A 71,224-nucleotide genomic window follows, 5' to 3' on the forward strand; every position below is an offset into this window, starting at 1 on the left:
GAGACCTTGCTTCAAAATAAAAATAAAATAGGGCTGGGGGTGTAGCTCAGAAGTAGAATGCCCCTGAGTTCAATCCCCAGTACCACAGAGAGAGAGAGAGAGAGAGAGAGACAGACAGACAGACAGACAGACAGACTGACTGGGAGAGGTGGGGAATTCGAGTGAGGAGAAGAAAAGGGGTGAGAGAAGAAGTAAAAACAAGAGAAAAGAAAAGCGAGTGGCAGGGAAAAAGAAGGCTAGCTTACAGAAGAGAGAGGAGGAACATAGAGGGGACGGGAGGAAGGAAGGAGAGAAAGCAAGGTGGACACGTGTGCTCTTGGGACTGGGAATGCAAGCCAACCCTGCATTGGAAGCATGGAGCCTATCTGAAAAGATAACGTGGCCTCAAACATTGCCTGGGCGTCACCTGGGGCAGCTGCATGACCTCGAAGGTACTTGCTCCATGCCCTGCCGCCCCGGTGCCCCTCGCGGGCTCCCCTTGGCAGCTGGCTCTGAGGAGCTAGCCCTGGGTGCCATCCGGGGGGGTGGGGGCTGTGCAGGAGCCCCGCCAAGCGGGGGAGCGTGGCCAGGAAGGAGTCGGCCAAGCAGATGCCGTCCCTCTCCTGCTGCCTTGATTAGAGAAATTGAGATGTTAATAATATTCCGAGATGCAAGGTGCTAATTAAAGTTAATTACTGTTTCCTTGTGAAGTAACCTCTCCTCGTGTTTACCAGGAACAAGGCTGCCAGCCGCTCCCCTGGCTGCTGCCAATCACAATGCCTGATGCTCAGAGCCCCACACCCTCGCAGGTGCCCTTGGCTGCCCCTGCCCAGCCCAGGCAGGATCTGAGATTCCCAGGCTCTGCCCATTGGCACAGTACCAGACCAGCCTTGCCAAGGCGCACGGGGGCACTTGAGCATGAGTGAACCCCAGGGCCTGGGGACAGCTCTAATGGCCTCAGAGCTGCCATCTCCTCCTCCCTTCCTGCACAGTTTTTCCCAGTCTCTTTCCAGCTTCTTGACCTGGAACAAATCATTTAACTTCTCAGAATCTCAGTTTTCTCATCTCTAAATGGGGCTCATAATTCCTCCCTTGTACCGATGTTGGGAGCGTCAAATGGGACACGGCCTGTAAAATGCGAGCCATACAACCACAGCACAAGATTTAATAAACCCTCAATTAAGGTTAACTGTGGTGATTGTTGCGTTTGTTAATAACTGTCTCCCTTTTGAATCCCTCTCCTGTGTGGTCTGGCTGCAGGACTGGGTGGGTTCGCGTATAACTGTCCTCCAGGCACATAGGACACTGCCTCAGGGACAACGCATGTGTAACCCCACCCCACCTTCCACGGAGGGCCTCCCAGTCCCTGGCATCCTGCCACTCCCTCCCCATGGCCCCCACACTGGTCTTGGCCTCATCCAGAGAAGCAGAGAAAAAGGACAGACAGAGGGCAACACTCCTGGGACTAGAGTTCTGCGGAGCTCAGTGTGTGTGTGTGTGTGTGTGTGTGTGTGTGTGTGTGTGTGTGTTCTGCGTGTCTCCACTCAACTGGTTCAGGCTTCACAAGGCTTTGGGGGAGAGGCCACCCCCTTGGGATGTAAGTTGGTTGCCAAGACAACACTTCAGGTGCATGGTAGCGCGTTATCTCCTCTGCTCCCCCCAACCCTGCACACAGCCACTGGCCAATTCTGGGGGAGATATCACCTCTTCAATGGGAACCCCCCAACACACACACACACACACACACACACACACACACACACACACACTCTGGGATACCTTCCTGTTCCTTGCATGTTTTCTCAGGAAGCCCCTGGGCTGGGAAGAGGCCAAGGGACCTGGCTGAGCCCTTTGAGCAATTATTCTCTCCAACCCAGTTTGCTCTGGGGGCTTGGTGCTAATGAGTTCATATTGCCACCATCACCTCTGATTCGATTTGGGAAGCTTCCGGAGGGGCCTCTGAGTCTAGCATGGGTGTCAAAGGGCTAGCCCCCACCGCCTCTGCTGGCTGCCTGCGCCTTCCCCAGCTACAGGAGGTTCCCCAGCTTTTTCTCTAAAGGCAGCAATGGCCAGCCCAGCCTGGAGCATTTCCTCTTTCTGGGCTTAGAAGGGCAAGAGAAGGGTACTTGGGCTGGGCATTCAGCCCAGATTTGGGGGTGAGGATGATTTGGACGGATATGGATGGAACCAGCAGGCTCTGGGAAACCCCTCCAGTTAGGGTTGCTTGCTCCTGGTGGGTCCCTGCTCTCCACCTACCCTGGTCCCAGACCCCAATTTCAGGCTTAGCCTTGCTGAGGGAAGATCCTGTCCTTGGCTCCCTGTTCCAAGTCTGGCCTCCTCCTCCCTAAAGGGCTTGCTTCTAGCCCTTCTGGGATTCTAGCCCTTCTGGGGACCTGGATCCCTCCCCCTGAAAGCCATGCCTCCTGATTCTAGCTCCAGCTCCTCCCATCCCAGGTCTTCCTCATCCCATCTGTCCCTAGATTCCCTCCCACCCACTCTCCCCTCCTTCCAAATTCACTTCTTCCTCCCCATTGTAGACTTCTCACCTCCCCACTCACTTGGGGCCTGCCACCTTTTTCTTGTTCTGGCGACATAATCCCCAAGCATATATTCATTCATTCATTCATTCATTCATTCAGCAAACACTTTGGTGGTGGTGAATAAGTTAAGCAAAGTTCTGTCTCCTGCAAGCTTTTTATTCTAGTGTGAAGGAATAGAAACTGAATAAATAAAATAATGATAAACTGGGATAAAGTCAAGGAAAGGACAAAGAAAGGGAAGCCTGTGACAGATATTAAAAGGGAACCTTCTACTTCTCTACTTAGGTATGGAGTTAGGGAAGGGCCATAGAGTAGCACCTGGGGACCACCTGGAGGGAGGCACAGATTTGACACAGGCAGTCCCAGCTCATCTTAAGCATGGGCGCGGAAGTCACGAGACTCTGTTACTATCCCAGGCTAAGACAAGACACCTTACTCCTCAGCAGCCAGGACACAGACAGAGGTATTTGATCTCTTCCCCACCAGCCCACAAGCTTTCCCAATACTGGGTTCTCCTGATAATGCTGAGGAGACACAGAGTAAGGGCACCAGTCCTTGGGGAACCTCAAGGGAGAAACCTGGGCGGGGGATGTGGCTCATTGGTATAGCACTTGCCTAGCCTGCCTAAGGACCTGGCTTCCCTCTCCAGCATTGTTTAAAAAAAAAATGGCGGGGGACTGAGTACAAGGGCAAGAAAAAAATGTGACCAGGTAAAAATGCAGTCTAAAAGCTTCACTGATGCCTACAGCTGTAAGAAATAAAATATGCATGTGTTAGGAGGTTTTTGGGGGGTGCTGTCCAGGAAAGGGTTCAAGGGGCAGCTTTCTGTGGGTGCAGAGCTTTGAGGGTGCAGAGGGCACTGGGCAGGTGGCATAGCTCCAAGTCACGTGGAGAAGTCATGCGCACATTCACAAACACAGCTCAGGGACTTTGCCCTTCCCAGAGCTGCAGCTCTATGAAATATTTAGGTTTCTGGACGCTGCTCATCCCTTATTGTCCCCCTCAGCAAGTATACTTCCCCTGCATCATTTATGGCTGTCCCCTTTCCTCCCCTGTGTGGCTTGCTGAGAAGAGAAAAACAGACCGGAGGCTGGAGAGGTTTTCCAAATCCTGTGGGTAGGGGTAGGTTCCAAGTCGCACCTGGCAGGCAGCTCCCCCCCTTCTCACCACCACCCCCACTTGCTGTAGGAAGGAGTCAGGGTGGATCTTGGAAGAGGTCATCTGGGTGCCTAAGAACTGAGAGGCAAGCTAGCCGTGGCGGCTCACACCTGTAATACTAGTGCTTGGAAGGCTGAGACAGGAGGATTGCAGGTTTGAGCACAGCCTCAGCAATGTACTGAGACTCTGAGCAACCTATTTCAAAACAAAAAGTAAAAGGGTCTGGGGGTATAGCGTGGAAGTAGAATGCCCCAGGGTTTAGTAACTTGTCCAAAGTCATCAGACAGTGCAGCTCCCGTGTGTTTGCCCTCCGCAACAGCCTTCTGAGAAGGGAAAAGCTTAGTTAGGGTGCAGTGTGTGCTGTGCACATGCATGGGTGCCTGTGTGCTACTTGGGGGAGTCCTGCCCGGCTAGTGTCTGCCCCTTTCCTTCTCCCTCCCCAGAGACCAGGCTCCTCCTTCACTTCGTACCAGCAGATCAGGTACTAAATTCTGTCCAGTGCAGGCTCTGGATCGGCAGTCAGGATTCCCAAAGGCTTTATCTGTTCATTAAGCCAACCATGCAGATGGCCAGAGGTTAGGAGACCCTGAGGAAGGGGGAGGAATGTGAGGTGCTCAAAAGGGAAAGCAGGAAAGAGCCAGAGAGGATTCTAGAGCTAGAGAAACACTCAGAGCCTGAGATGGGGTGGGGGGGGTTAGGGCAGGGCAGAAAGGAAAACAGGTGAGAGAGAGGGTGGAGACAGTGGAAGGGTCGCTGTTAGAGTAACCCCAGCCTGGACAGTGACAGCACACCCCGCCCATGGCGGTGAAAGGATGGGTGGGAGGTGGAGAGAGAACTCCCACCCCATCCCACCCAGTTCTGTCTCCACTCACCCTTCCCCCCTCACACCCCTGCATCTCCTTCCCCTCCCCCATCCTCTTCTCCGGAACAATTCTAATTAGACTAAGTGACTAAGAGGTGGTTTCAGCCTGAACAGCCAATTAGGCCTGGAAGAAGGGAAAGGAGCTCCCCAAGTCCCCCCAGCCCCCAGAGCTAGTATTCTCATCTCAAGACTCTCAGTGTTCCTCCAGTTCCCCTGCCCCTGCCCCTCACACTGCCCCCTCACACCCGACTCCACTTCCAAACAGCCCAGCCCACTCCTAGTCCCCAGCAGGAGCTCCTCCATCCTGGGGGCCAGTCCACTCACAGCTTCCTGGCAGGGGTACGAGGAAAGGGTGGGGCCTCCTCAAGGAGGCTAGCTTTCTAAGTCGCCTTATTTCTGATGTTTCTCTCCCCATTTTCTTCCTGCCTTCCTTTTCCTCTGGCACTTATTTCTAACATCCATGGACCAGGCCTCCCGGTTGCCATGGAGACGCAGCGTGCAGCTGGATGGTGAGTGTGTGAGGAGCTGTGTGCGCTCTGTAGCAGGGGCGGGTTGCTCTGTGGGAGACGCATCCATGTGTAGGAAGCATTCTTCAAGGGGGCATTGGACAGGGATACACGTCCCCTCCCCGCAGTGAGATCAAGCCAAGGGAGAAACTCCAGGGCTTAAACCTGAAACACACTGGCTATCTTCCTCCGGGTACACCCTCCCCTCCGCCTCCGCAAGTCAGGTACTATATTCTGTCCCGTCCAGGCTATGGATGGGCAGATTCTAGAGGGGCCCAACCAGCCCCTCCTGCCTAAAAAGAGGACTGGGAACTGCACAAAAAGAACAGGAGTGGGACAGACCAGTGAGTCCTGGGGCTGGGGGGAGGTGGCTACAGAACAGCTGGAATGAAGATTAAGCTGGGCAGATGGGCTGCCTGATAAGAGGCCAGCAACCCGAGATACTGTCCCAGGGGGTTGAAGTGGAGGGGTGTCGGCAAACCAGAAGCTATGTTTACTTTGCCAAAAAGTACCCAGGTTAGGAGAAGTGAAAGGCTAACAGAGACGTTCTGCCCTCAGAAAGCATGGCATCTTACTGGACTCAGGCCAGGTTCTTTGGCACCCATTTCAGGGACTTTGTGCTATGATTTCTAGTATCTGGAATGGTCTGAGCGCCACAGCTTCCGGTTTCCTCAGAGAAGCTTTCCCAGCTAGGCAGAGCAGTGCAGCCCCTTCCCCTGCCCCACCTCCAGTTATCTTCCTTTGGGTCCCACTGTTTGTTTCCTTCACAGCACTTTAACACAATCTATAATTATCTCATTTGTTTGTTTGTTTATTGTCTGTCTTCTCCATTGGAATGTAAGTTCCAGGAGAGAGAGTAGGGACCCTGCCTGTCTTATTCAGTGCCTGAACTCTGGCACCTGGCCCAGTGCCTGCCACATGGTAGGTATTAAATATGTGTTAAATAAGAGTGGACAAATGATCTCATTGAAGCCTCACAATAATCCTCATTATTATCCCCATTTTACAGATGAAGAAACAGGTGCGGCCACATTCCCAAGGTCATGCCACTAGGAACAGGGACAGGTTTCTAATGCAGGTCTCTCTGACTCCAGGTGTGATGGAAGGAGGTGGGGACCTTCTTAACCAGCCTGAGGTACCTGGTTCCTCTTCTTGTCTGTCAGCCTCTGTCTCCACTCCCAAACCAGGCATCCCCAGAGAAACCTGGGGTAGGGAAGGGAGGCAGACAGAATCTATAAAGAATGTAAATTTGACCTTTTCTTTCAGAGGCTTGGTATGCTTCAATGGCCCTCCCCTTCTTCTAATCCTTCAATTGACCAGAAGGTCTGGCTAGTTTTGGCCTCTGGGTTCTTCTCCAACTTTTTTGGCCTGGCACCCCGGGCGCTTGCACACACCACTCCTTTCACCTCTGATGCTAACTCCTCCCATAGTGCGCTTTTCCTCCCTGTGCCCTTCAAAACGCAACTCTGTGCCACCCCTTCCAGGAAGCCTCCTGGGTGGCTCCTCAGCTGGAATTTCCGGCACAAGGCAGGGTTGAACACATGATGTGGTCATTGTTTACCTGTCTCCCTTTCCCATAGGGATCATGTGTCATTCTTGAGGAGTCCCAGTTACCCTGTGCTGGCTTGGCATGAAGGAGGGGCTCAGGAGAAGTTTGTAGAATGAATAAATGAACCAGGGTCAGGATTCTTGTACCCAGCCAGTCACCCTCATCTCCACCAACTACAGACTCCTGATCGTTTCCTGGGCTCAGCTTTCCAAAATTAGGGGGGCTCCTCATCCTCCACGGTCTGGTCAAATCAGGGCTAGGGTGGCATGGACCCACCCATCCGATTCACCACCTCACAGATTAAGGAGGTGAGTCTCAAGGTTGGGAGCCGGTCACCCTGGCCACTGGTAAAGGGAAGGTTTGTGATTCTGTAGCTGGGAGGTTGGTGCGGGGCCGTGGGTTTGCAGACTGAGACAAAGAGCTGACCTAACCCTGGGGGATTCGGAGGGTACCAGGGGGCCCTTGCCTTTCCTTCCAGCCTGCCTCCCATCTCCCAACGCCTGATCCCACGGTGTCTTCCTCGCGACCCCACCCCAGCCTGCCCACTTCCGCTGCACACTCAGCCAACCACGTGGGGACCTGGTGTCTGATGCCTGGAAGGGGCGCCAGCGACCCCCGCCGTCCCTGCAGTCGATCCGGGTTTACAAGGAGGCTCATCCGGGATTAGTCCCTGCGCTCGGCTAATCCCAGAAGCTGGCCGGACCCTGGGGTCCGCAGCGAGGCCCAGGCCGGCCAGGGGGCGGAGGCGCTCCGGGAAGGCGGGGCCGGGAACCGGCTGATCCGGTCTCGGTTCCCCGGCTCTCCCGAGCGGTGTTTACCGCAGAGCCGGACCGAGGACGCCTGGGCCGCCCGAGCCCGGAGAGGGGGAGGGGACGGCGGCCGGAGACCCTGCCAACCCTCGCTCCTGGGTGTGTGTGGACGCGACAGAGGGGTGGATGGCTGCCGTCCTTCTCCATCTAGTTCACACTCGTTGCCAAAAAACCGGGGAGTGGTACGCGGGGAACGAGGGGAGACCCCTGGCCGCCCTGGCCGCGCCCGAGCCGGGGGCGGGGGCGGGGGGGGCACTCGGCGCCCAGGGGTGCGGACCCGGCGTCCGCCTTCAGCTGCGCCCCCCACCACCCCGCGTGGGTCTGTCCCGCCTCTCCCTCACCCCGCCCTCGGCCCTCTCCGAGGCCTCCACCCCTGACTTAGCTCCAGTGTCCCCGGGACGCAGACCCGAGAGTCTGGAAGAAGCGGAGCGGGGTCCGGTTTTCACACTTTTATTGTAAAGCTCGGGAATAATTACACGGGTCTTTCATTGACAGCTCAGCAAACAAACCGGAAACGAACCGAACCGGAGGGGTAGGGCGGTGCCTGCGCATGCTCGCGGCGAGGGGGAGGTCAGAGAAAGAGAAAGACAGAAAGAGACAGAAATCATTACAAATCAACGGGATTGTGCTCGCAGCGCCAGGGAAAGGGATGGAGTGGGGGCGGGGCGGGGCCCTTCCCGGGAGGAGCGAGGCGGCGGGAAGTGGCAAGGACCAAGAGAAACACGACCCCAAAGCGGGCGGCGAGGCGCCCAGACCCCCCTCCCCACCCCACCCCCCCGACACGAGAGAGACACGGCCCCCCTCCCCGCTCAGGTAACCCGGGGAGACACAGTCTCCCCTCCCCATGGGCAGACACACCCACCCAGAGCCCCAGGGGTGAGACACAGTCCCCCCTCCCAGAGAAGTCCCGCATGGAGACGCCCCCTAAGAGACTTTCTCAGCCAACACAAGCCCTCCCGACACCGGAGACAGGCCCCACCCAGGGAAGAAATGGCTCCAGAGGCCCCGCCCTCAGGAGAGAGGGGTATCCCAGAGACCCTGGGAGAAAAGACAACTCAGGGATGCCCAGCCTCGCCCCAAGTGCTGCGGGCAGAGGCACCCCCATCTGGGGGATGGCCAGAAACATCCCTTCCCAGACACTCCAGAGGTAGCCCCCTTCCCTGGGAAGAGAGATGCCCCAAGACTGACTTGTCTTAAGTGCCCCCAGGAACCCTGGGAGAAAACAGGCTCCCCAGAGAGCCTGGGTAGGGAAGGAAGCATGCTCCATGGCCCCAATGGGAGTACATGTCTCCCAGAGACCCCAAGGGGAAACAGAGGGGCTGGGAAGCCTCCCCCTGGAGGTCAGGAGTGCCCAAGACACTCCCTCCCCTTGTGAGAGATGCTTCAGGGACTCTAGGAGAGAAACTTGTCCCTGTGTACTCCCTCTACCAAGAGACATGCTCTGAAGGAGGGGGATGGGGGCCAACTAGGTCCCCTCTAGGAAGACACTGACTGGGTCAGGCTGGGTGTGAGGGGGATCTCCTCTGGCCAAATGCCGCCTATTCGTACATAAAACTGTACGCGACATTAGGCATTGGGGAGGGGCTTCACAGACCTGGGACCAACAGGGCTAGTCCCCAGTGCTGTTACCCATCCCCTGCCAACCTTTGGTTTCACCTCTCGAGTGCCCAGGTGGTGACAGATTCAGAGCCTGACCCCAACCAGGGGGCCAGAGGCTCTGCCTGCATCTGTGGGAAGGACTTCGGCTCTGTGCTTTTCAGCCTTCCCAGCCACCTGGACTACCCCCTTCCTCTGGCTTCTCCATTGTGCAAAATGCTCCTCTGCCCTTGCACTCAGTGCTCAGGAGCCCCAGGGCCAGGGCAAGGTACCCATGCCACAGGGGCTTCTGACAGGAGTCCACTGACCCCAGGAATGCCTCTTGTCTGGAAACCCCCCTCCACCAAGCAAACGGGCCTCATACAATCATTTTGCCAGAATCCTGACCTCCAGGACCCAGGACAGCCTTGAGGCCTGGGCCTCACCAGCTGGGCACCTCATGCTACCGACTCTACCACTATTGCACCTGCCCCGTTTGTGCAGGGGAAAGGGGCTGTCTCTTTAAGAAGCCCCCGGCCCATTTCCTGGGCCTCCCCCAGGGAAAGGAGCCTTTGGCCACCCCTAGACCTGGCTGCCGCCACCCCAGCCCACTTTACCCAGTGCCCTCCATAGAAGGGCTGTGTGGATGCTGGGGCCACCAGTGTGACAATGCTCTCCTTCCCAGCACCGTTACCCCACACCAAGTTAGGGGTAAGGGGCAGAGAACAGGGTGGTTCTATGGCCCCCTGGCTTTTCTTGGGTGGGGTGGGGTCTCTGGGGTTCTAGGAGTCAAGACCCCAGCAGCACAGCTAGCTCCCAAAGGCACCAGACGGCCCAGCAGCCTGTACCCACCCCTCCCGTACTTGGGCCACCCCCGCCCCAAGCTTAGACTCTGTCAAGCGAGGGCCATACCCTGAGTCTCCAGCCTCCCAGCCTGGGCCCCTGGGAAGCTGGAGAGGTATGGGCCAAGGCAGTGGGGGTTTCTGGAAGGAAGAGGGGCTGAGGCTTTGAGATGGCCACAGTGGGAGATGGGGGCTCTGCAGGTTGCCCCTCACACCCTGGCCCCCTGAGGTGAAGAAAAGAACCCCACCTCATCATGGCTGACTGGGCTTCTCTGCCCCCCAATCTCCCCACCCCCTTCCCCATGGGACCCCTGACCTTGGCTAAGGGAAGCCCAACTGGAAGAAGGGGGCCTGGAGCCCAGGGTGCCCTGAGGCAGCCCTTCCCACCCCCTGAGATCAAGGCAATGGTGGTTTTACAGGCTGAAGGGTCAGTCATGGCAGGGGCTGGGGGTTGGGGGCAGGGAGGGGCAGGGTACAGGCCCCCACATCGGAGGCAGCAACCAGCCACCCCATGAGCAAACCTTCCTGCTCCCAAGTCGCCCAACCAGGCCAGAGGCACAGTCATCCCACCCCTGTCCAGCTGCCCCCCACAGCCTCAGGGCCCCCCTGTGATGCTCATCTGGATGTGGGAGGCCAGCCTGAGCGGGGATCCCCCCCCAGGGCACAGCGCAACAGTTCCAAAAAAATAGAGATTTGTATTTAAAAAAAAATTAAATAAAAGCCCAGCTCTGCTGATAGGCGAATGTTACCCCTGTCCCCACCCCCACCCACCTGTTGTTTCCCTGGCCTGCGCCCCTATCCCACCACGGCCCCAGGGGTATTTACAACATGGAACAATAGAGGCCTGGGGTGGGGGGCACTGCGGGCAGGGAGGAGGGGCACAGGGCAGGTCCCCCCCAAAGGGGTCCCCCAAGACAACACAACATCAACGAGAAAAGTTGCAAATCAGGCAGAAATGGGGACGTCATTCCAAGGTCCTTATATACAGACACTGCATGACCAGCAGGGAAGGGGGGGTCCAGATGGGACCAGGCTTGGGTAAGTGGCAGGCAGGTGGGCCAGCCCAGGAGCAGTACTGGAAGACAAGGCCTCCACCCCACTCCCACCCCCATCCCCACCCCACCTTTGGTAACAAAAGCCCTTCAGGGAGCCCCAGTGGTCAAGAGTTTCCTCTGGGAATTCCCAGGGAGAGGGGCTCCCCAGTCCAGCCCTGCTTCAGGGATGAAATGGGGCATGCTATCCCTGCCCTGGTTGGCCATGCAGGAAACAATGAGTTAAAAGTGGTGCTGCACACCCTTGACTCCACCATCTGCCCCAGCGAGGGGTTCTCCCTGGAAGTCGAGAAAAGGGAGCCCTGTCGTTGCAGAAGAGCCCTCTTGGGCGTCAGCTGGGAGGAGCCCCATAAAGGGGAAGAAGGGGCTCCTGGGAGCTGGGGATGGAAATGAGGGGAGAGGACTTGGACCCTGCCTGGGAAAGGGCCAGCGTGGTCAGGAGGCCAGTACTCTCCCCACCTGGGGCCCTGGCCACCGAGCCCACGCTGGAGGGGTGGAGCGTGGGGGCCCTGGAATGGGCCCATCAGGGAGCTGGCCGGCGGCTGGGGAAGGGGTGGCCGGCGGTCAGAGGGGGCTCACAGGTAGATCTCGCGCTTGGCCGTCTGGGCGGATGCCGGTGTGGCTGCGGGTGGAAAGTCCGAGGTCTGGGTCAGGGGGATTTCCTCCAAGGTGGCCGAGTCCTTGCAGGAGTCATGGCTACTGTGGGAGAAGGCACTGTAGGAGGGCAGGAGGCGCACGGGGGCCGTTTTGGTGTTCCGGTCTTCCGGGGGGCTGGGGCTGCCGGCGCCCGCAGGCTCCTGCCCTCCTCGGTCCTGGTAAGGCACGAAGGTGGAGAGTTTGAGGGCGCTGCTCTTGGTCCGGCGGCTGGGAGATGACTGGCCAGGCATCCAGCACGTGTCGGAGTGGCCAAACTCGCTGCACTCCCGCGTACATGTGCCCGTCATGGCAACATCAGGCAAAGGGCGGAGGTCTGAAGGAGAGAGCAGAGAGGAGAGTCAGCCCGGCAGCCTCGAAAAGCTCTGCACCATGGTCTCCTCCTGGCTTCTACACCCTCCTGACAGGGTGCAGCTCCTCCTGCCCACTGAGCTCAAATAGGCACGCCCTCCTCCGGTCCCCCCAAGCCCACTGGGCGCCAAGCCTCTCTCTACCTCCTGAAACAGAAGTGTTCCTTCCAGCCCTCTCCTCACACGCCACCAAATCTGCCCTCAGACAAGTGCACAAACACAAATCATCTACACACTCCGTCATCCCTCTCCAGACAGGTGTTTTTTTTTTTTTTTGTATTGTATTGGAGACTGGACATAGGACATTCTACCTCTGAGTTATACCTTCAGCCCTATCTTATTTATTTTATTTTATTTTACATTTATTTATTTATTTATTTATTCATTCATTTATTTAATTTGTGGTACTGGGGACTGAAATCAGTTCACAGGGTGGATTCTATGGCCCCAGGCTTTAGGTAACATTTGCCTATCAGCAAAGCTGGGGATTCTACCTCTGAGCTACACCCCCAGCCCTATTTTTACATTTTGTTTTGAAACAGGATCTCACCACATTGTGGAGAGCCTCACCAGGTTGCCAAGGCAGGTCACAAACCTGTGATCCTCTTGTCTCCGCCTCCTAAGTACTGGGATTACAACAAGCGTCACCACGCCCGACTTTACTTTTTTTTTTTTTTTTATTTCTTTTCTTTTTGCAGTACTGGGGATGGAACCCAGAGACATTCTACCTCCGAGTGACATCCCCAGCCATGTATATATATATATTCTTTATTTTGAAACAGGGTCTCACTGAGTTGCAAAGAGGCTGTCCGAAAACCCGGATCCTCCTGTCTCAGCCTCCCAAATGCTGGGATTACAAGCGTGCGCCACCATGCCCAGCATTTACTTTTCATTTTACAGCAGGGTCTTGCCAAGTTGCTGGGGGTCTTGCTCTATTGCTAAGGCTGGTCTCAAACCTGCCATTCTCCTGTCTCAGCTTCTCAAGGCCTTCCAGACAGGTTTAAGCATGCAATTCTACCCTCAGATAAGGTTGAAGAAACCACACCCTCATCCTCATTTCAAGACACTACTGATTCACACACGCACACATATGTGTGCACAGATAGGCATGGACACACAAAGCAACTGCTAGGCCACTGCATCCTTAGACAAAGATGGGCACATCCCTTCTTTCCAAACCTCCTCATGCCTGACAAGCTTCCAGTTGTCCTGGAACCCCACCCCACTGCAGCACAGCCAGGCCTTGCTTTACAGCCAGGGGAAGGGGATGAGCTTCTCTGCAGGATGTTCACGCAAGCACACACAGTCACACACGCACCAGAACACTCATGCGGCCCCTGCCCACCTCGCTCCAGTCCCCTCACCAGCCACCACCCCTGGCCTTGCCCCGGCTCCCTGCCCAGAACACCCACGGGAACAGGAGTTGGCCGCCTGACATCAACAGTAGCCAGTGTGGTTGCTGGGCAGCGAGGATCTCCATGGAAATGGCTGGCCCATGAGCACTTCCTGTTATAGCTGCCCCTGTCCCGCCCTCACTCAGGGACAGCACCGGCAGTGACCCCCCTCTGGGACAACACTGAGCAGCACTGCTTGGGGCAGGGGCTCCCCTGACACCACCCACCCTGGCTTGGCCTCCTGCCAGTGCAAGGTGAAAGGGGACAGCTCTGTTGTTAACTCTCAAAGTGCCGAGGCTCTGCAGCTCAGGGCAGAGTTGGAGGACCCAGTGTGACATGCAGCACTGGGTGCACGGGGCTGGGTGCTGGGCCGAGTCCCACAGACCCCAGACCCCAGAGCAGTTCCCACATACCTGGCACTCCGCCTCAGGGCCTGCTCCGGCCAGCCGGCTCTGCGCGGGCACAAAAAGGACGAGATGGGCATGAGATCACACATGGAGGGGCAGGGGTGGGCAGAGGGCACTCTGAGACCTAGGGCCTGGGAGGTTAGACAGGGCCCTGGGACCAATGGGTCGGGGAGTGGGATTTTTCATCTTTTGGGGGAGACTTTGGGTCGAGGGAGGGAGTGAGACCCAAGGACAGCTCCAGGTTAGCGAGTCTTACCATCCCCTGGGCTAACTTATCCAGGTTCCCTCTCTGCACAGGCTGCTGTGGACGCCATCACACACACACATACCCACACACAGCTCTCACACACCCTGACAGCGCACCTCACCATCTATTCCCACGCTCACCTCCACACCAGCCAGATCTCCCTCCTTCCATCACCACCAACCACCCAGACGGGCCTTCCCTCCCAGGCCGCAACCAGACTTGCCCACTCATCTGCCCAGGGGGCCACCACAACAGCCTCATAGCACAGGGTCGGCTCTCTGGTCTTGGCCCTCCCACTCATCAGGGGGCCACCACCTGCCTTCCAAGGCTTCCTTGCCATTACCTGAGCCTCTGGCCACCCATTTCAGGCTCCCTTCCTGTTCCCATCTGCTCCCCAGGGCGGCAGTGTAAGGTAGTGTTGAATGCAAGGGCTCTCAACTCAGAGAAAGCCAGGTTCAAATCCCTCCTAGGTCTGTTGCTTCCTAGATACGTTTATTTGGGCAAGTGACGTATCCCCTTGGAGCCTCAGGTTCTTCCACCAAATAGTGGGCAAACTGAGTCCTCAGATGGGAGAGTGGTGGTGAGGAGGAAGAGAATATAAACCTGGAAGCACTCAGCTCCATGATTACCACTGAACGCACAATAACTCAATAAATGGAGGATATTTGTAAGGCCTTGTCAGCATCCTCAGGTGCCTGGGCCACGCCGACGCTCCTCACCATTCTCAGGGTGCTCCATCTCCCCTATGCTGCCGTCAGGGGTGGTGCGTTCATAGTGATCCTCAGGCAGGGCCAGGGGACCAAGTCGGGGCCCCGAGGATGACTTGCTGGATGGTGTCTCTGACTCCTCCAGGCCACTGTCGTAGTAACTGTGCTGGGATGGGTCCTGCAGCTCCTGGGCCTGGCTGGTGGCCGAGAAGGTAACACGGCGGTGAGGTAACTGCAGGGAGAGAGAGTGTCACTGATGGCTGGCCAGCCTGCTCCACGGAGCCCCAGCCCCAGCAAGCCCCACACTCAGGCCTCAGCAGCAACCAGGAAGAGACCCAGACCCTTAGCACAGTATAGACCCCAGAAAGCACAGGCTCCAGGAGAGGACTGCCCCTTAATTCTAGGACAGCTCCTAGTACAGCCAGGTTCACACAGTGTAAGTCCCAACACAGCACAGGCCCCAGTGTTATTCAGCCCCAGGCCACCACAGTAACCCTATCTTGCACAGACCACTTGTTATAGCAGCCTTTTAGTTCTAGCACAGCTTCCTAACAGGGGCACAGACTTCCCTTAGTCTCAGAACAGCCTCTGATAGAGTAGAGCCCAACACCAGAATAGCACATTACCAGCCAACTCTCCAAACACCAGCAGCACTGGCCTCCAACACCAGCATGACCTCCAACTTCTAGAACAGCTTCCTAAAAGTGGTAGGTTCCTAACTCCCCAAACAGCTTTCCAATACCAGAACAGTCCACTACTTTCCCAGCAGCAGCCTCCAGCCTCCAGCTCCTCACCTGGCTCACAGCTCTGAAACTTGCCCTTGCCTCCTTCTGAGTGGGATGCCAACCTCTTTGACCTGCTCCTCATCCCAGGTTTGAAGTGCCGAGACTCGGGCTCCCTGCTGAGTCCCCTCCCACCCAGCTCCACGTCACTCCAGAGAAGCCTGGGAGTGAAAGGGTAGGAGGGAAGGACAAGGGGGCACCTGATAACAAGCCAGGGCCCCTGGCTGGGGGAGCTGAACAATGGAAACTCCCTAGCCCTCCAGACAGAAACAGAATATGCCTGGAGAGGGCAGAGCCTGGCTGAGAATAGGAAAGCCGACTCCAATGGAGACTCCTTCTAGGAGGGCCCACAGCTTGGTGGAGCAGGACTGGTTGCTTAGACTGGGTACTGGGGTTGGAGGAGTGGAATAGAGACAGGCTGCTTCAGCCAGCAACCCCGTCTGCCTGCCATGGGTTAATGATCAGCCCAGGAACCTGGCAACCTTAGTCTGGCACTTGGCACAATCAGCCAGCCACCCAAACACCCACCTGGGACTGCCACTGGTTTTCCTGCCAGCCAGAAATTAGGAGTAGTGGAGGGCACAGACCCGGGGTCCCTGGAGGCCAGAAGTGGAAGCAACAAATCTCGGGCTCTGCTGATGAGTCTCTGGGCTCCTCCACCCCTCAAGCCTTTGGCAGTGCTTTGTCTGTACTCACTAGCCTTCAACAGGGTGAGGATGGCCAGGGGAGGTGCTCCCAGGTTTGCAGACCTACTCTCCTGGTCCTCCTGCCCCCAAGGTCCATTTTACTGTAGGCAGCTGGGGTGGGGAAGCTGCCAGGATAAGGAGATTCTCAGTGCTAATGGGGGGATGACATGGGAACTGCCTTCCTGCATCTTCATGAACCCATACTGTGATCCCAAACACTGACAAGTCTGGGTGATGAGAGATGAGTCCTCCCTGCACGTTTGGGGCTAGAAGGTGATAAGAGCACATTCCACTTGATTCCTAAGAGGGTTCTGGAAGTCACAGGGAAGTGTGGTTATTGGTGCTTCTCTTTTCAGTTCTCTTTCAAGACTTTGGTAAGAGCCGGACATGGTGGCGCACGCTTGTAATCCCAGCACTTGGGAGGCTGAGACAGGAGGATCGCACAGGTTCAAAGCTAGCCTTGGCTACTTAGTGAGGCTCTCAGCAACCTAGTGAGATATTTTATTGTTTCCAAATAAAATATAAAATAGATCTGGGAGTATAGCCTAGCCTGGAGATAGAAAAGCCCCTGGGTTCTATCCCCAGCACCACAAAAAAAAAAAAAAAAAAAAAAAAAAAGACTTTGGTGAGCAATACTTTCTCTCTGCAGAATCCATATGTGGTAAACAAGGGCTTCAGTCTTGCTTACCAGGCAAGTTATTTGGGCTTGCTTGCCTTTTTTCCCCCCCTTCCTTCGTCCTTTTCTTATTTGGTACTGAGGATTGAACCCAGGGGCACCCTATGTCCAAGTTACACCCTTAGCCCACCCCACCTTTTAAATTCTGAAACAGGGTTTTACTAAGTTGCTGAGGTTAACCTCGACCCTGGGATTCTCCTACCTCAGCCTCTCAAGTATTGGGTTTACAGGCATGTGCTGGCTTCCTTTCTAGTTTTTTTTCTTTCTTATTTTTTTTTTCCAGTACTGGAGATGGAACCCAGGGCATTCTACCTCCAAGCCACACCCCCTGTCATATATATATATATATATATATATATATATATATATACACACACACACACACACACATATATATATTTCTATATTTCTTTATTTTGAAATAGAGTTTCACTAAGTTGCCAAGACCCTCACTAAGTAGCTGAGGCTGGCTGTGGACCATGATCCTCCTGTCTCAGCCTCCCAAATGCTAGGATTACAAGCGTGCCCACGCCCAGCTCTAGTTTTTATTTTGAAACAGACCCTTGCTAAATTGCTAAGGCCAGCCTCAAATCTGTGATCCTCCTGTTTCAGCCTCCCAAGTACTAGGATTATATGCGTGTGCCACCACACATGGCTTCCTATGATTCTTTACTGTAAAATGGAGGGTTGGGTAATACTCAACACAATGTTCCTTGTAATTCTATGACTATCAAATCTTAAAAGCCTGGATGCAAAGTCTCTCTCAAACTCTAGTCCTTTTGTTTTAGGCACTTGCTGAAAAAAAAATTTTTTTTAACACTGGGGATTAAACCCAGGGGCATTCATTCTACCTCTGAGCTACACCCCAGCTCTATTTGTTTTTATTTTGAAACAGGGTCTCACTAAGTTGCGGAGTACCTCACTAAGTAGCTGAGGTTGGCCACAAACCTGAGATCCTCCTGTCTCAGCCTCCCAAGTACTGGAATTACAAGTGTACATTACCATGCCCGGTTTACTTGCTGAGTATTCTATCTGACCTCTCATATTCAATATGTTTAAAATAAGTTCTTTTTTTCAGTCAGCTTCCTCATGGGCACCATTATCCCCTCACCAATACTCAGAAGGCAGACATCTATGTGAGGATCCTGGGAGTTCTTCATTCAGTCCCCATCCCCACTCTATATCCAATTAGCCCTTGAATTCTGTGGGTTCTTCCTCCCTAAATTCAGCCAAATTGCCACCCTCTTAGTACAAGCCTTAAAGGCTTAATCTTGTATAGTTACCTCTCTCCCTTTTTAAGTAAACTATACATTCCAGTGAACTTTTTTTTCTGTGTTACAGGGTATTGAGCCCAGGGGCATTCTTCCTCTCAGCTACACCCTCAGCCCTTTTTAAAATTATTTCTTTTTGTGGTACTGGAGATGGAACCCAGGGGCATTCTACTCTGAGCTATACTCCCAGCCCTATTTTTTATTCTTTATTTTGAAACAAGGTTTCATTGAGTTGCAAAGGGCCTAAGTAGCTGAGGCTGTTCTAGAACTGTGATCCTCCTGTCTCAGCCTCCCAAATGCTGGGATTGAATCCAGGGGCATTCTACCTCAGAGCCATATCCCCTGCCTTATTTTTTATTCTTTATTTTGAAACAGGGTCTCACTAAGTTGCTGAGAGCCTAAGTAGCTGAGGCTGGCTGTGCACCTGTGATCCTCCTTTCTCAGCCCCCGCCCCCAAAGTACTGGGATTACAAAAGTGTGCCACTATACCCAACACCAATGAACTTTCTCAACTCAGTTCATCTGAAAAACTCCTGAGCTTTCAGGGAACTTTGGGCAAGACTATGTCCTCCACAACCTACAGTTCTTCCAATCTCAGCTCTCCCTGTACCTCCCACTCCAGCCAGGATACTCCCTGTTCTACCTTTTCCCTGCCTCCAGTATGGCCAAGCTCACTCCTGCTTCAGGAGTCTGCTCACACTCACGGGACCCTCCTGCCCAAATCCTGCTCATCACTGACAAGCTGGCTCAAGGTTCACATTCTCCTCCCAGAAGCTCCTCAAAGAAAGGGAGGGGACTATGGTCAAATAAATGTGGAAAACTAAAAAAGTTGTACAGGTTAGACAGGACCCCCTTTTGTGCAGCTTTGCAGAACTTTTTTTTTTTTTTTTTTTTTTTTAAGTACTGGGGATGGAACCCAGGGACATTCTACCTCCAAGTGACACCCCAGCCTTATTTCTTTTATTTCTTTATTTTGAAACAGGGTCTCACTGAGTTGCAAAGGGTCTCACTAAGTAGCTGAGGCTGGCTTTGAGCCTCCTGTCTCAGCCTCCCAAATGCTGGGATTATAAGCATGTGCCACCACACCTGGCTCATTTTGCAAAACTTTTAATGGGTTAATGTGATAGTGAACTTCTATCAAAACTAACTCAATCACAGAACCTCCTTTTTAAATAGCAGAATGGATAATGTCTGACTCTGGAAAATAGATTTCTCCATGATCTGTGTCTGAATTCCAACTCCAATACTAAGTAGTTTTCACTTTTGTAAAATGAGTAGTAAAATAACCTATATCACAAAGTATTTTAAGTACCCAATGAACTAGTTCACATAAAGTACCTACCATGGTGCCTTGCACCTAGTGAGGCCTCAAACAAGGAAGTGAGTACCAACAATAGAAGTAGTTTCATGGAGCAAGATGGGAAAAGGCCGTATGCCTTTCACTCATGCAAAACTCGTTTTGGTTATGGCTTGGGCAACTACGACCATTTTCAGCAGGGTCTCGTATCATACCAAGCACACAGTAGGAACTTTGCCTATGTGGGCTTTTGTTGTTGTTGATGGTGGTTGTTTTTTTTATTTTTGTGGTGCTGAGGACTAAACCCAGGGCGTTGCACATGCTAGACAAATGCTCTACCACAGTGAACCACATTCCCAGCCCGACTTCTGTGTTTTGATGATGACACAGGTGGTGTGGTTTGGCTGTCTTGGAACACTGGACAAACATATTTAGTGTGGTTCCAGGGATGGGTTGGATCAGAGCTGGAATAAAGAACAATCCCTTAGAACCTGGAAAGAAAAATAGGACGAAGGGGCTGAAGGAACAGGAGAAAGATGCAGAAGCTGCCAGGATAGAAACAGAAGAGAAATGAGGGGCCAGGAGTTGCTATGGGTCATCCTACAGATACTTAATTTGTCCAGAACTCGACCTCACTTCCCCATTTCTCCAGAAGTTTTACTGTGGGGGTACCTCCGGGCACTGGGGAGTCTGTGGATGGAATCAAGCAAGAAGGGAAAGAGCTGGCGCCTTGGACCTCCTGGGAGTGTCTCAAGCCTCTTCAGTCACTATGGAGATGGGCTGCCTCTGGCCTCAGAGACTCCCCCAGGACCTGAGGCCCCTCACCCACACTTTAGCCTCCTTTAGGCAGACCCAGGAGAGCAAGAAGTGAGAGATGGAGAGAGAGAGAGAGAGCCAGCAGCCCAGGCTGGCCAGGGCAAGGAGCTGAAAGAAGGGGAGGGAGGTGGCCTCAGGCAGGAGGCAGAGCAGGGATGCCTTAGCCTGTGAGCAGGGAGCCCTCAGAAGTGGAGGTGCAGAGCAGGTGGCAGCAAAGAGCTTGAGGAGTTCCTCGCCTCTCCCTGGGCCTTCCCTAGCTGCAGCCCAGGCCCTGATCATGACGTGGAGACACAGGGCAGGCCAGCTAATTGCCGGCTGTGGGGTGGTGTTGTGATGAAGAGGCTGGGAAAGGGACTGGAGGGAAGACTTGGCCCTGAGGGAGTGTGGCTGGCGTAATCAAGAGGTTCTCTGGCTTCACCTGGGGAGGCTGCACACCAGGCCACACAGGTGCTCTGGGCTCAGGTGTGTCAGGGGCTACTCAATTTGGGCACCCTGGAAACATTAAGTCTTGGACTATGGAGGCAGGGCAGGCCTTGAGTGCATCTCTACCTATTCTCACTCGGGGAAGGGTCACTCCTAGGGAGAAGGCCTCACGAGTATGGGGTGAGGCAATGGCTACCAGACAACTCTACTGGAAGGATGGTCAGGAAGGAGCTTTCCCTAAACATGGGTGTGGGGTGGGCAGGGAGATGGTGTGCTAAGGTAGGGTTGGAGCAGAGTAGGCAGGTCGATGATGTGGGAAGGGGTCAAGAGTAGGGATGGGGAAATTGAAGCAGGACCTGAGGACAAAGGACTGCTTCCAGTCTCTCTCACTTCTTCTCTCAGTTCCAGGAAAACAAGAAACCAAAACTCAAAAAATAGAGAACTTTATTGTCAGGGAAAAGTGTATGAGGGCTGGGGTAGGGGACGTGGGGCCCAGCCCCGGGAGCCTGGGTTTGAGGAAGAGGTTAATACACAGTATACATAGAAGGCACAAGTAGGGAGGTCCCCTCCCCGGCAGATTCCCCAGTGGGATGGCTCCTCACCAGGATCCCAGGTCTCCCTGTTCCCCCTGCAGAGAAGCACCTATGGATGTTCTCAGATAGAGACAAGGCTCACAATAGACTCCTGTCCATCCCCAGATCCCCCTCTGTCTTCAGACCCTTCTGATCACCTGCCCATCAGCCCCTCTCCACAAGACCCCAGCGGCTGGCCCATCATGCAGGGATCTGCCAAGTCCCAAGCCTCTCCCCAGTGGAAAGGGGCAGGCAAGACTGCAGAACACACCCTCCCTCAGCTTCCGTTCAGTCTAACCCCCATGTCTGGGTGAGGCGGAAGGGTCAGTACTAAAGCCTCAGGGTCCCACCTCCCACTATTGGCTCGGGCTGGCCCCCACACGGGCTAGAGAGTGTGGCAGGCACCACACACCTGCCGTCACTCCCACACCTCGGTCCAGATGGCCCCGTGGTAGGGGTGGGGTGGGGGCCGGGGTGTGCTGAGCCGAAAGGGCTGGCCTACCTGCTTGCTGGGGTATTTGGGGGGGTTGGTGCGGTAGCTGTAGTCGGAGTACTGCTCGGAGCCCGTGGACGTGGTGTCCCCGGTGCCCACAAATGTGTTTGCAGGCGGCAGGTCCTGCACCACCTGGTGCTTCTTGGAGGCCGAGGGTGACTGGGGCTGCAGCTGGATGGAAGGCAGTGGGGAGTTAGAGCGGTAGTGGCGGCCCAGGTCGGGGCTGCCTGGTGGGTAGTTGAGGGGCAGGTGGATGCGGGGACTGTCCCCAGGGGCATCGCTCATTAGGTTGAACTTGAGGGACTTCTGCAGCCCGGCCTCGTCTTCGTCCTCCACTGGCTTCACGGGCTTCGGGGACTTGCTCTTCTTGCCCTTGCTTTTGTTTCCCTTGGCAGCTTTGCCACTGGGCTTGGGGGCATACAGGTCCTTGGTCTCTTTCTTGCCAGCCTGGTAGCCACTCTTGGCCTCCCGCTGCCGGCAGTAGCGCACGAGCACTGCCAGCGCGATGAGCAAGGCCACGGCCACCACGCCGGCCACCACACCAAAGAGGATGTTGCCACGCTGCTTGGAGCGCTCGTATTCTGGATCCCCGGCAATGTCAATGTCCAGTGGTGTGTCCAGGCTGTGGCCCAGCAGGGTCTCCAGTTGTGTGCGGTTGGTTAGGGTCTCATTGACATAAAGGTGGACCAAGGCTGTGCCATAGCGTGGGGGCTTGCCGCGGTCGCTGACCTTCACCACCAGGCGGTGGAGCCCGTGGTGGCGCCGCTCAATCTCCTTCTCCAGGGTGATGGCACCCGAATGTGGCCCAATCTGGAAGAGTCCATAAGGGTTGCCACCAGCGATGCTGTAGATCAGCTCAGCATTGACACCAGAGTCAATGTCCTCGGCTGTCACCTGGCTGACGGTCTCCCCAAGACGTGTCTGGGGGGTCAGCAGGCGGTGGGAAGTGTTGGAGGGGGCAGTGATAAAGGGCGCGTTGTCATTCTCATCCAGCACGTTGATGGTGACGCCAACGTAGGCGGAGCGAGGTGGGACACCGCCATCCACCGCCTTCAGCTGGAAGGTGTAGGTACTCTGCTGCTCTCGATCGAAGCTCAGGCTCGACAGGATGGTGCCTGTGCCATTCTGGATAACAAAGTCACCATTGTCCTGCTCCACCGAGAGCTGCACCCGGGCATTCTCCCCCTTGTCCCCATCGATGACAGTCACCATGCCCACTGGACTCAGAGCCGGCATGTTCTCCATCACCGAGAAGTTGTAGCCACTCAGCATAAACTTGGGGTCATTGTCATTGCAGTCCAGCACGTTGACAAGGACGGTGGCTGTGCCCTGGAGGCTGGGGCTGCCCCGGTCAGCCGCCACCACCTTCAACTCATAGCTGTCTCTCTGTTCCCGGTCCAGGGATGTCTTCACCCGGATCTCTCCATTCTCAGGTGAGATGGTAAAGAGGCCCTGGGCAGCTGGCTCGGGCTCCAGGGAGTAAACCAGCTCCGCGTTAGAGCCGGAGTCTGCGTCACTGGCGGTGACCTCGGCCACCACCTCGCCAGGTTTGTTGTTTTCTGGGAAGGCGACCTCGGTGACGCTCTGGGTGAAGACAGGAGCATTGTCGTTGATGTCCACCACCTGCACCTTGAGCGAGTTGGTGCTAGAGAGTGGGGGGTTGCCTGAGTCCACAGCCACGATCTCGATGGTGTAGTCTTTGACCTTCTCGTAGTCGAGTGGGGTGGTGGTCTGCAGGAAGTATTTCTTCTTGCTGTCGCTGCCTGTCTCACTGGCTTGGCGGAGCTGGAAGGGGACATCCCCTGCCACCACACATGTGACGGCCGCGTTCTCTCCCTCGTCTCGGTCGGACACCTGCACCAGAGCCACAGCTGTCTCCTCTGCCACGTCCTCTGAGATGTTGGCCATCCCATCTTGGTGGGTCACCAGCCCTATGCCTCGGATCTCAATGGTGGGGGCATTGTCGTTCATATCCTTCACAGTCACGACCACCTGGGCACGGGCACTCTTGGGGTTGGCGCCTCGGTCCTTGGCAAGCACAGAGAAGCGCAAGGTGCTTAGGTCCTCACGGTCCACGGGGCCCTGAACCGTGATAAGTCCAGTGTTTCTGTCCAGTCGCAGAAGACGCCTCACGACTTCCGGCGCTTGGTGGAACGTATAGTCGATCTCTGCGTTGGCACCTTGATCTGAGTCATTGGCCTTGACCTACAGGGCAGGATGGAAAACCAGGGGAAACGAGGATGAGTTAGACCAGGGAAAGGAAGGTATGGGGTGCACGTGCTGCTAATGTCCACTCCAATGAGCATGGCAGACGCATAAATCCAACTTAGTGCCCTTTCCAGAAGCAGCACAGGTACAGCCTTTCCCCAATCCTGACTCCGACACACCTTACCAGCCTATGTTCCTTAAGTGCCCAGGTGCAGCCTGCAGATTCTCAACAGTGATGCAGGTCACCACTAGAGTCAAGACATAGCAAAATTAAACCCTGCCTCTCTTTCCTGTACTGGTCCCCCAAACGTGGGGATGAGGATCCAACTAGCAAACGGGCAAACCATTGTGGTCCAATTAAACTGGCCCGACCATCTGAAGGGGTGGGAAAGTGTGTGAGCAGTGGAGATGGTGCGTATACATCACATAGTGTTCAGCAGTATGCAGGCACACACGTGCATACATACAAGCGTGACTGTGAGATCTGTGTGTGATTTTGTGTGACTGTGAGAAGACGTGCTTGCACGTGTAGGCTGCACACATGAGTGGAGAACCACACGTCCACCTGGGGGCCGCAGGTGAGGGAATTTCTTCTGAAAGCAGCCAGGTAGGGATGTGGGTCAGAGGGAGCTCGCCAGGCTGGGCCCAGCCACTGTTCCGTCAAACTGGGGAAACCTGTTTCAGCAGTTCCTTCGACTGCTGGCTGGCACTGGCAAGGCACCAATGTGAGGAATCCGGCCTGAGCCTGCAGCCAGGAGGGAGGGGCTGGTGCAGGCCACAGAGCCTGCTGGTAGCGGGCTGGGCTCCCAGCATCAAACAATGAACCGTCTGTCCCTTGCAGTGGGCACACCCTCCCACGCCAACGCCGACGCGCACTGTGTCCAAGTCTACACAAACATGGGTGGTAATAGGGCAACAGGAACCAGGTGGGAATGGCCATGAGGTGCCAGTCATCAGGGTGAACCGTGAGGGCTGAAGTGAGGTCACAGGCAGATAGAGCGTGATGGTGGAGTGGGGTGGGGGATGGGTGTAACCTGCCAGTCTCTGGGGAACCAAACAGAAGTGTTGGGTTCAAGCCCCAGCTCTACCACTTCCCAAATCACTATGTGGCTTTGGGCCAATTATTTAACCTCCCCAAGCCTCAGTCTACAAATGTGTAAAATGGGGACCAATAACAGAATTTCTTTCACAGGACTGTGGTGGGGACTAGAGGCGATACTATGTGTAAAAATGCCAGCACTGTCTGGCATGTAGAAAGTGCTCCCTAAATGGCCTTCTCTCTTTTTGTCCATCTGTCCAGTCACCTTCCTGTCCGTCACCGAAATATCAACGCTAACTGCCGGGCAATGTGGCTAGTGGGTTCTCAAAACTCTATCCTCTCTCCTTCCCCTTGGGAAGAGAACTCCAATTACACCTGCCAGGGCTTTTTATTTTTATTATTTATTTATTATTATTATTATTATTTTTATTTTTGGTGGTACTGGGGTTCCTGGAAGCCCTTCTAGCTCCGGGCTGCACTCCCAGACCTATTCTTACATTTTTTTAAATTTGGAAACAGGGTCTCCTAAGCCAGCACGGGTGGCTGGCTTCGAACCTGCGCGATCCTCCTGTCTCCGCCTCCCAAGCGCTGGGATCACAAGCCTGCGCCACCACGCCCGGCTCCAGGGCTTTTTATACAGAGGAGACTTCTGGGCAGGGGTTCCCAGCTTCCCTGGTGTCTACTCACATCTGTGAGGGCCGAACCCTAACAATTTCTCCTGCCCTCATCCCATCCTGTCACTAACTGTATGGTTATGCGCCCCACTGTCTCCCTGTCTCCAGACTCGGCCTCTTATCTGCCTCTTGCCGTCTGTGTGTGACTAGGACGCCTGGCTTCTGTCTGTCTGCCTCTCCTTCCCCTTGCCTGTCCTCTCCCATCCTCTCTTCTGCTCTGTCGACCTCCCTGCCCCTTCTCCTTCTGTATCTCACCAGGAGGAGGTAAAGCTGCTACACACATAGGCTCTGAAGCCAGACTGTGGGATGTGGGCCACGGTGGGCTCTGAACCTATCAGCTGAGACATCAAGCAAGTTTCTTAATCTCTCTGGGCTCAGATTCCCATCTGGAAAATGGGGATAATGCTTACTTACCGTGTACTGTAAGAATTAAATGGTATCATACACATAGTACATTTAGAACAGTGCCTGGCACCTAGGCTATTATTATTCATCATCCTGACTGTCTCCCTTTTCTTTCTCAGTCTCTTGTCCAGATTCCAGTCCACCAGCCTCTAAAATAGATGGAAACTCCCTCCTACCCACTTTAGCCCCAGAACCTAGAATGAAGGTTTCCTAGGCTGGGTAATGGTGTCCAGCGCCCACCCCCCATCTCCCTCAGATCAAAGACAGAGGTATCTTCAGACCATGGGTAAGGAGAAAGGAGCTGGGCTGGCAGGAGGCCAGGGCCTAGATGACAGCGGGAGATACACCCACCTGTCTGTGAGGACGCTGTCTCTGCTGCCTCCCAGGCCCTGGCCCCACCAAGCTGCCCAGCCCCTGGGGCAGTTCCCATGGGTACTAAGAACTTACACAGAGCCAACCGATCCCCTCCACGGTGCCAAGCACCCCACACCCATCGGCACCCTGTGCCTAGGGGAAGCAGCAGGTGTGCAAACATCTCAGTGTGGCTTTTCAGAACTTGGAGAACCCACCTGGCTAAAATGACCTCATTTGATTTTGTCAGGAGCGGCGTGGTGAGGCTATGTCCCCAAGCTTCAGAAAAATCTCCTCTGACTAGAGGAGACCTGGCACTGTTTGGAAGATACATCTCATCTCTGCCGTAAAAAAAAGGGGACCCCCTTGTTCCACCTGAGCCCCCTGGCCAGGGAGAAGGTGCTCCTGAGACTTAAGAGGGACTTTTCACTCACAGAGGTCCTAACACGCATCTGCCTTGAGTGTGGGGCTCTGCTCAGTGCCATGTCACTGTCACCTTAGTAGCTTGATAGAGGAAAAGAATATCACCTGTTGGGGAGGTGCACGGGTGGGGAGGTCGCTGGCTAAGGCAGGAGACGGGGTCTCCACATAGCATTCTGGCATTTTCTCCTCTAAGGGAAAGAAACTCTCACCCAGTTGGGGTGGGCTCCCATTTGTAAAGGTGGGTCACCCTGACAGGGGGATGGAGGGGCTGCTCACCTGGATGACCGAATGGCCTATGGGACTATTCTCAGACAGCTCAGCCTCATAGGTGGGCTGCTCAAACTTGGGAGCGTTGTCATTGGTGTCGAGCACAGTGACGCGCAGCAGGGCGCTGCTGGCCCGCGGTGGGCTGCCGCCATCCTGAACCTTGATGGTGAGGTCGTAGGAGTCCCAGCGTTCGCGGTCCAGGTTGCCCATCACAATGAGCTGTGGCTGCTTCTCCTCCTGGTCCTCAGCCACCTGCAGCCCAAATAGCTCCTGAGCTTCAGGCCCGGCCTGGAGCTCATAGGATGCCACGCCATTGGGGCCAGCATCACGGTCTGAAGCCAACGGGATGGGGAAGAGCGAGCCGATGTTCGTGTTCTCGGGGATGGCCAGGGTGATGACCGGCGAGGCGAAGTTGGGCGTGTTGTCATTGATGTCCTGGACCTCGATCTGGCCCTCCAGCAGCCGGGGGCTGCCATTCTGCACAAGGTCTGTGATCGACACCTCAAACTCCAGGATGCAGGCATCACCGGGGAGCTGGTTCTGGCATTCACGGAGCCCCTCGCGGTCAATGGAGGTCTCGGTGGTGAAAATGTCACCCGTCTTGCCATCCACTCGGAGGTACGGGGCACCTACCTCTAGTTTGTACAGGTGGCCCACATCGGGAAAACCATAGTCGGCCGCGAGGCTTCCGATGAGGGTGTTGGGTGGCTGTTCCTCCGGCACCTTGTACACTACCTGAGTGGCGTGGCCTGTGGATGGAGCCAACAGAAGCAGCAGTGCCAGCAAGGGGGACAGCAGCAAACGCTGCCCTCCAGGGCCCGGGCTGGGCCTCAGAGGCCCCATTCTGGCAGGCTCTAGAATCAGGAGGGCTGCAAGGAGAAGAAACAGACAGAGGCCATCAGCCGCAACGAGGAAGCTGGCCCATGGGTGGCCCAGAGCCGGCCCATGACTCTTCCTCTCCTACCTACACTCTTCTCTCACAGAGAGAGTCAACCCCAGCCCAGAAACCCAGTTCCAGAACCCAGAGCCCAGAACCTCGAGTCTCACCCACGGCTGGGTGTAGCAGCTGTCTGTGCCTGGCCCAGCTGGAGGAGCCGGTAAGAGGCCTGGCAAGTCCAGAGCAGCTCCCGCCCATGGAACGCCCTTCTCCGCCTGCCTGCCGGTCCTCAGTCCTGGCGCGCCCGCCCTCCTCCTTCCTTCTTTCCCTCCCTGCTCTCTGCTCTCTGCTTTGCCCAACACCTCTTTCTCACCAGCATCCTGCCTTAGTCACCCATGGTAATTACCCTGATACTGAGATACAGAGAGCACAAGTAGAAGGGTTAGACTTTGGGCACCCCCCACTATCTCTTTCCCCATAGAGATAGTAGGAAAGAGACACAGATACCCCTAGACCCAGGCCCTGTAGTCATTACTGCTCACTCAGCAGCCACTCAGTTGGCTGGAGGCAGAGGGAAAGATGTCTCTTTTCTCTTTTCTGAGTGTATGTGTATGAGGAATGATACCCCAACATGCCTTTTCCTGACAATAATTACCCCTAGTGCATAGGGCCCCCCACGCCCATGAGGGGCCATCTTGCACTAGACAGCACTCAAGGTTTGTGAAAATGGCTAAGGTTAGCCGGGTATGGTGGTGCATGCTTGTAATCCTAGTACTTAGGAGGCTGAGACCAGAGGATCACAGGATTGAAGACAATCTCGGCAAGTAGTGAGACTCAATCTAGTGAGACTCTTTTGAAATAAAAATTTAAAATATCAGGCTGGGGATGTAGCTTGGTGGTGAAATGCCCCTGGGTTCTATTTCTAGCACAAGAAAGAAAGAAAGAAAGAAAGAAAGAAAGAAAGAAAGAAAGAAAGAAAGAAAGAAAGAGGGAGGAAGGAAGGAAGGAAATGGCTAGCATGTAGGAGGTGTTAGTTCTCCCCCACAAACATGTGCCTCAGAGCACGTGTGCACATGCACACATGCACACACACACAAATAGGCCCTTGGCTCCTCTCCTATCTGCTGACAGGTCAAGGTTGGGGTCAGGACTGTGATCAGGGATGACTGGACCTCAAATTAGCATAGGAAGCTGCCCTGGCCTGTCCTTAGCAATGGGTGCCCAGCAGGTTTAACTGGGGTAGAGCTAGCTTCGATGACACCACCAGACTTTCCCAGCCTTTTCCTCACCCCCCGCACCACCTCTGGTCTCTGGGTGATCAATCATCTGGCTCCTGTTTGACCCCTATCCCTTCAAACATCTGGCTTATACTGCATACGTGGTGTTCCCCTCTCTTACTGGGGTAGTCCCACATCACACCTGCTTTTCTCAGTCCAGCCTAAAAATTTCCAATTCGACCTCTGCGTGCTCTAGTCAACCATGAGCGTCGTCACCCTATCCCCTCAATAACCTTTCACCCATCTCCCTGTCCCACTTCAAGGCTGTCCATTTGCTGAACACAGCTAGACCTGCCAGGTGCCGTCCCAGTTGTGACCGCCCCTCCCCTGTAACAAGACCATGGCTAGCCCCTCTGCTACTCAAATCCAAAGTCTCTGGCCCAGCATTTTCTGAGAAAGGTTCAAGTTCAGTCTCCTTTCCCCAGTTCCTCTCAGAGTTCTCAAAAACACCTGCCCCACTGCCGGAATTCCCACTCCAGGCCTGCTACTGACCACACCCATCCCACTGAAGGCAGATTCTAGTCTCCCAGGAAGCCACCCCAGACCTTTCCAGCCCACAGGTGACCTCTGTTTCCTCCAATTCACAGCCACTTATTGTCTGTTCCAATCCCAAGGTCATGAATCATGGACTGCCTGGGACACCGCCTCACTGTGTTGTTCCATTCATGTGCAACGATTCTGGTTTTTTTGTTGTTGTTTTTGCGGTACTGGAGATAGAACCTAGGGGTATTCTACCTCTGAGTTACATCTCCAGCCCTATTTTTTATTCTTTATTTTTGAAATAGAGTCTCACTAAGTTGTAAAGGGACCCACTAAGTAGCTGAGGCTGTCCTTGAACCACGATTCTCCTGTCTCAGCCTCCCTAAAGTGTGCGGCACCACGCCCGGCTTATTCTGTTGTTTTCTGTCTAGGAAGATGAGAAGCATCGTGAAGGAAGGGGTAGGACTCTGTGCACTCACTCACCCCCCCAACCCCAAACAATGCAGCTCTGCAAAGTCAGGCGAATGGCAGGTACTCATTTATACATCCAACAGATGGCTACTGGGCACTTACAAGGTGCCAGACTCTGTCCTGGGCACCAGGACACAGCAATAAAGACTGGCCCTTCTGCCATGACGGTTGTTCCAGCTCAATGACTATGTGCCAATTTTGTTGGGCTGCCTCTCTGTACCCATTTGGCATATGTAAGGCAGCAAAACGGAAAAGATCAAGGACTATGGCACTAGCCAGTCAGAGGCAAACCCCAACTGCCTACTTCCTGGCTGCATGACCTGGAGCAAATGATTTAGAGCCTCAGCTTCCTTATCTGTAAAACAGGGTTATTACCTACTTCCTAGGGTGTTTGAGATAACATAGGCTAAATGCCTAACACAATGTGGGTTCTCAACAAATGGTCCCTCAAAGCACTTAGCCCAGTTGTACTTATGACCTATTTGGAAAATTTGCTAATACCTGTCTTCCTTGTAAGACAGTGGGTAGAGTGGAAGAGCCTCTACTTTGTTTACTCCTACATTCTCAGGGCCCGGCACACAGTTGCCACTCAGTAAATAGTTCTTGAGTGTCAGGAGTGGTGGCGCACACTTGTAATCCCCGCGGAGACAGGAGGATCGCACAGGTTCAAAGCCAGCCTCAGCTACTTAGTAGGGCTCTCAGCAGCTTAGTGAAACCCTGTTTCCAAATAAAATATAAAATAGGTCTGAGACTACAGCCCGGAGGTGGGAAGCCCCTGGGTTCCATCCCCAGCACCACCACCACCACCACACACACACACACACACACACACACACACACACACACAGTTCTTGAGTGACCGGTTATTTCCGCTGTCCAGGCTTAGCCCATTCAGACGCTTGCTGTGCAGTCACTGGTTTACTTCCCAAGTCCTCTATTCCACTGGAACTCACCAGGTAAAGAGTGAGCCTTCTCCATTTAGGGTATAGCACAGACTCTCAGCAAATGCTTACTGGATGTACAGAATCCTTACACAAGTCAAACAGTTTACCTCCTCTGAGGAGCCTTTCCCAAGCACAGGCCCCTCCCGGCAGTTCCAGGAGTGAGGCCATTATTAGACTATTGGCAGGAGAAATTTATCTGATGCCCCATTTGGACCCACCCGTTAGCCACCTTCCCTCTACCTGCACAGCCCTCTGAATGGAGGGCTCATCTTATCAGTTCAAGCCCCAACCCAAACACACATGATGCCTGGGGTCACTGTGCACCCCTGTTTTCTGGGTAAGTGTTGGCAGGGTATGGGGTTGGATGGGGGCACCCAGGGGATTTACCCATAGGTTGGCAGAGATGCAACATTGAGCAGTGACTGCTTGTCTCTACTCCTTTTTCGATGAAGATAGTTAAACTTTCGGGGTCACATTCCCCTTTAAAAATTTAACAAAAACTTAACTGGGCCTAGCGGCACACACTTGTAATCACAGTACTTGGGAGGCTGAGACAGGATGACAGCACTTCATGGCCAGCCTCAGCTACTTAGTGGGGCCCTCCACACTTGTTGAAACCCCTGTTTCAAAATAAGAATAAAAATAATAGGGTTTTGTATGTAGCTCAGAATCAGAATGGCCCTGGGTTCAAGCCCCAGTACAAAAAAAAAAAAGAATTTTACAAAAATGATTATGCAGTTTTTTTCCCCCCCAGTAAAGTGTGCTCATGAATTCTGGGTACAAATTTAGGGGTATATGGTTTGAGAGAACCACTAAATCAAATTCAGGGTGGCTTTGATTTGTGTTTGTTTCAAGAGTTACAGCTTCCCCCCTCCAGGGTCACAAACTGAGATTCTAACCCCTCAGAACTGTGAGCAGCAACACCCCTCTCTTACCCTTAGGAGATTCCTTACTCCAGTTAGCAGAGACAAAGTCTACAAGGATTAGGTATTTAGCTTCCCAGTTGGAATAAGGAGAACCACAGGGTAAAACACACCACAAAGAAGGCAAGTGTGTGGGGGAAGGAGGGGTCCTGAGATATTCAGGAGTGTGAGAAAATGTCAGGCGTGGTGGTGTATGCTTGTAATCCTAGCACTTGGGAGGCTGAGACAGGAGGATTGCAGGTTACAACACAGCCAGCCTCAGCAACTAGTGAGACTCTCATCAACCTAGGGAGACCCCTGTTTCAAAGTAAAAATAAAACACGACTTGGAGGGAGAAGGCCCTGGGTTCCGTCCCCAGTGCCAAAAAAAAAAAAAAAAAAAGGCTAGAGGGAGGTTTGCCCAGACTGGACTTGGGCCCTGGAAAAACCTGGAAATTTCCTTCAAAATAAGGATTATCTGACCCCACCCTCAGGAATTTTGATTGGAAGGTGAGACTTGGAGAAACCCCCAGGACAATTGTGATGTAAAGGTTAGAGTCAGACAGAAAACAACTTTTAGATATGCCGGGTCCACTGATTTAAGGCAGCCTGAGCACTTGGGGCGTAGCTAGGTGGTTGGGCACCCACACAGCCTGCACAAGGACCTGGGTTCAGTCCCCAGAAAGAGCCGGAGTCCCTGCAAATCATCCCCTTACACCCTCATCACCCATCACCACCATCCTCCCAGCAAACACTGAAGCTTTCCCAAGGCACCGCTAGCATTTTACATACATGATCTCATTCCCATGTTACACACGATCAGACTGAAACTCCAAGTACATTAACTGAGCCAGCTGTGGTGGTGCACACCTGTGATCCCAGTACCTGCGAGGCTGAGACAGGAGGGTCACAGGTTTGAGGACAGCCTCAGCAAGTAGTTAGACTCTCATCAACCTAATAAGACCCTGTTTCACAATAAAATAAAATAGGGCCGGGGGTATAGCTCAGAGGTAGAATGCCCCTGGGTTCAATCCCCAGCACCACACACACAAAAAAACCTTAATCGTCTTAGGTTACGGCGTTAGTGTGAGGAAGAGCCAGGATGTGAGTACTAGAGTGCCTCTTTGCATCCCAGAATCTGGAGGAAATGTTGGATTCAGGAATCACCAGAAATCACTGAGGCTGGAATATGATGTTTGTTATGTTATCCCCCCCCACACACACACACACACATGCACCAACCCTGGCTGCCAACCTGGCCTGGCCACCAAGAGAGAAAGGGAAAGAGAAGGACAGGCTTCCAGGATGGAACCCGGGCCTCCCAGGCTGTTGCAGTTTACCCAGAGGCCCACAGAGACTTCGTCATGTGGTCAGGAAGGGCAGGAGCAGCAGTAAAGTGGCCCTTCCTCATCCCTGCCCCACTGTTTCTGAACTTTGTCCCCAGCACTTGGTATCAGGAGTCATTAGGCAGGAACCTTTGAAGTGGTTAGTGCCTTATCTGTTCTTACCAAGCAAAGTGCCTCACCTCCACCCAGTGACAGGGGTGCCCAGGAGCCTAAGAAGCCAGAGGTAAAGCAAGGGTTTGCACAGAAACCCATCTCCCTACATTATGAGGAGCAGAAGCAAAAGAACCACCAGGAGTGTAGAGGCGAGGGAAACCTAAATTTCAACACCTGGGGAGGTAAGAGGAACAGAAGTCAGGGTTCACCAGGAACCCTCATTTCCAGATCACCTAGCAGACCAAGGTCCACTTTTGCTGACTGCTGTGAGCAGACAGCTATCAGTGTCCCAGTGACCAGGTCAGCTCTGATCTCCCTCTCACCCCAGCACTATTAAGCAACAGTCACTGCCGCCTCCTCTGAGCCACAAAACACCAGTGGATGAGGGGACGGCTGTAAATGGAGGGTAAGCAAGCAGGGCTGCATGGGGTGGGGCTGATCAGAGGCCTCCTACAGGGAGCATGTGCAGCCCTCAGCTCCTCTCCCCTCTCCTCCACAACCCTCTATTAGCCTCTGCAGGCTTCCAGGCACCTGCACTCTTAAGCCAGATTGTTGAGTTCAAACCATCACTCCTCCACTTCCTTGCAGTGTTGATCTTAGCTGAGCAAATTCACTTCCCTGAATCTGTTTCCACACTATGAAATGAAAATAATAAATCCTGCCTCTTGGAGTTATTTGGGAGGATTAAAATGAGATCGGATGCATCCATGGTTTATTATACTGGAAGGGACAGGTATTTTTTAAAAGTCTTCCAACCCCAGAAATAAAGCAGTTTATCTCCAGCATTTGGCACATAGTAGGTGCTCTTTGGCTCAACGAATAATTGAACCAATCTCTCGCCATCTGGCAGGTCCTACGGAGGCAGACAGGTATGTACCTTTCCACTGCATCTTCACCACCCACCATGGGCCCTGGCAGACAGAAGATGCTTAATGCGTTGTTTAACAGAATCACTCTCTGCAGCACCAACTATCCTCACTCGTGGCAGGGCAGTCCCCACCCCATGTCAGAAAGGCCTCCGCCTTCCCCAAGCCCCCTCTCTCAGCCTTGATTCTCTTAGCTGCCCCCACCTCGGTAGGTCCCTTCCTGGCCTGTCCACCCCATTCTTCCCAGCACAGTTCACCTGTTCATATCTCTGCAGAAGTAGCCAAGGAGCAAACCCTCTACTAGCAGGACACCCGAGCAGCTAGACATCCCTTTCTTATGCTCTTTCAGGAATTGAAGATGGGGGGAGGAGGGGGTAAGGAGGAAAACCAAATGCGAGGAGACCAGAACAGAACCCAGGCCTGCTCCTTACCACGCAGCTTCTGGTGGTCTCTGGAGGCCTCCTCTAATGCCTCTCCCCTGGAGTCTACCCATGGCCTAGTCTACTTGCTATTACAATTTTCCACCCCCTCTCTCCCCCACGTAAAAAAAAAAAAAAAAAAAAAAGTACCCCCCACATCCACATCCACACACGCAGACCTCTGGGTTTGTCACAACACCTTCTGGGAGGCCCCAGAGCAGGTGTGGGGAGGCGCCTGCGTCTTCCGGCACCAAGTCCCGGGCTCTGCTCCGGCAGCCCCGTCCTCACCGCCTCGGTCGGCCGGCGCTCCCTACACAGCCAGCTCGCGAGCGGCTCTTCCCGCAGGCAGCTGAGCATGAGCGCGGTGGGGGACCCGGCCGCTCCTAGGGTTCGGGTGGCCCCACCCCCACCGCAGCGGCGCCTGGCTTCCCGGAGCCCCAGGCGAGGCTGGACCTGCGCGGCGCGGCGCAGGGAGAACGCGCCCAGGCCCGCCGGCCACTCGCGCCCCCCGCCCCCGGGGCCGCAGCGGGGAATCCCTCCTCCACCGCAGCTCCGGCCTCCGCCGAGGGTCCCCCGCACGCGGGCGCCGGAGCTGGCCGCGGGAGGGGGCGGGGAGGAAGCCGGCGCCGGAATCACAAAGCCGCGAGCCGGGCCGGGCGGGGATAGTCTCGTAAAACCGACCCTCCCGTGGCCGGTGAAAAGAGGGTCCCTGCCCCGCACTCAGTCCTCAATGACCTCAGCATCATCCCAGTCTTTCCTGACAGAAGGAACCGTCGCCGACTACTGCTGGGGAAACTGAGGCCAGAAGTCTGAACTACGGGAGAGCAGCGGGGCTGCGAGTCCCTCTCGCCCATCGATTCTGCTACCACACTTGCCACGAGCTCGCTTCTGGCCTCGGGTCCTTGCCCCGGCACACGCTCAGGTGTGAGGCCGACCGGGGTGGGTGTGCGGGACTCAGGTGCCTCGGAGAACTCAGTTAAATGGCCGGGAACGGGTCGCAAACACCGCCCCAGGCTTGCACGCTCTGCTAAGGGCCGTAAGGGCCTCGGAGCCCCAGGAAGGCGGTATGGCGCGGCTTGCCAGGTCCAGCTCGTTCCCGGAATACCCTGCCGGTGGGGCACCGGTGTAGGGGTGGAGGAGGCGCCGGCCGCGAAGCCGGTCCAGCGGGCCCCAGGGCTGGGGCTGTGCAGACATTTACAGCAGCAATGTCGCGATTAAGGTGATGGGGTGCTAGCGCCGGCCCGCTTCTCCCGATGGAATCCGGCCTCCGGCAGGAGAGGGGCAGAGCGGGTTTGTGTATTCTCCGCAGGGTGTAACGTGACACCGTTGGTGTAAGATGTGTGACACTCAGTGTTAAGATGTGTGAAGCCGTGGGTTCTGTGTTTGTGACCGCGGGGCGCTGAGGTGGGTGCCTCCTACCTTGTTAGATGTGTGGCATCGAGGCGTGTGCTGGGCCACTGGGACGTGTGTTTCCTATGTGTGGCCAAGGAGTGGGCAGCAGACTGTGTTCGGGTGTGTTCCTTGAAGGACTAAGCTTTGAGTTGTCTGGTGAACTGTGGCCCTGTGCTCGTGCAGGAGGGCACGGGCTGTGTTTGTGTGTCTACCGGTGGTGTTGCTGCGGTCTGTGCGTCCCTGCTGCCGATCGCAGCGCTGAAGCAGATTCTGGGCTGGCGACGGTGCCCAGTGGGCGCTGGTGTGCGGGAGGTATGTGCGTGTGCACATATGTATGGATGTATGTATGCGTGTGTGTATGTCGGTGGTACTGGCCCCTCCAGGTGCCCGCGGCAAGCTGGAAGCGCCCGAGTGAGCCGAGCCAGTCGCCCAACAAGTGTGTGTGTGTGTGTGTGTGTGTGTGTGTGTGTGTGTACGTGCGCGCGCTGTGGATAAGATTCTCTGCTTGCTTCGTCCTCGGGGAGCCCCCCACCAGCCTGAGGGCCGCGCGCTTCTCCAAAACCATCCCCATCCCGCGCGCTCCTGGAGTCGTACCCCGGCCGCTCCGGGGCGCGCCGGGTGCGCGGCGAGGGGGCCGGGGTCCCGCTCTGCACCCCTCCTCGGCCCCTCCCGCGGACCTGGAGGCCGAGTGCCCGGGCCGCCACCCCGCTCGGCGCCCCAGCTGCCCCACCTCCGTCCCCGCGCGCCGAGCCCCGAGCCCCGAGCCCCGGCCCCCGGCCCCCGGCCCCGCTCGGCGGGGCGCCCCTCCCTCGGCTCCGCCGGCCATGGCCGCTCGAGGCCCCGGGCCGCCGCCGCCGGATCCTTACCCGCCTCGGGGCAGCCCCGGCCCCCGGCCCCGCTGTCCATGGCCGCCGGCCCGCCCGGGCTGCGGTGGCTGGCTGGCTGGCTCTGCGCGCAGCAGCCCGCGGCTCCGCGTCCGCGCCGCGCTCCCGCTCCCGGAGTGTGTGAGCGGCAGCGGCGGCGACGCCGGCGGAGCGGCAGCGAGCGGAGCGCCCCGGCCCGCCCCGCCCGCCGCCCCGCCCCCTCCGGCCGGGGGTGGAGCTCGGACGCCGGGTCCCGCGGGGAAGGGCCGGCGGCTCCGGGCCGGCGGGTGCGCAGGCCGCCCTCCGCGCGCCCGCAGGAGCCTGCAGCAGGACCCGCGCCTCCTCCCGCCCTCGCAGACACCTGTCCCCCACTCTGCCCCAGGAGGCGGGTGGAGGAAGCGTCCCCGGCGCCTCCCCCCGCACCTGCCTCCGCAGACCCCCCCCCCGGACCCCGCCGCCGCCCCGCCCGCCCCGCGGCGCCCCGGGGAAGCCCGCCCCTCCCCCCAGCCGCAGAGCGGTCAGCCCGGGGGTGGGGCCGAGGAGGGCCGGGGGAGGGCCGGAGTGGCGGGCCGGGGGCTGGCGGGAGGGGCGCGGGCGTGCACAGAGTGGGCTGGCGCCCGCCCGCACGGGCCCTCCGCGGTCTCCGGATCACCTGCCCTCGGGGCGGCGCGCGGCCGGAGCCGGGCACGTGGACGGGCGACATACATTCACACCGACTCACACGGGTCTCTCTCCCGCAAGGCCACGCAGTGTCAGAGCCCGCGCCGCACGCCCTCACAGCGCCGCACGCTCCCTGTCACACTCACACTCGGCGAGTCACACACGGTGTCACACGCCGCGTCTCACACTCCGGCACTCGGCTTCTCTCGCCCAGCTCTGGCTCTCTGGCGCCATCTAGAGGTCCCAGAGCAGCGGGGCGCTCCCTCCTGCGCTCAGGGTTTGGTACCCCAGGCTGCCAAGTGCCCCAATTCAGTAGAACCTCCTGCCTGCCGCGGCATATGGGCCCGGGCAGGGTGTTCTGGGTCAAAAGGATGAGAAAGACTGTCCCTTGCAAGGCCTGGTGCTGGATGTGGAGAGGCCCTCATTATGAGATGACGAATCTCTGGGACTGTTTGCTATAGCCTCCTAGTCCTCATCCTTGTCCTCTCCCATTTCCCCATCCTTACCACTCATCTGTCCCCTGTCTCTTTCTTCTTCCTCTGTTTCTTACTTCTGGCCTCTCCCTCTTCAGGGTGAGGGAGGCCGGCTAAGAGGGCAAATAAAGATTGCCCCAAATCTCCCCCAGAGCAGCATCTCCCAGCTCTGCCTACTAAACTCCTGCTAAACTGGCTCTGGTCTTCAGCCCCAGGAACCCAAAGGGGGAGTTCTGGGTGAGAGATGGGTCACACTGGTGAAATGAGGGTCTGTCCCCTGAGTAGCTTCTATCTGTCTCCTGCAACGCTCATACTTGCCCCATCACTGAGCACAGCTCCAGGGAGGGAGTCAGTGGCCCAGAGAGAAGAAATCTTCCACAGGGAGCTGCCCCAGCCTCCCTGCCCCCAGCGTTTGCCTGCTGCCCACTGCAGCAAACCCTCCCCAGGCTGCTTGCTGGGAGCCATTCAAAGGCTCCTCTGTTCTCCTCCCTTGCTCTGGGCTGAGCAGGATCGGCAGCCGCAGAGCTGGACAGGAAATGCTAATCTCCCAGATGTTCTCCTCCATCCTCCCTGCTCCACCACCATCAAACCCAAATCCTGCACCAAGTGGCTGGAGCAGAACTGGGCCAGGGCAGCAACAGCAGGGTGTGCCTACCTTCTTCCCTGCTTCCCATCTCTCCTATCCCAGCTGCCAGGATGGGCTCTCTGGGGACCTGAGTTGGGGCATTGTAGGTATGGGTATTGGGGTCTGTTCTCCCTGAGAAGGAGGGCAGGCAAGAGGGCTGGGACTGGGAGGAAGATGGTTGGGGAGTAAGGGAGGTGGCATCTGATGAGGGGAGAAGCCAGGCTCTTGGCCCTGTACCAAACTGGGAGAGGACCAGTTGGCAAGCAGAGCATGGGGGGAGGCTCCTGAGACTGATTGTTACAAAGATTCCAGCTGAGACTGTATCCAGGGAAGGGAGCCTGGGTGTTTTCCGGATGGGAGCGTTGAGGTGTTTGCTGTGATGTTTGTACCTAGGAGCTGTACATGAGAGGACTGGGATGCTGTAGGGTTTGGATCTGCAACAGAAAGGCCTCTGGTTGTGGCTGGGACACTATTGTGATGTGGTGTGCCTAGGCTATAATCAGATCCTGAGAGGCTGTTGCAAAACCATGTGTGTGTGTGTGTGTGTGTGTGTGTGTGTGTGTGTGTATGTGTGTGTGTGCCCCTGCACACATGTGTGTGCATGTTGAGGAAGGCTTGTAACTGAAATGCCATCAAGCCCGTTACTTACAGATGCACAACTGAGACTGGCTATAGCGAGAAGCTGTTCTCAGTTATTAAGACGTAGGTGGAGGCTGTAGCTATATCCATTGCCTCAGTCCTAGGAGATAAAAAAAACTGTTGCTAGGAGGCTGTACTTAGGAAGCAGGCTGTTACCTGGGATAAGAGCAGAGCTACTGTTGTATATGGGACTGTAGCTGGAATGCTATTGGTCCTGAAGCTATATCTGTGATGACAGCGTACTGGGGATTGGCTATAGCTAAGATGCTGTTGCCCGGGATTGTGGCTGTGCTGTTCTCGTGTGCAGGACTCTGGCAGGGATGCTGTTTTGCCTGCAGCTATGGCTCTGAAGCTCGGGTGTAGCTGGGAGGCCATTTCCTGGTAATACAGCTGGACCACTGTTGTGTGGGGGCCATGGCTGAGATTCTGTTGTCTAGGAGATGAGAAGCTGTTCCCTGAGATGCTGTTCCGGGAGGCTGGATGCTACCTCAGATGGGAGCTAATCTGCTGTTGGAGCTGATCTACAGTTGTGCTTAGGATGGTCCCGAGTGGCTTTTGCTGGGTCTGTGACTGGCTGGGTGGGGGAAGGCGAGTTCGTCCTGCCTTGAGGTCTGGGAGATGCCAGGAGCCCCAGGCTGGGTGGGGGCTACAGCTCTGGGGAGGCCTAGCAGCTGCTCTGCTGTAGAGCTGGGAAGTCTGTTTTCATTACTGTTTTAACTCTTTTTTTAACCTTGTTTTTCTCTTGACTGCACTTTCGCTCACTCATTAATTTTGGTATTTTTCTCACGGTGCCTCAGTCCCTGTCACGGCTGCCATGGCAACAGGAGGCAGTGTGCACAGTGCCAAAATATCTGATCAAAAAATAACCAAAATAAGCAAACACCAAGAGGGCTATATTGGGGGTGATGACCGAAGGAGGGCCGATGGCACAGATCCAGGAAACCCTAGGCTCCCAGGGGACCCCTTTCCTTTTCCTTCTTCCCCAGGGAAGCTTTGCTGAACCTTCTGATAACCTGGGAGGGCCCTTCCCAAGGGACCCCCACAGCACATTCTCCCAGGTCTCTGAGATTTCCAATAGTCCCTGGCCTAAGGTAAGGGCACTGGGTAGGGGTGAGGGCTGGGCCCACTCTCCAGGAGCTGCCTGATGAAGTGTCTCAGAGCTCTCTTCTCTCCCTAGCCACACACTTCTGTACACACCCACCTACCCATCCCTCCCCAGACCCTCCTGTCTTAGGCCTAGCTGCCCTTCTGTGTAATCAGCTTCCATTTTCCTCTCTTCATAGCTCAACAGTCCGATGGGATGGGTAGAGGAGAGGAAGCTGCTGGCCTCCGGGCCCAGCCCAGACACAGAGGCATTTCTGCAGCATGGAGGGATGTCATAAAAGTACCTGGTACCCCGGGCCTCCAGCTACCTACCTGGGGGAGATTCCTGACACTGACATCCCACTCTGATTTTCTCTCCCATTTCTTAGCTGCCTTCCAGTTCTCTGTCTGTGAGGAAGGGAAGATCTTGGTACTGTCTTGGTCTGTCTTCTGTCCTCTTCACCTGCTAACTTCCCCGCCCTTTGGGTGTCTGGGGCCCTGGGGCATGAGAAGGAGCCCCTCAACTCTGTTCCAGTCACATCGCTCAATTACACCTGTCTAGTGCGCTTGCTCCACTACCAACACATCTCATTTCCCTCTGAGGGTGCCCGGGATTCACCTCCTGCTCCTCACTCTAAGTTTCTACCCCCTCCCCTCAAGAGCAGCAGTGGCCTTGGCCTCCCGGCAGAGTCTGCCTAGCCTGTTTCCATAGAAACCTGGTATGCTGTGCAGTGCGGAAGGGGAGGGAAGACAGAAGAAGAGAGAGGGACCAGGCCTCAGGGGCAGCCCCAGATGAGGGGACAGGCATGGGATAAGGTGGAGGGTGCCCGGCTCTCTAAACAGAGGGTGTGACCCTGACTTGGGGAGGGGAGGAGAGAGGTAACTAACAAAAGCTCGCGGGATCTCTCCCTTGTGGTTTGCTCTGCTTCCTTCCGAGGGCACAGAATTGTCCCCTCCCCTGGCACAGGACGGGAGGGGGGGATCCCCTTAAGGGACCTCCTTAAGATCCTTCAGAAGAACTGCCTTTGGGGGGATGAATTTCTTCCGGGAGCCCAAGGGTCTCCGAGATAGAGACCATGGAGGACACCTTCCCTCCCCCACAAGCTCGCACCCTCCCTAGCCCAGCCCAAGGACCCGGTGGCCGCTGCTGACCCATGGCGTGCGGCTCTCAAAGGCCCCATTCATCTCTGGGGGCTGAAGGAGCCATTGTCCCCCGCGGGGGGAGGTGAGTGAGGGGAGTCTCGACTCAGAAGGAAGGAATGCGTCTGGAGAAGTTGCCCCGGGGGCTCCAGTCTCAAAGTCCCACCAGATCTCCATCGGGACCCTTCCGTGACCCCCGAGCCCTTGTCCCAGTAGCTCCCGGCAGCCTTCGCGCTTCTCCTGAGGGTGGGGGCTGCTGTGGCGGGGAGCCTCCCCCACCCCTGAGAGGCGCTCGGCGGAACGGCGGCCGGGCCGGGAGCTGTCCAGCACCTCGGGTCCTGACTGACCGTGGTTCGCCTAGGTGCCGCCGGGTAAGGGGGCGCAGGGCCAGTCTGGCAGCTCCGGAGCTCTTCCCCGCTCAAGCTAAGACCACCGACCACACCTGGCCTGGGTGGGTGTGGTGCCTCTGGACTTGGTAACTGACTCAGGGAGGGGCCCCATCGCCGCGTCAGCTGAGCAGAATGGAGGGGAGGGGCAAGTGCTCTGGAGCCCAGTTTCAGGCCTGGGCAGAAAGAGAACCATGAGGGTCAGGCCCCGCCTCTCCCCTCCCCTCTCCCCTCTCCCCTCTCCCCTCTCCCCTCTCCCCTCTCCCTTCTCCCCTCTCCCCTCTCCTCTCCCCTCTCCCCTCTCGCCGCCTCTGTTGCCTCTGTTTCTGTTTTCCACCCCCTCTCCGCCCTCCTCTTTTCCCTCCCCGCCGGGTTGGGGGCTGCTGAATTATCTTTCTCAGCTCTGCTAATGTGCTCCCCGCTGCGGGGAGGGATCATAATTCTGGGAGATGATTAAGTTTCAAATTGTTTTTCTTTGTGTTGTTGAAGATGAGGCTTTAATATGGTCCCTCCTCAGTCGGGGGGCCTTACCCCATCCCTCCTTTCTTAGTACTCTCCTCGCTGATAGGTCAGGTTTGGGACCATGTCTTTTGGGGTCCCCTCTAAGTTTGTGTGTGGTAGGGGAGCTGGGGGATATAGAACTACCTTTGACTCAAAAGGGAATACATATAGCATAGTAGCAAAAAGCACTGGCTGACAAGTCCGAATTCAAAGCTTGACTGTCACTACCTGTGTGACTGAGCTACTTAAACCATCTGAGCTTCCGTTTTTTTCATCTACTAAATGAGAATACTAATAATTCCCTAATGGACTGTTGGCGAGGATTCAAAGTGACAGTGCATTTTAATTAATTAATTAATTAATTAGTACTGGGGATTGAACCCAATGACATTCTATTTCCAAGCCACACCCCCTCCCCCAGCCCAAGTTTCTTATTTGGAAAAAGGGTTTCGCTAGGTTGCTGAGAGCCTTGCTGAATGGCCAAGGCTGGCTTTGAACCTGTGATCCTCCTGTCTCAGCCTCCTGCATACCGAGATTACAAGCATACACCACCACACCCAGCTTCCTAGTCCTATTTTAAAAATTAAAAATTTGAGACACAGCCCCTCTAAGTTGCTAAGGATCTCACTAAGTTGCTGAAGCTGGCCTCAATCTTTTGATCCTTCTGTCTTAGCCTCCCAAATACTGGGATTACAGGTATGCGCCACCCACTGAACCTGGCTTGACAATGCATTTTAAAAAGGCGGAAGATGCCAGGCGTAGTGGCGCATGCTTGTAATACCAGCATTCGGAAGGCTGAGACTGGAGGATTGTGGTTCAAGGACAGCCTCGGCTATTTATCAATGCCCTTTGCAATCCAGTGAAGCCCTGTTTCAAAATAAAGAATAAAAAAATAGGGCTGGGGTGTAACTCAGAGGTAAAATACCCCTAGGTTCCATCCCCAGTACCACAAAACATAAAATAAAATTAAAATAAATAAATAATAAATACAAATAAAAAAGAGGAAAGACTAACTGGGCATGGTGGTTTGTTTGTAATCCCAGTAAGTAGGAGGCTGAGATAGGAGGACTGCATATTCAAAGCCAGTTCAACCACTTAGCAAGGGTCTCAGCAATTTAGTAAAACCATGTTCCAAAATTAAAAATAAAATAGTGCTAGAGGTGAAGTTCAGAGGTAGAATGCTCCTGGGTTCAGTCCTCAGCACCAAAAAAGGAGAAAGAGAGAAACTTTAAAATAAGTTGAAAGAGCAGGCTTGGTGTTGCATACCTGTGATCCTAGTACTTAGGAGGCTGAGACAGGAGGATCCCAGGTTTGAGGCCAGCACCAGCAATTTAGCAAGACTGTCATACACCTAGAGAGAACCTGTTACAAAATAAAAAGTAAAATAGGGCCAGGGGGTGTAGCTCAGAGGCAGAATGCCCGAGTTCAATCCCCTGTACCACCAAGATAAATAAATCAATAAATGAAAAAGTGAAGGATGAGCCTCAGACAAGAAGATCACAGGTTTGAGGCTGACCTTAGCTACTTACAAGACCTTCAACAACTTAGACCCTGTTTCAAAATAAAAAATAGAATTCTGGTTGGGAGTGTAGTTTGGAGGTAGAATGTCCTTGGGTTCAATCCCCAGTACCAAAAAAAAAAAAAAAGCAAAAGATTTATATACAATCTAGCCAGGTGTGGAGGCCCAGGCCTGTAATCCCAGTGCTTGGGAGGCTGAGACAGGAGAATTGCAGGTTCCCCTCCAGCCTCAGCTACTTAGTGAGGCCCTCCAAAACTTACTGAGACCCTGTTTCAAAATTAAGAATAAAGCCGGGCGTGGTGGCGCACGCTTGTAATCCCAGCATTCGGGAGGCTGAGACCGGAGGATGGCGGTTTGCGGACAGCCTCAGCTACTTAGTGAGGCCCTCTGCAACTCAGTGAGACCCGGTTTCAAAATAAAGAATAAAAAATAGGGCAGGGGGTGTAGCTCAGAGGTCGAATGCCCCTGGGTTCCATCACCAGACCCGCAAAAAAAAAAAAAAAAAAAAATCAAGAATAAAAGTAGGGTTGGGGCATACATTGGAGGTAGACTGTCCCTGGTTCAATCCCCAGTACTACAAAAAAAATTTTAAAAAGAAACTAGAATTGACAATGCATTTTATATTCTTATAATTTTTGACATTTTAGTTATTTATTTGCTTGTTTGTTTTGGTACTGAGGATTAAACAAAGGGTCATTCTACCTCTGAGGTATACCCCCAACCATTTATTTATTTTTGTGATATTGGGCATATCCCCCAGCCCTATTTTAGTGTGTGTGTGTGTTTTTTGTTTTTTTTGTTTTTTTGGTGGTACTGGGGTTCCTGGGAGCCCTTCTACCTCCGGGCTACACTCCCAGACCTATTTTTACATTTTTATTTGGAAACAGGGTCTCCTAAGCCAGTGCGCGCGTATGACTTCGAACCTGCGTGATCCTCCTGTCTCTGCCTCCCAAGCGCGGGGATTACAAGCGTGCACCACCACGCCCGGCCCTTATTTTACTTTTTTAATTTGGAAACAGAGTCTCATTAGGTTGCTGAGGTTGGCCACAAACCTGTGGTCCTCCTCAGCCTTCCAAATACTGGGAGGGGTCACACTGAGCCTAGCTCAGTAATGCATTTTATTTTATTTATTTTATTTTATGGTATTGAGAATTAAACCCAGGGGTATGCTACCTCCAAGCTACACCACCAGCCCTATTTTATTCTTTATTTTGAAACAAGTTCTCACTAAATTGAAGTTGCAGAGGGCCTCACTAAGTAGCTGAGGCTAGTCAGGAATCTGTGTTCCTCCTGTCTCAGCCTCCCTAGTACTGGGATTATGAGCCTTCACTACCATGCCTGGCTCAATAATACTTTTTTTTTTTTTTGCGCTACTGCGCTACTGGGAATGGAAACCTGGGCCATTCTAACTCCAAGCTACACGACCAGCCCTATTTTTTATTCTTTTTTTTAAATTTTTTATACGGTACTGAGGATGGAACCCAGGGCCATTGTACCACTGAGCTACACCCCTCGTCCTCATATTTTATTCTTTATTTTGAAACAGGGTCTCGATGAGTTGTGAAGGGCCTCGCTAAGTAGCTGAGGCTGTCCATGAACCGTGATCCTCTGGTCTCCACCTCCTGAATGCTGGGATTACAAGTGTGCGCCACCACGCCTGGCTCAATAATACATTTTTTTTTTTTTTTTGTGGTACTGGGGTTTCTGGAAGCCCTTCTACCTCCGGGCTACACTCCCAGACCTATTTTTACATTTTTATTTGGAAACAGGGTCTCCTAAGCCAGCGTGGCTGGCTTCGAACCTGCGCGATCCTCCTGTCTCCGCCTCCCAAGCGCAGGGATTACAAGCGTGCGCCACCACGCCCGGCTCAATAATACATTTTAAATGATTAGCAGAGTACCTGGCTTATGGTAGAGCTCAGCAACTGTTAGTGGTCCGTACTACACAAGCAGCAGCCTGTGTCATCCTGCCTCCGCCATCGTCCCTGACTTTGTTCTGTAGTTCAGCACATGTTTATGCAAAGGCTACTATTTTCCAAGAGATGCAGACATGAAATTATCCAAGAGTGAGGGAGCTGGCTCTCCTGCTTCTCGGTCCTTCAAGCACACCTTCATTCACCTGCTTCCAGCTCAAGGCACTCCTGTTAAGCCCTCCTACCCACTCCGCTCTGCCCTCTCTATTCCCACTCTATTGTTCCTTTCTCACTGCAGGCTTCTCCTTCACCTTGATTCTTCTCCTCCTGACACACTTGCATCTTTTATCTACTTTGTCATTCTTTATCCCACTTGGGGCTCTCCAAGTGAAATCGGAGTTTTTAAACTAGGAGAGAGAATCCTAAGTTGTACTGTATGTGTATATGTGGGTGTGTGCGTGCATGAGTGTGTGTGTGTGTGTGTGTGTACACAAACTTAATTTACATTCATCAGCAAGTCCATAACAGACTCCTGAACTCTTATATTTGAACTGTGTGTTTGTTTACTGGTCTATTCCTCACATATAAGCTATAAACCTTAGAAATGTATGCCATTTCTTTGCCTACCTAACTGCTCTGCCCTGCCTCTGTGTGTGTGTGTGTGTGTGTGTGTGTGTGTGTGTGTGTGTATGAGGGGGTGCTGATACTGTTTTGTTTATTTATTTGTTTATTGTGGTACTGGGGATTGAGCCCAGGCACTCATTTATTGTGGTACTGGGGATTGAGCCCAGGCACTCAGTAAATAGTTCTTAAGTGCTGGGCGTGGTGGCGCACACCTGTAATGCCCACGCTTGGGAGGCTGAGACAGGAGGATCGCACAGGTTCGAACCCAGCCTCAAGTACTGAGTGAGGCTCTCAGCAATTTAGTGAGACCCTGTTTCCAAATAAAGTATAAAATAGGTCTGGGAGTATAGCCTGGAGGTAGAAAAGCCCCTGGGTTCCACCTCCAGTACCACAAAAATAAAATAAAATAAAATAAAATAGCCGGGCATGGTGGCACATGCTTGTAATCCCCGCACTTGGAAGGCTGAGACAGGAGGATCGCACAGGTTCGAAGCCAGCCTCAACTACTTAGAGACTCTGTTTCCAAATAAAATATATATTTTTTAAAAAAGGGTCTGGGAGTATAGGCCGGAGGTAGAAAGCCTCTGGGTTCCACCCCCAGTACCACAAAAAAAAAAAAAACCCAACAATAAAATATATTCTCCCTATAAGCTGGGCATGTTGGCACACACCTGCAATCCCAGTGTTTAAGAGGCTGAGACACAAGTTCAAAGCCAGTCTTCAGAATTTAGGAAGATCCTGTTTCAAGTTAAACTAAAAAGGGCTGGGTGTCTAGCTCAGAGGTAGAGGCTTCTGGGTTCAATCTCTAGTAATACACACACACACACACACACACACACACACACACACACACTTCCATATACCTGGAGGAAAGAAAGATCTTGTCCTTTTTTTTTTTTTTTTTTTTTTTTTTGGTGGCACTGGTGTTCCTGGAAGCCCTTCTACCTCCGGGCTACACTCCCAGACCTATTTTATATTTTTTTTGTTTGGAAACAGGGTCTCTTAAGCCAGTGAGGCTGGCTCCAAACCAGAGCGATCCTCCTGTCTCCGCCTCCCAAGTACGGGCATTACAAGCGTGTGCCACCACGCCCGGCGTGTCATATAATACTTATAATAAATAAAATTATAGCCAGGTATGGTTGTACCTGGGAGGCTGAAACAGGAGGATCACAGGTTTTAGGACAGCCTCAGCAAGTAGTGAGACTCTCATAAATCTAGCAAGGCCCTGTTTCAAAATAAAAATAAAGTAAAAATAGGGTCAGGGGTATAGCTCAGAGGTAGAATGCCCCTGGGTTCAATCCCCAGTGTTTGATTCGCCGGGCATGGTGGTGCACGCTTGTAATCCCCGCGCTTGGGAAGCAGAGACAGGAGGATCGCGCAGGTTCGAAGCCAGCCACGCGTGCTGGCTTAGGAGACCGTTTCCAAATAAAAATGTAAAAATAGGTTTGGGAGTGTAGCCCGGAGGTAGAAGGGCTTCCAGGAACCCCAGTACCACCGAAAGAAAAAAAAAAAAAAAAAAAAAACCAATCCCCAGTGCTCCCCCACACAATGTGCACACGCCCAACTCCTAGTCCTGTTTTTTATTCTTTATTTTGAAACAGGTTCTCACAAGTTGCAAAGGGTCTTACTAAGTAGCTGAGGCTGTCTGCAAACTTTGATCCTCCTTTCTCAGCCTCTCAAATGCTGGGATTACAGGCTCTATATTTTTTTCCTGTTGATCTGTCTTATAGGGATTTTGGCCATAAATCTAATGATGAGTGGGACAAGAAATATTTCCTCTCCAATACTGGCTTTCTTTTTCTTTCAGTCTCTCCAAGGATTCATTTCATAGCTATGTGAGAGTTTGGTTCAGTACAAGGAACAGAAACTACTCCAGGTATTTTAAACAGAAAGGAATTGAATATAGGGAATTAGTGATTATAAAATCATTGAAAAGATGTGTGGAATGGATTCCCAGAAACTGAACAAGGAGAGCTAATATGTTTGGCATGATCAGTAAGGTAGGGAACCAAAAAGCCACCGCTGGAACTATTTATTTATTTTTGTGGTACTGGGGATTGAACTCAGGGACATTCTACCTTTGAGCTATATTCCCAGTCCTATGTGTGTGTGTGTGTGTGTGTGTGTGTGTGTGTGTGTGTGTTACTGAGGGTGGAAAACAGAGACTTTTCTACCTGTGGACTATACTCCCAGACCTATTTTATACTTTATTTTGAAACAGGGTCTCGCTAAGTTGCTGAGAGCCTCACTAAGTAGCTGAGGTTGGCTTCGAACCCATGCGATCCTCCTGTCTCAGCCTCCCAAGAGCGGGGATTACAAGCGTGCACCACCAAGCCCAGCATACAGCTACTCCTAATATTAAGGGACTCAGAGAAATACAATCCAGCTCTCTAGTCTCTATAACATATTAGAAGGAAGCAGGAACAGAGGATGCATGCCAGTGGACCACATTCAACACTAACTTGAACCTTGCCCTTTAGGAGTTCACTGACTAGCAGAGAGTAGCATCAGTATCCATGCAGGTTGAAAGAAGGAGCCAGAAAGTATCGCTCAGAGTTTTAGTGGCATGAGTCTGGGACCATAGCAGTCTCAAACTGATTTCAGACCCAATTTGGCGCTATGGAGGTCAGGCTCTGAGAACCACTGGAGGAACAAAGCCGACATCAGTGCAAGGAAGAGAGAAGGCAACAAAAGAGACCTTGCCCTGTGTCAAAGACAGGAAGTCCTTTCTTCCTGCAAGAGGCTGTGCACAATCATCCCAGAGCCTTGCGTGCAGCCCAAGAACATGGTGCCCACCTGCAGCAGCAGCTTCCCTTTCCCTCTGGCTGGTTTGATTTGTGTGATCCAGTTTGGTTCATTTGTCACCTGCCTGAAGGCCATCATTATGAAGTGAGCCCCTGACCACCACTCTGCAAGAAGAAAAAGAATAGGGGAAAAGACTCAGAGAGGACCCATCCTCCAAGGAGCAGGGCCAGGAGCAGCCCAGGAGCATTTTGCTGAGGAACATTAAGAAACTGGCACCTTGCAGCTATGAATATCTGCTTTCTTCTACAGTTCCAGATGTTTTGGCATCTCTCTATTTCTCTGACTCCAGGACTCAGAAGTCAGGTCTGTGTTTTTTTTTTTTTTTTTTTTTTTTGGTGGTACTGGGGGTGAAACCCAGGGGCTTCTACCTCCAGGCTGTACTACCAGACCTATTTTATACTTTATTTGGAAACAGGGTCTCACTAAGTTGCTGAGAGCCTCACTAAGTAGCTGAGGCTGGCTTTGAACCTGTGCAATCCTCCTGGCTCAGCCTCCCAAGCGCGGGGATTACAAGTGTGCGCCACCATACCTGACAAGTCTGTGGTTCTAAGACCAGGGAATAGTGGCAGTTCCCAACATCCCATATATATCCCGGTCCATCAAATAGTATTAGTTTATATATGTTACGTTGAGTATGAATATAGGGACAAGAGGTGGTCTGGCATATCCCAGGAGTTAGTAGAATGTAGCATAATCCCGTAATTAAAAATTTTCTCTCAGAGCCGGGCATGGCGGCACAAACTTGTAATCCCAGCATTTAGGAGGCTGAGACAGAAGGATCAATGTTTGCAGACAGTCTCAGCTACTTAGGCTCTTTGCAACTCAGTAAGACCCTGTTTCAAAATAAAGAATAAAAAAAATGGGGCTGGGAGTATATCTTGGAGATAGAACGCCCCTGGGTTCCATCCCCAATACTGCAAAAAAAAAAAACCCCAAAACAAACAAACAAAAGTTTTCTCACCAAGTTCTGTCCTGATGCAGTCACTTCCTAGCTGTTGAACTTAGGTCAATCACTTATTCACTCTGAGCTTGTTCCCCTATCTGTACTGGGAATAATAATTTACTTTCCTCACAAGATGGTTACAAATATTAATTGAGGATAGGTATAAAGTGCTTGTCCAGTTCCTGGCATATATAGTAAGCTTTTTTTTTTGAGGAGTTAAAGAAGTTTATTAAAAGGATAGAAATATAGAAATAGTTACAGCCCCGTGCCAGAATTGCATGGGTGGGAGGGTGGTCCGAGCCGATTCACCACCCCTGTATAGTAAGCTTTTAATAAATGATAGTGGGCTGGGTGTGGTGATGCACACCTGTAACCCCAGTACTTGGGAGGCTGAGACAGGAGGCTTGCAGGTCCAAGGCAGCCTCAGCAATTTAGAGAGGCCCTTTGCAACTCAGTGAGACCCTGTTTCAGAATAAAAAATAAAAATAAGCCGGGCGTGGTGGCACACGCTTGTAATCCCCGTGCTTGGGAGGCAGAGACAGGAGGATCGCGCAGGTTCGAAGCCAGCCGCGCGCGCTGTCTTAGGAGACCCTGTTTCCAAATAAAAATATAAAATAGGTCTGGGAGTGTAGCCCAGAGGTAGAAGGGCTTCCAGGAACCCCAGTACCACCAAAAAATAAAAAATAAAAATAAAATAAATAAAAATAGAGCTGGAGGTATAGCTCAGAGGCAGAATGCCCCTGGGTTCAACTTCCCAGTACCAATACATAAATAAATAAGTGGTAGCTGATAATAGTTTTATAATTGTTATCAATACTGCATGTCCTCAGAAACAAACACCTTCCATCTTAACTACCAGTAAATGTGTGTGTATGTGTGTATGAGAGAGAGAGAGAGAAAGAGAGAGAGAGAGAGGGAGAGAGAGAGAGAGAGAGAGAGAGAGAGAGAGAGAGAGAGAGAGAGAGAGAGAGAGATTTTCTCATACAAGCCTCAGTACTATGAGCTCTCAGTTGCCTTCTGGAAAAGCAGGGAGCCAGCCAGGCCAGGATGCCTCTCCAGCCTGTTCCCTTTGCTGAGAAGTCACTGCCTCCTTAAATAAATCCGAGTGCAGTCCCTTATGGTTCCATTGAGCATCTTTATTTTATATTTTTGGTACTAGGGGTTGAATCTAGGGATGTTCTACCTTTGGACTACACCCCCAGCTCATTCATGTACATGTATATGTATATACATACAAACATATACATATACATATTATATATGTGTGTGTATAATATATATATGTATGTGTGTGTGTGTATATATATATATATATATATATATATATATATATATATATATTCTTTTTGGTGGTACTGGGGTTCCTGGAAGCCCTTCTACCTCCGGGCTACACTCCCAAACCTATTTTATATTTTTGAAACAGGGTCTCTTAGGCCAGCGTGGCTGGCTTCGAACCTGCACGATCCTCCTGTCTCCGCCTCCCAAGCGCAGGGATTACAAGCGTGCGCCACCACGCCCGGCCATATATATATATATTTTTTTATGTTGAAACAGGGTCTCACTAAGATGCCTACTAAGTTGCTAAGGGTCTTACTAGGTTGCTGAAGCTGACCGTGAGCTTTCAATCCTGTCTCAGCCTCCCAAGTATTGGGATTACAGGCGCGCTCCACCATTCCTGGTGTCCACTGAGCATCTTACTGTGCCCCGTGGAGGGTAACATGGTGTCACCCTGGCAGGTGAGGAAGAGAGATGCTGGTGACATTCGAAGGCCTAACAAACATCAGGAAGATTTGGAACTATCTGCTCCAACCTTTCTGTGTCCTTGTCCCTCTTTCTCTGTTTTCCTTCATTTGAATTTTATTGACTATATACTCTGTAGCAGGCACTATGCTAGCTCTGGGGGTACAGTGAAGAACAGAAAGGCATCCCCAACCCACTGGAGCCCTCCATACACAGCCACAGGAATCACAAGCTATACAGTCACATGGACAGCCACATAGTTACAGCTATGATAGGTGCATCCGAGGAAGATGCTGAGGAGGAATGGGAGCAGATGATGGGCGAGCTCACGTCCGGTCCCTGAGTCGGGGTGGGGTGGGCAGAGGAGGCCCCTCAGACCTGAAGGATGTGTGAGAGTCAGCCAGCCAAGGAGGAGGAAGTCCCCTGGGCAGAAGAGAGTGACGCCAAAATGGTAGGTGGTAACTTCATGGTGTGTTGCCTTGACCAGAGGCATTTGATTCTCAGCTGGGAACTCCCAAAGGGATAAATATTTAATGGTGGGATTTTTTTTTTTTTTTGGTAGTACTGGTAATTGAACCCAGGGGCATTCTACCTTCAAGCTACACCCAGCCTTAATTTTTCTTTTTTTTTTTTAATGCAGTATTGGGGATGAAACCCAGTAGCAGTCTACCTCTGAGCTCCACTCCCAGCCCTATTTTCTTTCTTTCTTTCTTTCTTTCTTTCTTTCTTTCTTTCTTTCTTTCTTTCTTTCTTTCTTTCTGTGGTACTAGAGGTGGAACCCAGGGGCTTTATACTTCCGGGCTATACTCCCAGACCTATTTTATATTTTATTTAGAAACAGGGTCTCACTCAGTTGCTGAGAGCCTCACTAAGTAGCTGAGGCTGGCTTTGAACCTGTGTGATCCTCCTGTCTCAGCCTCCCAAGTGCAGGGATTACAAGCGTGCGCCACCATGCCCGGCTTATTCTTTATTTTAAAACAGAGTCTCACTGAGTTGCAAAGGGTCTCACTAAGTATCTGAGGCTGGCCTCAAACTGCAATCCTCCTGCCTCAGCCTCACAAATGCTAGGATTACAAGTGTGTGCCACCATGCCCAGCTCTTTGCCAGCCCTATTTTTTATTCTTTCGTGTGTGTGTGTGTGTGTGTGTGTGTGTGTGTGTGTGTATGTGTGTGATACTGGGGTTAGAACCCAGGGGCATTCTACCTCCGAGCTACACCCCTAGTCCTATTTTCATTTTATTCTTTATTTTGAAACAGGGTCACTGAGTTGCAAAGGGCCTAAGCCCTAAGTAGCTGAGGCTGTCTGTGAACCACCATCCTTCTGTCTCAGCCTCCCAAATGCTGGAATTACAAGTGTGTGCCACCACACCCGGCTTATTCTTTATTTTTGAAACAGGATTTTACTAAGTTGCGGAGGGCTTCACTAAGTAGCTGAGGCTGGTTGTGAGCCTCCAATCTTCCTGTCTCAGCCTCCCAAGTACTGGGATTACAAATGTACATCACCATGCTCGGCTATGGTGGGATTTTTGAGAGGCATGTGACCAGCAGATAAAATCAAGAATAGAATCTATCAAACTTCCAACCAAACTATGTGGCTAGAAGGCCCATCTCTTTGTTGTGTGTGTGTGTGTGTGTGTGTGTGTGTGTGTGTGTGTGTGTGTGTGTAAGAAAGGGAGAAAGAGAGAGACAGAGAGAGACAGACAGGAGGGAAGGAGAGAGGAGGGAGAATGTAGAAATGTGAAATGCATATTTGTGACTGTGAACATCAGTGCAGGTGTGCATGGGTAAGTCCAGAGCTGTAGTTAATAATTTTGGCATCTGGGCTAAGGTCCAGAAACATATCTTATAATTCACTAACGTGCCAGTCAGGAGCAAGTTAAGGAAGAGCAGGGCAGGAAGAATCCTCCCCTGCATGCACTCAGGAGTCTCCTGCAGTTGGGTTTTCTGCCTCTGGCTTTGGACATCCCAGGTTGTCCATTTCTGCCAACTGTGGGCGGCAAACTAGCTGGCACTGAGAGAGAAGCACTGGCATTGAAGGGAGGGGAGGAGGAGCTTTAAATATGCACAGTGACTTGGAAAATCTCTCTCCTCTCCTCTCCTTTCGTTTCCTTTCCTTTTTGTGTTACTGGGGATGGAATCCAGGGGCATTCTCCCTCTGAGCTGCACCCCCAGCCCCATTTTATTCTTTATTTTGAAGCAGGCTCTCACTATGTTGCTGAGGCTGGCTGCAAACCTGTGATCCTCCTGTCTCAGCCTCCCAAGTACTGGGATTACAAGCCTGCACCATCACACCCAGTAGAAAATCATTCTTTTAAAGTATCTGCCCTAGGCTGGGCGTGGTGGTGCACGCTTGTAATCCCCGCGCTTGGGAGGCAGAGACAGGAGGATCGTGCAGGTTCGAAGCCAGCCGCGTGCACTGGCTTAGGAGACCCTGTTTCCAAATAAAAATGTAAAAATGGGTCTGGGAGTGTAGCCCGGAGGTAGAAGGGCTTCCAGGAACCCCAGTACCACCAAAATAAATAAATAAATAAATAAATAAATAAATAAATAAATAAAGTATCTGCCCCCTTTATATTTTGTTGCTGGGCCCCTGGTGAGCGGAACTTTGTGATGATTCTGAATGCGTATGTGCCTATGTGTGTGTTGATGGTATGTGCTGGTGCGTGTGTGAATTGGTGTTTGGGGCTACAGCGTCAGCTGTGAAAGCTTAGAGTCCCTGTGGTTAGGGGCGGGCGGCAGTGTTCCTGGCTCTTCCCTGCCCACTCACTGCTCAACCCTCTCACCCTGCCCCTCTGCGTTGCTCTCTGGAACAGCGGAGACTGGGATGATCTGCCCCTTAAGGCAAGTCCCTTCATAGGAGCTACAGACTGAAAATGTACTGACTGCAACAAGACAAACAGAAATGATACGCTCGCACTCACCTCCATTCCATAAAGCAAGTGGAACCTGGGCCCATTGCAGCAAGCGAGCTTCAATAATTCATCCCAGCTGCCAATGTGGTATTGACATAAAGCTAATTTAACACTGGGGGAGCCAGGGGGAGTAAAGAGCAATTATGCCTGCACCTGCAGCACGGTCACTCTGCGAGCTCTTTGGCGCTGCCCCGGAAAGCAAGATCCCAGAATAGGAAGAGGGCTGGGGAGGTCACTGACCCCTTCCCTCCTGGAGGGCAGGTGACTTTCTGAAGTGGTGTTCTATTTTCTTCTTGATGATATTCTTGAATGGAGACTTTCCAGCCCTATCTCAACAAAGACCTGTTTCTTGGGTCAGTCAGACTAAGGTCTTTCCTGCCTCTCTCTCCATGGAGTCAAAACCACTGGCCTTTTCTCTGGGATGTGACAGGAAAGTGACACTGAGGCTTTGCTAGAGAGGGATTGATTTCTTAAATGACATCCAGCAACCCATTTGATTTTCTTCTTTCTCAAAACTAAAAATGACTCATTCAACATCTGAAAAGTGTTTGTTGAGTTCCTGTCTTCATTTATTCCAAAAATACTTAGTGAGCGTCTGCCTCGCCATCACAGGTGGACAGAACGGTGGGAGAGGGAGGGATTGACAAGCGCACGGGCGGATACAGAGCTGCCAAGGGTGCGAGTGCGCTTTGTTTCTGTTCACTCATCCACCTACCTACACATTCAATAAGACAGAATAAATAACAAACAAACAGAAAACAAAAAAGTATGGTGGTACACGCTTACAATTCCAGTACTTGGGAGGCTGAGACAGGAGGATCACGGTTCAAGGCCCGCCTCGGCAGATTAGTGAGGCCCTTTGCAATGTAGTGAGACCCTGTTTCAAAATCAGGAATAAAAAATAGGGATGGGAGTGTAGCTCGGAGGTAGAATGCCCCTGGGTTCCATCCCCAGTACCACAAAAATACAAAAATAAGAATAATCACAGTAAGGAGCAGCTTTGGAAGGGGAAGGTCTCTCTGAGGCTGGAAGGATGAGGAGTTTGGGGAGGAATGTGGGGAGCACACCATGGAGTGAATAGACCTCGCTGGGGCCTCGCGGGAGAAAAGGAATAGACCGGAGTTCAAATCCTACCTTTGCCATTCAATAGTTGCCTGGCCATAGACAAGTCATTTGCCTCGACTATAAAATAGAAATATTAATATTTCCCACTTTATAGATTTGTTGTGAGAAATTAAGTGAAATAATGTTCTAAAGTGTTTGCCAGTGTTTGGCATATGGCTAGTGCCAATAAATTGCTATTATTGCTATTATGATGATCCTCGGTGCTTCAAGTTCTTCATGACCCCGGGCTTTGACACAGTTTGCTCCATCTGCCGGGACTGCACCCATTCCCTCACTTGCTCACTTGCCTTTCAAGTCATAGCTGAGATGTATTCCCCTGGAGAAACTTTTCTGGCCCCAGATCAGTGGCTGTGTGCATGTGCGTGCATGTGTGTGTGTGTGTACGCGCGCGCACGCGCGCATGTGTGTGTGTGTGCATGCATGTGTGTGTGTGTTACTAAGGATTGAGCCCAGGGACATTCTACCTTCGAGCTACATCCCCAGCCCTATGTTTTATTTTTTATTTTAAAACAGGGTCTCACTGAGTTGTGAAGGGCATCACTAAGTAGCTGAGGCTGGCTGCAAACCTGCGATCCTCCTGTTTCACCCTCCCAAGTACTAGGATTATAAGCTTGAACCATCATGCCCAACTTCCCCCAGCTCTTTTTAATTTTTTTTTGTGTGTGTGTGTGTGTGTGGTACTGGGGATGGAACCCAGGGGCTTTCTACCTCCTAGCTACACCCCCAGCCCTATTTTTTAGTCTTTTATTTTTGAAACAGGGTCTCACTGAGTTGCTAAGAGCCTTGCTAAGTAGCTGAGGCTGCCCGCAACCTGTGATCCCCTGGTCTCCGCCTCCCTAATGCTGGGATTACAAGCTTGAGCACCACGCCTGGCTAATTTTTGTTTTGAAACACGGTCTTGCTGGGTTGCTAAGAGTCTTGTTACATTGCTGAGGCTGTCCTTGAACCTGTGATCCTTCTGTACTGGGATCTACCCAAGTGCTGGGATTGTAGGCATGTGCCACCATGCCCAGCTATCAGTTGCTCTTTATTGCAAGTAAGAATCACTGTGGGGCTTGGGGATATACTCTTGCTTAGTGTGTGTCCTTAGACTTGATCCCCAGCGTCACACTCAAACAATTACTGTGTGTGTGCACTCGTCACAAAGCAGATTCCCAGTTTTGACAGAGGACCATGGCAAGTAAGATGATAACATTAGGAGCTCGGCATGGTGGCCCAGGCCTGTGATCCCAGCCACTTAAGAAGCTTGCAGGATTGCAGGTTTGAGGCCAACCTGGACAAGTCAGCAAGACCTTGTCTCAAAAAGGGAGGAGGGACACTGGATATGTAGCTCAGAGGTAGGACACTCCTGGTTCAATCCTCAGAACTGAGAAAAGAAAAACAAAAAATGATAATATAAGTGATGTATATGATATAAATGATATATAATCTATATACATATAAGTGATATATAAGCAATATAAATATTACATAATATATAAGATGATACTTTTGGAGATTTCCATTTTAAAAACGAAATAAGAAATATGCAGTAATTCTTTGTACTATCTTTGCAACTTTCCTCCAAATCTAAACTTATTCAAAAATAAGAGATTTATTTAAAAATCTAATTCCTATGCAAATCAAAGTCACAATGAGATATCATCTCACACTATCAAAAAAATGGAAAATAACAAGTATTAGTGAGAATGTGAAGAAATTGGAACTTACATGCACTGTTGGTAGGAATATAAAATGATACAGTTTCTATGGAAAATAGTATGGTAGTTCCTCAAAAAATTAAAAATAGAATTATCATATGATCTAGCAATTCCAATTTTGGGTATAAATCCAAAAAATTTGAAAGCATGGTCTTGAGGAGGTATTTGTACACCCATGTGGACAGCAGCTTTGTTTGTGATGGCCAAAGGTAGAAACAACCTTTCATAGATAGCTTAATGGATAAACTGTAGCACAAACATACACAATGGAGTATTATTCAGCCTGAAAAAGGATAGAAATTCTGACGCATCTACAACATGAATAAGCCTTAAGGACATTATGCAAAGTAAAACGGATCAATCGCAAAAACATAAACACGGTCTGATCTCACATGAACTCTTTAGAGCAGGTGAACTAACAAAGATAGCAACTAGAATGGTGGTTGCCAGGGCATGGGTGGAAAATGAGGTTTGTTGGTACTTGGGATTGAACCCAGGGGTATTCTACCTCTGAGGTGCACCTCCAGCCTTATTTTTATTTTTTTATTTTATTTTATTATTATTATTATTATTTTGGTGGTACTGGGGGTGGAACGCAGAGGCTTTCTACCTCCGGGCTATACTTCCAGATCTTTTTTTTCTATTTTATTTGGAAACAGGGTCTCGCTAAGTTGCTGAGAGCCTCGCTAAGTAGCTGAGGCTGGCTTCGAACCTGTGCGATCCTCCTGTCTCAGCCTCCCAAGTGTGGGGATTACAAGCGTGCGCCACCACGCCCGGCTTATTTTTTTATTTTAAAACAGGGTCTTACAAGCCGGGCGTGGTGGCGCACACTTATAATCTCAGCATTTGGGAGGCTGAGACAGGAGGATTGCACAGTTTCCAAGCCAGCCTCAGCTACTTAGTGAGGCCCTTTGCAACTCAGTTAGACCCTGTTTCAAAATAAAGAATAAAAAATAGGGCTGAGGATGTAGCTCGGAGGTAGAATTCTCCTGGGTTCCATCCCCAGTGTCGCAAAAATACATACATACATAAATAAATAAATAAATAAATAAATAAATAAATAAAACAGGGTCTTACTAAGTTGCAGAGGGCCTCACTAAGTAGCTGAGGTTGACTGCAAACCTGTGATCCTACTCTCAGTACTGGGATTACAAATACTGAGATTATAGGTATGTGCTATCATGCCTGGTTTACTTTAAAAAATTTTGAAGCTGCCGGGCGTGGTGGCACACGCTTGTAATTCCCGTGCTTGGGAGGCAGAGACAGGAGGATCGCGCAGGTTTTAAGCCAGGCGCGCTGGCTTCAGAGACCCTGTTTCCAAATAAAAATATAAAAAATAGGTTTGGGAGTGTAGCCCAGAGGTAGAAGGGCTTCCAGGAACCCCAGTACCACAAAAATAAATAAATAAATAAGTAAGTAAATAAATAAATAAATAAATAATAAAAATTTGAAGCAGGGTCTCACTAAGTTGCTGAGGCTGTCTTTGGGGCCCAGGGGTATACCAGATTTATTTTTTTTAATTTTACAATAGGGTCTTAGCTGGGCCTAGTGGCACATGTCTGTGATCCCAGTACTTGTAAGGCTGAGACAGGAGGATCGCAAGTTTGAGGACAGTTTCCACAAATAGTGAAACTCTAATCAATCTAGCGAGATCCCGTTTCAAAATAAGAAAAAGAAAATTAGGCTGGGAGTGTAGCTTGCAAGTAGAATGCCTCTATTTAATCCCCAGTACCCCAAACAAAAACAAACAAATAAACAAAAAACACAAGAAAATAAAATAAGGCTGGGGATGTAACTCAGAAGTAGAGTTCAATCTTGTATTTAGTCCCTAGTAACTGACAAACACACACAGACACACACACACACACACACACACACACACACACAACTAAAATGAAACAGGGTATTTCTAAATTGCTGATGCTGCATTCGGGAGGCTGAGACTGGAGGATCATGGTTCATGGACAGCCTCAGCTACTTAGTGAGGCTCTTTGCAACTCAGCGAGACCCAGTTTCAAAATAAAGAATAAAAAATAGGGCAGGGGGTGTAGCTCAGAGGTCAAATGTGCTTGGGTTTCATCCCCAGAACTGCAAAATAAACAAACAACAAACTAACTAACTAATTAATTAATTAATTGCTGGTGCTGGCCTCAAATCTGTGATTTTCCTGTTTTAGCTCCCAAGTATTGGGATTATAGGCGTGCACCACTATGCCTGCTGCAAGTTGTTATTTAATGGGTATAGTTTCAGTTTTGCAAGATGAAAAAGTTCTGGGGATTGACTGCATGACAATATGATTATACTTGAAACTACTGACTATATTTACTGACTTAAATAGTTAAGATGGCAAATTTTATCTTATTTTTTAAAGAAGATTTCTAGACCAGCATGGTGGTCTAGGAATTCCAGCTACTCTGGAGGCTGAGGCAGGAAGATCACAAGTTCAAGGACAGCCTGGAAAAAATAGAAAGATCTGGGAAAATAGCTTAGGGGTAGAGTGCCCCTGGGTTTGATTCCCAGTACCATCAATCAATCAGTCAATCAATCATATGGAATTGCAAGGGATCCTGACAAACCAAAACAATTTTGAAAAAGAACAAAACTGGAGAACTCACACTTCCTGATTTCAAAACTCATTACAAATTACAGTAATCAAACAGTGTAATACTAGCCTGGCGTGGTGGCGCACCCTTGTAATCCCAGTACTTGAGAGGCTGAGACAGGAGGATCATGATTCACAGCCAGCCTCAGCTACTTAGTGAGGCCCTCTGCAACTTAGTGAGACTGTTTCAAAATAAAGAATAAATAATAGGGCTGGTGGTATAGGTTGGAGGTAGAATGCCCTGGGTTCAATCTCCAGTACCTAAAAAAAAAAAAAAGGTAGTATAATAAATACTGACATAAGGATAGACAAATATAGTGAGAGTATAGGTTTGAGAAAACCCAGAAATAGACTTTGGGTCTATTTGTGATCAATAGAATTTTGATGGCCAGGCATGGTGGCGCATGCTTATAATCCCAATACGTGGGAGATTGAAACAGGAGGATTGCACAGGTTAGAAACCAGCCTCAGCTACTTAGTGAGGCGCTCAGCAACTTAGTGAGACCCTGTTTCCAAACAAATATAAAGTAGGTCTGGGAGTATAGCCTGAAGGTAGAAAGTCCCTGGGTTCCATCCTCAGTACCACCAAAAAAAAAAAAAAAAAAATAGTTTTGACAAGGTTGCTGAGCCCATTCAGTGGGGAGAGAATAGTGTTTTTAACAAATGGTGCTGGGACAACTGGATATCATGTGAGAAAGAAAGAAAAGGGAAAGAAAGAAAGAAAAGAAAAAAGAAAGAAAGAAAGAGAGAAAGGTGAGAAGGAAGGAAGGAAGGAAGGAAGGAAGGAAGGAAGAAAGAAAGAAAGAAAGAAAGAAAGAAAGAAAGAAAGAAAGAAAGAAAGAAAGAAACAAGGTGTGGTGGCACACATTTGTAATACCAGTACTTGGGAAGCTGAGACAGGGGGAATCGCACAGTTTCGAAAGAAAGAAAAGAAAGAATCCAGGTGTGGTGGCACACACTTGTAATACCAGTACTTAGGAAGCTGAGACAGGAGGATCGCACAGGTTCAAAGCCAGCCTCAGCTACTTAGTGAGGCTCTTAGCAACTTAGTGAGACCCTGTTTCTAAAAATATAAAATAGGTAAAATATAAACTGGGCATGGTGGCATATGCTTGTAATCCCAGTACTTGGGAGGCTGAGACAGAAGGATAGCACAGGTTTGAAGACATCCTCAGCTACTTAGTGAGGCTCTCAGCAACTTAGTGAGACCCCGTTTCCAAATAAAATATAAAATAGGTCTGGGAGTGTAGCCCAGAGGTTGAAAGCCCCTGGGTTCCATTCCCAGCACAAATAAATAAATAAATAAGTTGGACACCCACCTCACATCATGCACAAAATTTAGCTCACAAATGAGCTTCCATATAGCTGAACTTGTGAACATGCCTAGAAATGGTCAGTGCTCAGGGATGGACGTCCTATGTCCCTTCCCATGTCCCACCCTATACATCTTTTCTTTTCTTTTCTTTCTTTCTTTCTTTATTTCTTTTTCTTTCTTTTTTTTTTTTTTGGTGATGATACTGGGAATTGGATTCAGGGGTATTCTATCTCCGTGTTATACTTCCAGCCCTTTTTATTTTTTTGTTTTGAAATGAGATTTCACTAGGTTGCTAAGAGTCTTGCTAAATTCCTGAGGCTGTCCTTGAACTGGTGATCCCTGTCTCAGCCTCCCAAGTACTGGGATTACAGGCTAAGATCCCATGCCAGGATCTTAGCTGTCTTTTTTAATCTGAATCCTTTTTTATCTGAGTCCATTGTAATAAACAGGTAAATGTCACATGTCTGCTTGGAATTCCAGGTCAGGCATTTGATTTCTACCAGAATCCAGGAACAAATCCAGGAACTGTTTTTTCCAAGTGTGAATATGTTATTTGTGTAAAAAGGCAGAGTTGCAATAAAAAACACTATATCAAGATTCTCCTATCAGAAATTCCCAGACAGTCCTCAGCATTCTTGTTGGCAATAGACAGTTGGAACACTATTGAATCTGCTGGGTCATAAGGCTGGATCAGGAAAGCAGCTTTCATTAGCTCCTGAACTTTTTCTTGCTCTGGGCCTGTATTAATTTCATATCGCTCTGTAACAAATTACCACAAATTTAGTGGTTAAAACAAAAACAAAAAATTAATTATGAACCAAAGACCTAAATATGAGGACAAAAATTATAAAACTCTTAGAAGAAAACACGGGACTAAACTTTCATGACCTTAGATTTGGCAATGTTTCTTAAATATGAGACCCAAAATACAAACAACAAAAGAAAACATAGATAAAAAAGACTTCATCAAAATCTAAGATCTTTGCCAGGCATGGTGGTGCATGCTTGTAATCCCAGTGCTTGGGAGGCTGAGACAGGAGGATCACACTGGTTTGAAGTCAGCCTTAGCTTAGTGAGGCTCTCAGCAACTTAGTGAGACCCTGTTTCCAAATAAACTATAAAATAAGTCTGGGAATACAGCCTGGAGGTAAAAAAGCCCCTGGGTTCCACTTCCAGCACCACACACACATACACACACAAAAAAATTAAGATCTTTGTGTATCATATAACACCATTAAAAAAGTGAAAAGAATCGGAGCCTGCTGTGAGTCAAGGCAGGTGCTGGGGCCTCCGAGGTTGGGATTGGAGCTGGCCGAGGGGTGAGGTGGGTGCCAGGGCCAGCAAGGCTGGGATTGGAGCCTGCCGTGAGGCAAGGTTGGTGCTGGGGCTTCCTAGGCCAGGATCAGAGCCTGCCGAGGGGTGAGGCCGGTGCTGGGGTCAGTGAGGCCGGGATTGGAGCCTGCTGTGAGGCAAAGCCTGTCTGTACTGGGGCCTCTGAGGCCATGATCAGAGCCTGCCATGAGGCGAGGCCGGTGCTGGGGTCAGCAAGGCCGGAATCGGAGCCCGCCATGCAGTGAGGTCATTGCTGGAGCCAGCGAGGCTGGGACCAGAGTCTGCCAGGTGGCCAGGCCGGTGCCAGGACCTTCAAGAATGGGATTGGAACCTGCAATGCGGCATACACAGAGAAATATCACAGAAAATAAAAAATCAGATTCTTTCCCTAATATGCAAAAACTAGGAAGAAATGGGTAATAGGAGGAAATCTAGTTGAAGAAAGGACCCTATGGAGAAGCAATTAAGGTGACCAATCAGAGGGGATAGGATGGAGGAAGATGGAATCTCTTTAAAGCACATGATGTACGTAAACAAATATATCAAAGTTAATCACTAAATCAAGCATGGGTTCGAGGGAGGAGGATTGGAATGGGATGGGGATTGGATAAAGGCTAATTGGATGATGTGTGCTTGTATATCCTCACAAGTCTTGTACTCCATTGAGATGTTTGACTACAATGCACCAGTAAAAATATATTAAAATTTAAAAATCAACCTAAAAATAAAAGTGAAAAGAAGCCAGGTGTGTTGGCACACACTTTTAAGCCCAGCATTTGGGAGACTGAGATAGGAGGATCGCAGTTTGTGGTCAGCCTCAGCTACTTAGTGAGGCCATCTGCAATTCAGTGAGACCGTGTTTCAAAATAAAAAATAAAATATAGAACTAGAGGTATAGCTTGGAGGTAGAATGCCCCTGGGTTCCATCTCCAGTACCCAAAAAAAAAAAAAATTGAAAAGACATTTTCCATTTTATTTAATTATCTGCAAATCATATAGTATTCAGAGTATACAAAAATTCTTCACAGGAGTGGTGGCACACACCTGTAATTCCAGCATTTGGGGGACGGGGACAGGAGTTTCCCAGGGTTGCAGCCAGCCTCAGCAACTTAGTTGAGGCCCTCTACAATTTGGTGAGACTCTGTTTCAAAATTTTAAAAAGGAGGGAGAGGGAGGGAATGGAGTGGGAATTGGGTAAGGGCTAATGGTGATGTGTGCAAATATGCCTCCACCATCTTGTACTCCATTAAGATGTATGATTACAATGAACCAATAAAAAATTAAAAAAAAATTTTTAAATAGCCGGGCATGGTGGCGCATGCTTGTAATCCCAGCATTTGGGAGGCTGAGACAAGGGGATCACAGTTCAAGGACAGCCTCAGCTACTTAGTAAGACCCTTTGCAACTTAATGAGACCCTGTTTCAAAATAAAGAATAAAAAATAGGGCTAGGGGTATAGCTCTGAGGTAGAATGAACCCGGGTCCAATCCCAGTATACAAACAAACAAAAAACAAAACTTACAACTCAACAGCAAAAAGACAACCCAATTTTTATTTTATTTATTTATTTTTATTTTTTGAGGGTCTGAGGATGGAACCCAGGGACATTCGACCTCCAAGCTACACCCCCGCCCTATTTTTGATTCTTTATTTTGAAACAGGGTCTCACTGAGTTGCGGAGGGCCTCACTAAGTAGCTGAGGCTGTCCTGGAACCAAGATCCTCCGGTCTCAGCCTCCTGAATTCTGGGATTCCAACCGTGTGCCACCATGCCCGGCGACAACTCAATTTTTAAATGAACAAGTGTACTGGGGGTATAGTTCAGTCGTAGAGCGCTTACTAGCATATGTAAGACCTTGCATTCTATCCTCAGCTCTGACAATAAAATAAAATGGGCAAAATATTTGAATAGACATTTCTCCAAAGAAGACATAAACATGGCTAATAAACACATGAATATATGCTCTTATTATTATTATCATTATTTTATTTGGTAGTGGAGGTTGAACCCAGAGGCATTCTACCTCTAATACTTATTATTATTATTATTAGTCACTAGGGAAATTAAAATCAAACCCAGAATGAGATACCATTTCATACCAAATATGGTAACTAAAATTAAAGAAAATAATAAGTATTGGCAAGAATGTGTAGCTAATGGGACTCTAATCTATCACTAATGGAGATCAATGGTACAGCCACTGTGGAAAATAGTTTGGTGGTTCCTTTAAAAGTTAAACAAACTGGGCACGGAGGCTCTGATGGTTTCATTTGGATTGTCAACTGGTCTAGATAATGAAACACTTAAAAGCTGGGCATGGTGGCACACACTTGTAATCCCAGTACTTGGGAGGCTGAAACAGAAGGATTGCAGCTTCCTAGCCAGCCTCAGCAATTTAGTGAGGCTCTCTACAACTTAGCGAGACTCTGTTTCCAAATAAAGAATAATAAAGAGGGCTGGGGGCGTAGCTTGGAGGTAGAATGCCTCTGGGTTCCATCCTCAGTACCACACACACAAAAAAAGCATGAAACAACTAAGATTATGTGACCTTTTTTTTGGCAGTACTGGGGAGGAACCCATGGGCATTCTACCTCTAGGCTATGCCCCAGTCCTATTTTTTATTCGTTTTATTTATTTATTATTATTATTATTATTATTATTATTATTATTATTATTATTATTATTATTATTATTGGTGGTACTGGGATTTCTGGAAACCCTTCTACCTCCGGGCTACATCTCAGACCTATTTTTTAAAATAGATTTTTATTTGGAAACAGGGTCTCTTAAGCCAGTGAGGCTGGCTTTGAATCTGTGTGATCCTCCTGTCTCCACCTCCCAAAGGCGGGGATTACAAGCCTGTGCCACCATGCCCAGCTATTCTTGTGTGTGTGTGTGTGTGTGTGTGTGTGTGTGTGTGTGTGTGTGTGGTACTGGGGGTGGAACCCAGGGACTTTTCTACCTCCGGGATATACTCTGGGATATACTCCCAGACCTATTTTATATTTTCTACCTCCGGGCTATACTCCCAGACCTATTTTGTATTTTATTTGGAAACAGTCCCACTAAGTTGCTGAGAGCCTCACTAAGTAGCTGAGGCTGGCTTTGAGCCTGTGCGATCCTCCTGTCTTAGCCTCTCAAGCATGCGCCACCTCACCCGGCTAAGATTATGTGACTTCGGGTGTGTTAATGACATGACTGATTTGCGTAAGGGCAGACTGAAGGGGAGTCCCAGCAGCACGGCTCTGATAGGTGCAGGACACGGATAAAAAGAAGAAAGTTGCATGAAAGCATGTATGGTTCTGCCTGAGAAAAGCACATCAGGCCTTGCCTGGGATTTAGATCTTCAGATCTTTGAACTGGGCCTTCACCGTTGTTCTCCGGAGGGTTTCCTGGTCTCTCCACCTTGAACTGGAAATGCATCATCAGTCGCTTCTGTTCTGAGACTCCACCTCTTGGACCACTCAGCCATCAGCTGGGTCCTTTGGCTTTCCAGTGCAGGCGGCCGTTGGGACTGCACTGCTTTGGACTATATTCTGTGAGTTCTGTTACTCTGGTGAACTCTGACTAATATAACAGCGCATAGCTGTAATTCTAGTACTTGGAAGGCTGAGAAAGGAGGACGCCAGATTCAAGGCCAACCTCAGCAACTTAGGAAACCTCGTTTCAAAATAAAAAATAAGCCGGGCATGGTGGCGCACACTTGTAATCCCAGCATTTGGGAGGCTGAGACCGGAGGATCGTGGTTGGCAGATAGCCTCAGTGACTTAGTGAGGCCATCTTCAACTCAGTGAGACCCTGTTTCAAAATAAAGAATTAAAAATATAAATAAATAAAAACTAAGGATGGGTTGGAGGTAAAACACCCCTGGGTTCAATCCCCAATACAAAGAAGGATGAGGAAGCCAGGCGTGGTGGCGCACGCTTGTAATCCCCGCGCTTGGGAGGCGGAGACAGGAGGATCAGGCAGGTTCGAAGCCAGCCGCACTGGCTTAAGAGACCCTGTTTCCAAATAAAAATATAAAAATAGATCTGGGAGTGTAGCCCGGAGGTAGAAGGGCTTCCAGGAACCCCGGTACCACAAAAAAAAAAAAAAAAAAAAAAAAAAAGGACAAGGAGGAGGAGAAGGAATAGGCGGTGGAGGAAGAGAGTAGTAGTGGTTAAAAAGAATTACCATATAAGCCAGCATTTTATTCCTAGGTACATACCCAAGAGAACTGGAAACAGATACTCAAACATTCATATACTTGTATGTGAATATTCACGGTAGCATCATTCACATTAGCTGGAAGGTAGAAGCTACCCAGATATCTATCAGTGATGAATGGATGAACAAAACGTGGCATTAAAAAGAAATGAAGAAACTGGGTGTGGTGGCGCACACTTGTAATCCCAGTACTTGGGAGGCTGAGACAGGAGGATCGCAGGTTTGAAGCCAGCCTGGACAACTTTAGTGAGGCCCTCCGCAACTTAGTGAGACTCTGTTTTCAAATAAGAAATAAAATCAGGCTAGGAGTTTAGCTCAGAGGTAAAATGCCTCTGGGTTCAATCTCTGGTGCCAAAAAAAGAAAAAGAAAAAAGAAAGAAAAAAGAAAGAAAGAAAGAAAAGAAATGAAGTACTGACATAGGCTACAACATTGACAAACCTTGAAAAACATTGTTAAGTGAAAGAAACCAGAGAAAAGATAACATAGTAACATAGTATATGATTTCTGTGTGTGTGTGTGTGTGTGTGTGTGTGTGTGTGTGTGTGTGTGTGTGTGTGTGTGTGCTGGGGATGAACCTGAACCCAGGGGCATTCTAACTCCAAGCTACATTCTATTTTATTTTCTAGTTTGAAACAGGGTCTTACTAAGTTGCTGATAGCCTTACTAAATTGCCGAGGCTGCCTTCAAATCTGCGATCCTCCTGTCTCAGACTCCCAAGTACTGGGATCACAGGTGCGTGCCCACCATACCCTGCTAACCCAGGGGCTACCTCTGAGCTACATCCCCAGCCCTGTGTATTTTTTATTTTGAGACAGGGTCTTGCTAAGTTGCTGAGGCTGGCTTCGAACTGTGATCCTCCTGTCTTAGCATCGTAATTTTTACATGCCTGTGCTACCACACTAGGCTTAAATGGCTGTTTTTTGTTATGGAAATGTTACCTACATTTTTTTTTAATAAAGCAGGTTCCTCCAGCTGAGACAGAGCTGAGACAGAGGATCGCAGTTCGCAGCCAGTCTCAGCTACTTACTGAGGCCCTCTGCGACTTAGTGAGACCCTGTTTCAAAATAAAGAATAAAAAATAGGGCAGGGATTGTAGCTCAGAGGTCGAATGCCCCTGGGTTCCATCCCCAGACCTGTAAAAAAAAAAAAGAAAAGAAAAGCTGGTTCCTTGGGCTCTACTTTCAGAGCTTTTTACTCAGCACACATAGTTCAGGATCTAAGTGTGTGTGTGTGTGTGTGTGTGTGTGTGTGTGTGTGTGTGTGTGTGGCACTGGGGGCTGAACCCGGGGCTTTCTACCTCCAAGTTATTTCCTCAGCCCATTTTTATTTTGAAACAGGGTCTCACTATTTTCTGAGGCTGTCCTCTAACCTGCAATCCTCCTGTCTCAGCTTCCCAAGTGCTAGTATTACAAGTGTGTGCCACCACACCTGGCTAGGATCAGATTTTTTTTTTTAATGCAATACTAGGGATTGAATCCGGGGGCATTCTACCTCTGAGCTACACCCCCAGCCCTATTTTTTATTCTTTATTTTGAAACAGGGTCTCGCTAGGTTGCTGAGAGTCTCACTATTTTCTGAGGCTGTCCTCAAACTTGCAATCCTCCTGTCTCAGCCTCCCAAGTACTGGGATTACAAGGCACCACCATGCCTGGCTAGGATCAATTTTTTTATTTTTATTTTTTGTGGTACCAGGAATTGAACTCGGGCCATTTTACCGCTGAGCAACACCGCTGTTGTAATTAATTTCCCAGTCGGTGATATTCTGTTATAGCAGCAGAAAGTAGACAGAGTTGGGGAAAAGGCCTTGCCCAGTACCCTAAACTGGGCTTTCCATGGGGACATGTGTCTAGGAGCTCATGACCAAGCCTGGGCAGAGTGGTTTGGGGTCTGAGACCCTCCAGACTGGCATCCAGGGGCATGAAGCTCTCTGGGCATCTTCTAGCTGGAAGACTCTGGCCAGGGTTCCCTGGCCTGGCTGGCGATCCCAGTGCCTTTTGGCTAGGTGACCACTCTTACTCTTGGCTGCTTCTACAGTGCCTTACAGCCCACAGTCAGCAGAACGCTTCCCTCGCCATCACAAGCTGAGCCCCGGCCAACCCACTGTCGCCTATGCCGGCTTCTCTAACAGGAAGCGTGATGCAGCCAGGAGGGTGTCGGTGAGACATCCAGGGACTGCTGGGGCCGCAGACCTGGTCCTGCAAACAAGGTCAGCACACGGGCAGTTCTCTCCACACCGCTCTTCTGCCCGTCATCCAGGCCCCTTAGACTGGACAGTTTTTCTTCCCTTCTCCTCGGTATCTTCTCTGAGAAGCAGAGTAAAGTTCTCCAACTCTGCACTGTTTGTGACCATATCTTGACTCCGAATCAGTACTTCTCACCCGCATACATACACACATACATACAGAATCCACAAAAGCAGGGATGCTTCAAAGACAAAAATAGAACCTTTTGTTAACTTTATCATCGGCTAATTTCTATAGCTTTCTCCAAGGTTTCAAACCTTCCTTCTCTTGAGATTAAAAAAAGTTACTTCCAAGCTGGGTGTGGTGGCACATGCTTGTAATCTCAGTATTTGGAAGGCTGAGAAAGGAGGATCACGGGTTCATGGCCAGCATCAGCTACTTAGTGAGACCCTCCGCAACTTAGTAAGACCCTTTTTCAAAATAAAGAATAAGCGCCGGGCGTGGTGGCGCACGCTTGTAATCTCCGCACTTGGGAGGCGGAGACAGGAGGATTGCGCAGGTTGAAGCCAGCAGCGCTGGCTTAAAAGACCCTGTTTCCACATTTAAAAAAAGTATAAAAGTAGGTCTGGGAGTGTAGGCCAGAGGTAGAAGGGTTTCCAGGAACCCCAGTACCACAAAAAAATAAAAAAAAATTAAAAATACAGAATAAAATAGGGGTGGGGGTGTAGCTCCGAGGTAGAATGCCCCTTGGTTCTATCCCCAGTACTGCAAAAAAAAAAAAAAAAAAAAAAAAAAAATTGGGCTCGAGCTGTAGCTAAGAGGCAGATTGCACCTGGGTTCAATCCCCAGTACCATATACAAAAACGTTACTTCCTTTGAGTACCTACTATGTGCCAGGAAGTGATGTTCAGAGCATTCTATGTATTACTTCATTCAATTGTCATGCAACCCTACCAGGTAAGTTATGTCTGGGGGTAGGTACTTGGAACTGAATCCATGGGTGCTCATTCTTTTCCGGAGCTCTACCTCCATCCAGCCTTTTTTGTTTCTTATTTTGAAACGGGGTCTAAGTTGCTGAGGCTTGACTTGAAACTGCTATCTTCCTGTCTCAGTCTCCTAAGTATTAGAATTATAGGCGTGGGTTGCCAGGCATAACCCTGACCCTAGATCTCCTAACTACTAAATCCGCTTCAGTTTTCTCATTTGCAAAATGTACCTGTCTATGAGAGAGCAGCAGTAAATATCCCTATTTCACAGATGCAGGAGGCTCTGAGAACTTGCCCAGGAATTTACTACAGAAAGCAGAATCAGGATTTTTTTTTTTTTTTTTAAGGCCCAAGGGCCTTACTCCAGAGCTGGAGTTGTAATTACCAGTGCATTACTGCTGGAGTGGAGGGTGGAGGAGAGAGAGAGAGAGAGAGAGAGGTGCTATCACATTTAATATGGACATCCACTGTCTGTTAGCTGTTCGAGGAGAATGTTTAGCAGCGCATTGCTGTGGGTGAGCCAGAAGGATGAGGCCCACAGACCGGGCACCGTCCTCCTCTCTCACGCTTTCCCTCTGGGGCTGGGCCGGGTGTGTATCTCGGTAGCAGAAAGCTCGCGCAAAGCCCGGGGCCGGCGGGGAGTGCTCCTTCTCGGGCTCGCAGCCTCCCGCAGGCCCCGCGCAGCGGAACGGAGCTCACGCCGGCCTGCAGCGCCTGCCCGCCGAGGAGCCGAGCAGCCCTTCCCTGCAGGACGCCGCCGAGCCGCCCAGCCCCCAGCAGCGAGGGTGGGAGGAGGGAGGAGGGGTGCA

The 71,224-nt window shown here is 51.1% G+C and overlaps 1 protein-coding gene across 1 annotated transcript; it reads right to left on the reverse strand.

Annotated features, from left to right (window-relative positions):
• Positions 1–11,447: 11,447 nt before the first annotated feature.
• PCDH1 (protocadherin 1) lies at positions 11,448–37,046 on the reverse strand (the record flags this gene model as incomplete). Its single annotated transcript, XM_080714874.1, has 5 exons — positions 11,448–11,842; positions 14,644–14,863; positions 21,657–23,852; positions 27,024–27,883; positions 37,007–37,046. The coding sequence occupies 5 exons, from the start codon at positions 37,044–37,046 to the stop codon at positions 11,448–11,450; spliced, it is 3,711 nt and encodes a 1,236-aa protein (XP_080571000.1).
• Positions 37,047–71,224: the final 34,178 nt, after the last annotated feature.

Source organism: Muscardinus avellanarius, assembly GCF_963383645.1.
Source record: "Muscardinus avellanarius genome assembly, chromosome: 1".
NCBI classification, from domain to species: domain Eukaryota; kingdom Metazoa; phylum Chordata; class Mammalia; order Rodentia; family Gliridae; genus Muscardinus; species Muscardinus avellanarius.